General features: G+C 41.7%; 2 protein-coding genes and 2 long non-coding RNA genes across 5 annotated transcripts in view; all 4 read left to right on the forward strand.

Annotated features, from left to right (window-relative positions):
• Positions 1–681, forward strand: part of LOC308324471 — an 11,771-nt gene extending 11,090 nt beyond the window's left edge. The window contains exon 3 of the long non-coding RNA XR_013964916.1: positions 1–681. This exon is cut by the window's left edge and continues 82 nt beyond it. This is a non-coding gene — a long non-coding RNA (uncharacterized lncRNA).
• Positions 682–23,559: 22,878 nt separating this feature from the next.
• On the forward strand, positions 23,560–28,722 carry pde6hb (phosphodiesterase 6H, cGMP-specific, cone, gamma, paralog b). The gene is made up of 3 exons (XM_080776206.1): positions 23,560–23,699; positions 27,442–27,605; positions 28,586–28,722. Exons 2-3 carry the CDS (start codon positions 27,460–27,462, stop codon positions 28,701–28,703), a joined length of 264 nt encoding a protein of 87 aa, XP_080632332.1. The 5' UTR covers positions 23,560–23,699; positions 27,442–27,459; the 3' UTR covers positions 28,704–28,722.
• Positions 28,723–34,274: 5,552 nt separating this feature from the next.
• On the forward strand, positions 34,275–43,536 carry LOC308324602 (G-protein coupled receptor family C group 5 member D). The gene is made up of 6 exons (XM_080776728.1): positions 34,275–34,720; positions 36,807–37,551; positions 38,537–38,717; positions 39,860–40,243; positions 42,747–42,802; positions 43,058–43,536. Exons 2-6 carry the CDS (start codon positions 36,895–36,897, stop codon positions 43,154–43,156), a joined length of 1,377 nt encoding a protein of 458 aa, XP_080632854.1. The 5' UTR covers positions 34,275–34,720; positions 36,807–36,894; the 3' UTR covers positions 43,157–43,536.
• A 9-nt stretch (positions 43,537–43,545) lies between these two features.
• On the forward strand, positions 43,546–44,921 carry LOC308324603. Of its 2 annotated transcripts, none has more exons than XR_013964938.1 (4): positions 43,546–43,908; positions 44,094–44,643; positions 44,704–44,776; positions 44,817–44,921. It is a non-coding gene; the product is annotated as an uncharacterized lncRNA (long non-coding RNA). The 2 variants fall into 2 exon arrangements; XR_013964939.1 differs by having other exon boundaries at positions 44,094–44,625; positions 44,685–44,776.
• Positions 44,922–60,948: the final 16,027 nt, after the last annotated feature.

Consider the following 60,948-nt stretch of genomic DNA (forward strand, 5'->3'; position numbering starts at 1 on the left):
TTAAAAATGATATAGTGCACTTCATTGTAAAATGTAAAATCTTTTGATTAGTGGGACATTTTCGTTAATTAACCTTAGGTATACATTTGATGAATATAGTGCACTTCATTGTAAAATGTAACATGTTAATTCATTTGATGTATAGTAAATGTATGTAGGATAAATGGACAGTCATGGTTCCTATTGGGACCACGACTTTAAAGGGGGGGGGGGGGGTGTGATGCCCCACACACATACTGAGTAGTGGATGTGCCTGCCTATGGTAGGGCATTGGCCCGATGGCTGATGGGACAGCACCTGGGCCCGGTGTCTCCCAGAGGCCATAAATACCACACTCATCCCAGTTGAGAAGAGAGATCCAGAGGAGCCAGACCTGCTGCCTCCACTCCCTTCATTAGCCTCCATGCCTCCGTTCCTTTATGTTTGGTTGTTCTTTCCATCCACACATGCACCACATCATGTATCACACATCCATACACTACACCTACACCACTGACTCACTGACTACACATTCCATATCATTTGTTATGTTAAGTACTGCAGTTCTTTTTAGTTCCTTATATAGGCCTATTATTTAATAAATCATATATTGTTCATCTTTCGCACGTCTCCTGCTCCGAATGTTTGTCATGGCAAGAACCAGCCATGACAATTCTTTCCTACAAATACACTCAGACTCCATTAAAAATACACTGAGAACATTTGAAATGTTGTGACTTTGTCTACCTCCCACAATTTCCTTCCTCCGATTTGCGCTGCGCGCCGCTAGGATGAGTGAAAATTCTAGTGAATTAGAGGATAAAGCTCACATGTTACCCAAATTGTTGAATACACAAAAGCTAAGGCACTGGTGTCGGACTTCTGGTTTACCGGAACGGGGTTCAACTCCCTGCAGTGCCCTGCTCAATGTGTTCTATTTACCGTAATTTTGTTTTTTCCGAGTGTTTTTTCCGCAATTTCCGCAATTTCCGCAATTACCATTTCCGAATTTTCCGCAATTCCGCAATTTTGAAAAAAAAAGTTATCCACCATTTCCGCAATTTCCGCAATTTCGATTTCCGCAATTTCCGAATTTTCCGCAATTCCGCAATTTTGAAAAAAAAAGTTATCCACCATTTCCGCAATTTCCGCAATTACCATTTCCGCAATTCCCGAATTTTCCGCAATTCCGCAATTCCGCAATTACCATTTCCGCAATTTCCGAATTTTCCGCAATTCCGCAATTTTGAAAAAAAAAGTTATCCACCATTTCCGCAATTTCCGCAATATCCATTTCCGCAATTCCGCAATTTCCGCAATATCCATTTCCGCAATTTCCGCAATTTCGAATTCCGCAATTTCCGTAATTTCCATTTCCGTAACTTCCGCAATTTCTCATCCTCCGCAACACTGAATTTTTCCCGTAAATACAACACATTGAGCAGGGCACTGCAGGGAGTTGAACCCCGTTCCGGTAAACCAGAAGTCCGACACCAGTGCCTTAGTTTTTGTGTTGTTAATTTACAGGTCCAGGTGTGCATACGCAAACGAGGCTAACTTTTTTTTTCAAAATTTCAAAAAACATGGGCTGTAACCCATCGTTTTTGTCATTTCGTCATTTTTTTCAAATCCTCAAAAATGATGAAAAACAGCGCGCTATAGTATGCCGTACGATATGGGCTATAGCCCACGGTCCAAAATGATGAGAAACGAGGCTAACTTTTTTTTTCAAAATTTCAAAAAACATGGGCTATAACCCATCGTTTTTGTCATTTCGTCATTTTTTTCAAATCCTCAAAAATGATGAAAAACGGCGCGCTATAGTATGCCGTACGATTTGGGCTATAGCCCACAGTCCAAAATGATGAGAAACGAGGCTAACCTTTTTTTTTCAAAATTTCAAAAAACATGGGCTATAACCCATTGTTTTTGTCATTTCGTCATTTTTTTCAAATCCTCAAAAATGATGAAAAACGGCGCGCTATAGTATGCCGTACGATATGGGCTATAGCCCACGGTCCAAAATGATGAGAAACGAGGCTAACTTTTTTTTCCAAAATTTCAAAAAACATGGGCTATAACCCATCGTTTTTGTCATTTCGTCATTTTTTTCAAATCCTCAAAAATGATGAAAAACGGCGCGCTATAGTATGCCGTACGATATGGGCTATAGCCCACGGTCCAAAATGATGAGAAACGAGGCTAACTTTTTTTTTCAAAATTTCAAAAAACATGGGCTATAACCCATCGTTTTTGTCATTTCGTCATTTTTTTCAAATCCTCAAAAATGATGAAAAACGGCGCTCTATAGTATGCCGTACGATATGGGCTATAGCCCATGGTCCAAAATGATGAGAAACGAGGCTAACTTTTTTTTTCAAAATTTCAAAAAACATGGGCTATAACCCATCGTTTTTGTCATTTCGTCATTTTTTTCAAATCCTCAAAAATGATGAAAAACGGCGCGCTATAGTATGCCGTACGATATGGGCTATAGCCCATGGTCCAAAATGATGAGAAACGAGGCTAACTTTTTTTTTCAAAATTTCAAAAAACATGGGCTATAACCCATCGTTTTTGTCATTTCGTCATTTTTTTCAAATCCTCAAAAATGATGAAAAACGGCGCGCTATAGTATGCCGTACGATATGGGCTATAGCCCATGGTCCAAAATGATGAGAAACGAGGCTAACTTTTTTTTTCAAAATTTCAAAAAACATGGGCTATAACCCATCGTTTTTGTCATTTTGTCATTTTTTTCAAATCCTCAAAAATGATGAAAAACGGCGCGCTATAGTATGCCGTACGATATGGGCTATAGCCCATGGTTCAAAATGATGAGAAACTAGGCTAACTTTTTTTTTCAAAATTTCAAAAAACATGGGCTATAACCCATCGTTTTTGTCATTTCGTCATTTTTTTCAAATCCTCAAAAATGATGAAAAACGGCGCGCTATAGTATGCCGTACGATATGGGCTATAGCCCATGGTCCAAAATGATGAGAAACGAGGCTAACTTTTTTTTTCAAAATTTCAAAAAACATGGGCTATAACCCATCGTTTTTGTCATTTCGTCATTTTTTTCAAATCCTCAAAAATGATGAAAAACGGCGCGCTATAGTATGCCGTACGATATGGGCTATAGCCCATGGTCCAAAATGATGAGAAACGAGGCTAACTTTTTTTTTCAAAATTTCAAAAAACATGGGCTATAACCCATCGTTTTTGTCATTTCGTCATTTTTTTCAAATCCTCAAAAATGATGAAAAACGGCGCGCTATAGTATGCCGTACGATATGGGCTATAGCCCATGGTCCAAAATGATGAGAAACGAGGCTAACTTCTTTTTTCAAAATTTCAAAAAACATGGGCTATAACATATCGTTTTTGTCATTTCGTCATTTTTTTCAAATCCTCAAAAATGATGAAAAACGGCGCGCTATAGTATGCCGTACGATATGGGCTATAGCCCATGGTCCAAAATGATGAGAAACGAGGCTAACTTTTTTTTTCAAAATTTCAAAAAACATGGGCTATAACCCATCGTTTTTGTCATTTCGTCATTTTTTTCAAATCCTCAAAAATGATGAAAAACGGCGCGCTATAGTATGCCGTACGATATGGGCTATAGCCCATGGTCCAAAATGATGAGAAACGAGGCTAACTTTTTTTTTCAAAATTTCAAAAAACATGGGCTATAACCCATCGTTTTTGTCATTTTGTCATTTTTTTCAAATCCTCAAAAATGATGAAAAACGGCGCGCTATAGTATGCCGTACGATATGGGCTATAGCCCATGGTCCAAAATGATGAGAAACGAGGCTAACTTTTTTTTTCAAAATTTCAAAAAACATGGGCTATAACCCATCGTTTTTGTCATTTCGTCATTTTTTTCAAATCCTCAAAAATGATGAAAAACGGCGCGCTATAGTATGCCGTACGATATGGGCTATAGCCCATGGTCCAAAATGATGAGAAACGAGGCTAACTTTTTTTTTCAAAATTTCAAAAAACATGGGCTATAACCCATCGTTTTTGTCATTTCGTCATTTATTTCAAATCCTCAAAAATGATGAAAAACGGCGCGCTATAGTATGCCGTACGATATGGGCTATAGCCCATGGTCCAAAATGATGAGAAACGAGGCTAACTTTTTTTTTCAAAATTTCAAAAAACATGGGCTATAACCCATCGTTTTTGTCATTTCGTCATTTTTTTCAAATCCTCAAAAATGATGAAAAACGGCGCGCTATAGTATGCCGTACGATATGGGCTATAGCCCATGGTCCAAAATGATGAGAAACGAGGCTAACTTTTTTTTTCAAAATTTCAAAAAACATGGGCTATAACCCATCGTTTTTGTCATTTCGTCTTTTTTTTCAAATCCTCAAAAATGATGAAAAACGGCGCGCTATAGTATGCCGTACGATATGGGCTATAGCCCATGGTCCAAAATGATGAGAAACGAGGCTAACTTTTTTTTTCAAAATTTCAAAAAACATGGGCTATAACCCATCGTTTTTGTCATTTCGTCATTTTTTTCAAATCCTCAAAAATGATGAAAAACGGCGCGCTATAGTATGCCGTACGATATGGGCTATAGCCCATGGTCCAAAATGATGAGAAACGAGGCTAACTTTTTTTTTCAAAATTTCAAAAAACATGGGCTATAACCCATCGTTTTTGTCATTTCGTCATTTTTTTCAAATCCTCAAAAATGATGAAAAACGGCGCGCTATAGTATGCCGTACGATATGGGCTATAGCCCATGGTCCAAAATGATGAGAAACGAGGCTAACTTTTTTTTCAAAATTTCAAAAAACATGGGCTATAACCCATCGTTTTTGTCATTTCGTCATTTTTTTCAAATCCTCAAAAATGATGAAAAACGGCGCGCTATAGTATGCCGTACGATATGGGCTATAGCCCATGGTCCAAAATGATGAGAAACGAGGCTAACTTTTTTTTCAAAATTTCAAAAAACATGGGCTATAACCCATCGTTTTTGTCATTTCGACATTTTTTTCAAATCCTCAAAAATGATGAAAAACGGCGCGCTATAGTATGCCGTACGATATGGGCTATAGCCCATGGTCCAAAATGATGAGAAACGAGGCTAACTTTTTTTTTCAAAATTTCAAAAAACATGGGCTATAACCCATCGTTTTTGTCATTTCGTCATTTTTTTCAAATCCTCAAAAATGATGAAAAACGGCGCGCTATAGTATGCCGTACGATATGGGCTATAGCCCATGGTCCAAAATGATGAGAAACGAGGCTAACTTTTTTTTTCAAAATTTCAAAAAACATGGGCTATAACCCATCGTTTTTGTCATTTCGTCATTTTTTTCAAATCCTCAAAAATGATGAAAAACGGCGCGCTATAGTATGCCGTACGATATGGGCTATAGCCCATGGTCCAAAATGATGAGAAACGAGGCTAACTTTTTTTTTCAAAATTTCAAAAAACATGGGCTATAACCCATCGTTTTTGTCATTTCGTCATTTTTTTCAAATCCTCAAAAATGATGAAAAACGGCGCGCTATAGTATGCCGTACGATATGGGCTATAGCCCATGGTCCAAAATGATGAGAAACGAGGCTAACTTTTTTTTTCAAAATTTCAAAAAACATGGGCTATAACATATCGTTTTTGTCATTTTGTCATTTTTTTCAAATCCTCAAAAATGATGAAAAACGGCGCGCTATAGTATGCCGTACGATATGGGCTATAGCCCATGGTCCAAAATGATGAGAAACGAGGCTAACTTTCTTTTTCAAAATTTCAAAAAACATGGGCTATAACCCATCGTTTTTGTCATTTCGTCATTTTTTTCAAATCCTCAAAAATGATGAAAAACGGCGCGCTATAGTATGCCGTACGATATGGGCTATAGCCCATGGTCCAAAATGATGAGAAACGAGGCTAACTTTTTTTTTTCAAAATTTCAAAAAACATGGGCTATAACCCATCGTTTTTGTCATTTCGTCATTTTTTTAAAATCCTCAAAAATGATGAAATACGGCGCGCTATAGTATGCCGTACGATATGGGCTGTAGCCCATGGTCCAAAATGATGAGAAACGGGGCTAACTTTTTTTTTCAAAATTTCAAAAAACATGGGCTATAACCCATCGTTTTTGTCATTTCGTCATTTTTTTTAAAATCCTCAAAAATGATGAAAAACGGCGCGCTATAGTATGCCGTACGATATGGGCTATAGCCCATGGTCCAAAATGATGAGAAACGAGGCTAACTTTTTTTTTCAAAATTTCAAAAAACATGGGCTATAACCCATCGTTTTTGTCATTTCGTCATTTTTTTCAAATCCTCAAAAATGATGAAAAACGGCGCGCTATAGTATGCCGTACGATATGGGCTATAGCCCATGGTCCAAAATGATGAGAAACGAGGCTAACTTTTTTTTTCAAAATTTCAAAAAACATGGGCTATAACCCATCGTTTTTGTCATTTCGTCATTTTTTTCAAATCCTCAAAAATGATGAAAAACGGCGCGCTATAGTATGCCGTACGATATGGGCTATAGCCCATGGTCCAAAATGATGAGAAACGAGGCTAACTTTTTTTTTCAAAATTTCAAAAAACATGGGCTATAACCCATCGTTTTTGTCATTTCGTCATTTTTTTCAAATCCTCAAAAATGATGAAAAACGGCGCGCTATAGTATGCCGTACGATATGGGCTATAGCCCATGGTCCAAAATGATGAGAAACGAGGCTAACTTTTTTTTCAAAATTTCAAAAAACATGGGCTATAACCCATCGTTTTTGTCATTTCGTCATTTTTTTCAAATCCTCAAAAATGATGAAAAACGGCGCGCTATAGTATGCCGTACGATATGGGCTATAGCCCATGGTCCAAAATGATGAGAAACGAGGCTAACTTTTTTTTCAAAATTTCAAAAAACATGGGCTATAACCCATCGTTTTTGTCATTTCGACATTTTTTTCAAATCCTCAAAAATGATGAAAAACGGCGCGCTATAGTATGCCGTACGATATGGGCTATAGCCCATGGTCCAAAATGATGAGAAACGAGGCTAACTTTTTTTTTCAAAATTTCAAAAAACATGGGCTATAACCCATCGTTTTTGTCATTTCGTCATTTTTTTCAAATCCTCAAAAATGATGAAAAACGGCGCGCTATAGTATGCCGTACGATATGGGCTATAGCCCATGGTCCAAAATGATGAGAAACGAGGCTAACTTTTTTTTTCAAAATTTCAAAAAACATGGGCTATAACCCATCGTTTTTGTCATTTCGTCATTTTTTTCAAATCCTCAAAAATGATGAAAAACGGCGCGCTATAGTATGCCGTACGATATGGGCTATAGCCCATGGTCCAAAATGATGAGAAACGAGGCTAACTTTTTTTTTCAAAATTTCAAAAAACATGGGCTATAACCCATCGTTTTTGTCATTTCGTCATTTTTTTCAAATCCTCAAAAATGATGAAAAACGGCGCGCTATAGTATGCCGTACGATATGGGCTATAGCCCATGGTCCAAAATGATGAGAAACGAGGCTAACTTTTTTTTTCAAAATTTCAAAAAACATGGGCTATAACATATCGTTTTTGTCATTTTGTCATTTTTTTCAAATCCTCAAAAATGATGAAAAACGGCGCGCTATAGTATGCCGTACGATATGGGCTATAGCCCATGGTCCAAAATGATGAGAAACGAGGCTAACTTTCTTTTTCAAAATTTCAAAAAACATGGGCTATAACCCATCGTTTTTGTCATTTCGTCATTTTTTTCAAATCCTCAAAAATGATGAAAAACGGCGCGCTATAGTATGCCGTACGATATGGGCTATAGCCCATGGTCCAAAATGATGAGAAACGAGGCTAACTTTTTTTTTTCAAAATTTCAAAAAACATGGGCTATAACCCATCGTTTTTGTCATTTCGTCATTTTTTTAAAATCCTCAAAAATGATGAAATACGGCGCGCTATAGTATGCCGTACGATATGGGCTGTAGCCCATGGTCCAAAATGATGAGAAACGGGGCTAACTTTTTTTTTCAAAATTTCAAAAAACATGGGCTATAACCCATCGTTTTTGTCATTTCGTCATTTTTTTAAAAATCCTCAAAAATGATGAAAAACGGCGCGCTATAGTATGCCGTACGATATGGGCTATAGCCCATGGTCCAAAATGATGAGAAACGAGGCTAACTTTTTTTTTCAAAATTTCAAAAAACATGGGCTATAACCCATCGTTTTTGTCATTTCGTCATTTTTTTCAAATCCTCAAAAATGATGAAAAACGGCGCGCTATAGTATGCCGTACGATATGGGCTATAGCCCATGGTCCAAAATGATGAGAAACGAGGCTAACTTTTTTTTTCAAAATTTCAAAAAACATGGGCTATAACCCATCGTTTTTGTCATTTCGTCATTTTTTTCAAATCCTCAAAAATGATGAAAAACGGCGCGCTATAGTATGCCGTACGATATGGGCTATAGCCCATGGTCCAAAATGATGAGAAACGAGGCTAACTTTTTTTTTCAAAATTTCAAAAAACATGGGCTATAACCCATCGTTTTTGTCATTTCGTCATTTTTTTCAAATCCTCAAAAATGATGAAAAACGGCGCGCTATAGTATGCCGTACGATATGGGCTATAGCCCATGGTCCAAAATGATGAGAAACGAGGCTAACTTTTTTTTTCAAAATTTCAAAAAACATGGGCTATAACCCATCGTTTTTGTCATTTCGTCATTTTTTTCAAATCCTCAAAAATGATGAAAAACGGCGCGCTATAGTATGCCGTACGATATGGGCTATAGCCCATGGTCCAAAATGATGAGAAACGAGGCTAACTTTTTTTTTCAAAATTTCAAAAAACATGGGCTATAACCCATCGTTTTTGTCATTTCGTCATTTTTTTCAAATCCTCAAAAATGATGAAAAACGGCGCGCTATAGTATGCCGTACGATATGGGCTATAGCCCATGGTCCAAAATGATGAGAAACGAGGCTAACTTTTTTTTTCAAAATTTCAAAAAACATGGGCTATAACCCATCGTTTTTGTCATTTCGTCATTTTTTTCAAATCCTCAAAATGATGAAAAACGGCGCGCTATAGTATGCCGTACGATATGGGCTATAGCCCATGGTCCAAAATGATGAGAAACGAGGCTAACTTTTTTTTTCAAAATTTCAAAAAACATGGGCTATAACCCATCGTTTTTGTCATTTCGTCATTTTTTTCAAATCCTCAAAAATGATGAAAAACGGCGCGCTATAGTATGCCGTACGATATGGGCTATAGCCCATGGTCCAAAATGATGAGAAACGAGGCTACTTTTTTTTTTCAAAATTTCAAAAAACATGGGCTATAACCCATCGTTTTTGTCATTTCGTCATTTTTTTCAAATCCTCAAAAATGATGAAAAACGGCGCGCTATAGTATGCCGAACGATATGGGCTATAGCCCATGGTCCAAAATGATGAGAAACGAGGCTAACTTTTTTTTTCAAAATTTCAAAAAACATGGGCTATAACCCATCGTTTTTGTCATTTCGTCATTTTTTTCAAATCCTCAAAAATGATGAAAAACGGCGCGCTATAGTATGCCGTACGATATGGGCTATAGCCCATGGTCCAAAATGATGAGAAACGAGGCTAACTTTTTTTTTCAAAATTTCAAAAAACATGGGCTATAACCCATCGTTTTTGTCATTTCGTCATTTTTTTCAAATCCTCAAAAATGATGAAAAACGGCGCGCTATAGTATGCCGTACGATATGGGCTATAGCCCATGGTCCAAAATGATGAGAAACGAGGCTAACTTTTTTTTTCAAAATTTCAAAAAACATGGGCTATAACCCATCGTTTTTGTCATTTCGTCATTTTTTTCAAATCCTCAAAAATGATGAAAAACGGCGCGCTATAGTATGCCGTACGATATGGGCTATAGCCCATGGTCCAAAATGATGAGAAACGAGGCTAACTTTTTTTTTCAAAATTTCAAAAAACATGGGCTATAACATATCGTTTTTGTCATTTCGTCATTTTTTTCAAATCCTCAAAAATGATGAAAAACGGCGCGCTATAGTATGCCGTACGATATGGGCTATAGCCCATGGTCCAAAATGATGAGAAACGAGGCTAACTTTTTTTTTCAAAATTTCAAAAAACATGGGCTATAACCCATCGTTTTTGTCATTTCGTCATTTTTTTCAAATCCTCAAAAATGATGAAAAACGGCGCGCTATAGTATGCCGTACGATATGGGCTATAGCCCATGGTCCAAAATGATGAGAAACGAGGCTAACTTTTTTTTTCAAAATTTCAAAAAACATGGGCTATAACCCATCGTTTTTGTCATTTTGTCATTTTTTTCAAATCCTCAAAAATGATGAAAAACGGCGCGCTATAGTATGCCGTACGATATGGGCTATAGCCCATGGTCCAAAATGATGAGAAACGAGGCTAACTTTTTTTTTCAAAATTTCAAAAAACATGGGCTATAACCCATCGTTTTTGTCATTTCGTCATTTTTTTCAAATCCTCAAAAATGATGAAAAACGGCGCGCTATAGTATGCCGTACGATATGGGCTATAGCCCATGGTCCAAAATGATGAGAAACGAGGCTAACTTTTTTTTTCAAAATTTCAAAAAACATGGGCTATAACCCATCGTTTTTGTCATTTCGTCATTTTTTTCAAATCCTCAAAAATGATGAAAAACGGCGCGCTATAGTATGCCGTACGATATGGGCTATAGCCCATGGTCCAAAATGATGAGAAACGAGGCTAACTTTTTTTTTCAACATTTCAAAAAACATGGGCTATAACCCATCGTTTTTGTCATTTCGTCATTTTTTTCAAATCCTCAAAAATGATGAAAAACGGCGCGCTATAGTATGCCGTACGATATGGGCTATAGCCCATGGTCCAAAATGATGAGAAACGAGGCTAACTTTTTTTTTCAAAATTTCAAAAAACATGGGCTATAACCCATCGTTTTTGTCATTTCGTAATTTTTTTCAAATCCTCAAAAATGATGAAAAACGGCGCGCTATAGTATGCCGTACGATATGGGCTATAGCCCATGGTCCAAAATGATGAGAAACGAGGCTAACTTTTTTTTTCAAAATTTCAAAAAACATGGGCTATAACCCATCGTTTTTGTCATTTTGTCATTTTTTTCAAATCCTCAAAAATGATGAAAAACGGCGCGCTATAGTATGCCGTACGATATGGGCTGTAGCCCATGGTCCAAAATGATGAGAAACGAGGCTAACTTTTTTTTTCAAAATTTCAAAAAACATGGGCTATAACCCATCGTTTTTGTCATTTCGTCATTTTTTTCAAATCCTCAAAAATGATGAAAAACGGCGCGCTATAGTATGCCGTACGATATGGGCTATAGCCCATGGTCCAAAATGATGAGAAACGAGGCTAACTTTTTTTTTCAAAATTTCAAAAAACATGGGCTATAACCCATCGTTTTTGTCATTTCGTCATTTTTTTCAAATCCTCAAAAATGATGAAAAACGGCGCGCTATAGTATGCCGTACGATATGGGCTATAGCCCATGGTCCAAAATGATGAGAAACGAGGCTAACTTTTTTTTTCAAAATTTCAAAAAACATGGGCTATAACCCATCGTTTTTGTCATTTCGTCATTTTTTTCAAATCCTCAAAAATGATGAAAAACGGCGCGCTATAGTATGCCGTACGATATGGGCTATAGCCCATGGTCCAAAATGATGAGAAACGAGGCTAACTTTTTTTTCCAAAATTTCAAAAAACATGGGCTATAACCCATCGTTTTTGTCATTTCGTCATTTTTTTCAAATCCTCAAAAATGATGAAAAACGGCGCGCTATAGTATGCCGTACGATATGGGCTATAGCCCATGGTCCAAAATGATGAGAAACGAGGCTAACTTTTTTTTTCAAAATTTCAAAAAACATGGGCTATAACCCATCGTTTTTGTCATTTCGTCATTTTTTTCAAATCCTCAAAAATGATGAAAAACGGCGCGCTATAGTATGCCGTACGATATGGGCTATAGCCCATGGTCCAAAATGATGAGAAACGAGGCTAACTTTTTTTTTCAAAATTTCAAAAAACATGGGCTATAACCCATCGTTTTTGTCATTTCGTCATTTTTTTCAAATCCTCAAAAATGATGAAAAACGGCGCGCTATAGTATGCCGTACGATATGGGCTATAGCCCATGGTCCAAAATGATGAGAAACGAGGCTAACTTTTTTTTTCAACATTTCAAAAAACATGGGCTATAACCCATCGTTTTTGTCATTTCGTCATTTTTTTCAAATCCTCAAAAATGATGAAAAACGGCGCGCTATAGTATGCCGTACGATATGGGCTATAGCCCATGGTCCAAAATGATGAGAAACGAGGCTAACTTTTTTTTTCAAAATTTCAAAAAACATGGGCTATAACCCATCGTTTTTGTCATTTCGTCATTTTTTTCAAATCCTCAAAAATGATGAAAAACGGCGCGCTATAGTATGCCGTACGATATGGGCTATAGCCCATGGTCCAAAATGATGAGAAACGAGGCTAACTTTTTTTTTCAAAATTTCAAAAAACATGGGCTATAACCCATCGTTTTTGTCATTTCGTCATTTTTTTCAAATCCTCAAAAATGATGAAAAACGGCGCGCTATAGTATGCCGTACGATATGGGCTGTAGCCCATGGTCCAAAATGATGAGAAACGAGGCTAACTTTTTTTTTCAAAATTTCAAAAAACATGGGCTATAACCCATCGTTTTTGTCATTTCGTCATTTTTTTCAAATCCTCAAAAATGATGAAAAACGGCGCGCTATAGTATGCCGTACGATATGGGCTATAGCCCATGGTCCAAAATGATGAGAAACGAGGCTAACTTTTTTTTTCAAAATTTCAAAAAACATGGGCTATAACCCATCGTTTTTGTCATTTCGTCATTTTTTTCAAATCCTCAAAAATGATGAAAAACGGCGCGCTATAGTATGCCGTACGATATGGGCTATAGCCCATGGTCCAAAATGATGAGAAACGAGGCTAACTTTTTTTTTCAAAATTTCAAAAAACATGGGCTATAACCCATCGTTTTTGTCATTTCGTCATTTTTTTCAAATCCTCAAAAATGTAGAAAAACGGCGCGCTATAGTATGCCGTACGATATGGGCTATAGCCCATGGTCCAAAATGATGAGAAACGAGGCTAACTTTTTTTTCCAAAATTTCAAAAAACATGGGCTATAACCCATCGTTTTTGTCATTTCGTCATTTTTTTCAAATCCTCAAAAATGATGAAAAACGGCGCGCTATAGTATGCCGTACGATATGGGCTATAGCCCATGGTCCAAAATGATGAGAAACGAGGCTAACTTTTTTTTTCAAAATTTCAAAAAACATGGGCTATAACCCATCGTTTTTGTCATTTCGTCATTTTTTTCAAATCCTCAAAAATGATGAAAAACGGCGCGCTATAGTATGCCGTACGATATGGGCTATAGCCCATGGTCCAAAATGATGAGAAACGAGGCTAACTTTTTTTTTCAAAATTTCAAAAAACATGGGCTATAACCCATCGTTTTTGTCATTTCGTCATTTTTTTCAAATCCTCAAAAATGATGAAAAACGGCGCGCTATAGTATGCCGTACGATATGGGCTATAGCCCATGGTCCAAAATGATGAGAAACGAGGCTAACTTTTTTTTTCAACATTTCAAAAAACATGGGCTATAACCCATCGTTTTTGTCATTTCGTCATTTTTTTCAAATCCTCAAAAATGATGAAAAACGGCGCGCTATAGTATGCCGTACGATATGGGCTATAGCCCATGGTCCAAAATGATGAGAAACGAGGCTAACTTTTTTTTTCAAAATTTCAAAAAACATGGGCTATAACCCATCGTTTTTGTCATTTCGTCATTTTTTTCAAATCCTCAAAAATGATGAAAAACGGCGCGCTATAGTATGCCGTACGATATGGGCTATAGCCCATGGTCCAAAATGATGAGAAACGAGGCTAACTTTTTTTTTCAAAATTTCAAAAAACATGGGCTATAACCCATCGTTTTTGTCATTTCGTCATTTTTTTCAAATCCTCAAAAATGATGAAAAACGGCGCGCTATAGTATGCCGTACGATATGGGCTATAGCCCATGGTCCAAAATGATGAGAAACGAGGCTAACTTTTTTTTTCAAAATTTCAAAAAACATGGGCTATAACCCATCATTTTTGTCATTTCGTCATTTTTTTCAAATCCTCAAAAATGATGAAAAACAGCGCGCTATAGTATGCCGTACGATATGGGCTATAGCCCATGGTCCAAAATGATGAGAAACGAGGCTAACTTTTTTTTTCAAAATTTCAAAAAACATGGGCTATAACCCATCGTTTTTGTCATTTCGTCATTTTTTTCAAATCCTCAAAAATGATGAAAAACGGCGCGCTATAGTATGCCGTACGATATGGGCTATAGCCCATGGTCCAAAATGATGAGAAACGAGGCTAACTTTTTTTTTCAAAATTTCAAAAAACATGGGCTATAACCCATCGTTTTTGTCATTTCGTCATTTTTTTCAAATCCTCAAAAATGATGAAAAACGGCGCGCTATAGTATGCCGTACGATATGGGCTATAGCCCATGGTCCAAAATGATGAGAAACGAGGCTAACTTCTTTTTTCAAAATTTCAAAAAACATGGGCTATAACCCATCGTTTTTGTCATTTCGTCATTTTTTTTAAATCCTCAAAAATGATGAAAAACGGCGCGCTATAGTATGCCGTACGATATGGGCTATAGCCCATGGTCCAAAATGATGAGAAACGAGGCTAACTTTTTTTTCAAAATTTCAAAAAACATGGGCTATAACCCATCGTTTTTGTCATTTCGTCATTTTTTTCAAATCCTCAAAAATGATGAAAAACGGCGCGCTATAGTATGCCGTACGATATGGGCTATAGCCCATGGTCCAAAATGATGAGAAACGAGGCTAACTTTTTTTTCAAAATTTCAAAAAACATGGGCTATAACCCATCGTTTTTGTCATTTCGTCATTTTTTTCAAATCCTCAAAAATGATGAAAAACGGCGCGCTATAGTATGCCGTACGATATGGGCTATAGCCCATGGTCCAAAATGATGAGAAACGAGGCTAACTTTTTTTTCAAAATTTCAAAAAACATGGGCTATAACCCATCGTTTTTGTCATTTCGTCATTTTTTTCAAATCCTCAAAAATGATGAAAAACGGCGCGCTATAGTATGCCGTACGATATGGGCTATAGCCCATGGTCCAAAATGATGAGAAACGAGGCTAACTTTTTTTTTCAAAATTTCAAAAAACATGGGCTATAACCCATCGTTTTTGTCATTTCGTCATTTTTTTCAAATCCTCAAAAATGATGAAAAACGGCGCGCTATAGTATGCCGTACGATATGGGCTATAGCCCATGGTCCAAAATGATGAGAAACGAGGCTAACTTTTTTTTTCAAAATTTCAAAAAACATGGGCTATAACCCATCGTTTATGTCATTTCGTCATTTTTTTCAAATCCTCAAAAATGATGAAAAACGGCGCGCTATAGTATGCCGTACGATATGGGCTATAGCCCATGGTCCAAAATGATGAGAAACGAGGCTAACTTTTTTTTTCAAAATTTCAAAAAACATGGGCTATAACCCATCGTTTTTGTAATTTCGTCATTTTTTTCAAATCCTCAAAAATGATGAAAAACGGCGCGCTATAGTATGCCGTACGATATGGGCTATAGCCCATGGTCCAAAATGATGAGAAACGAGGCTAACTTTTTTTTTCAAAATTTCAAAAAACATGGGCTATAACCCATCGTTTTTGTCATTTCGTCATTTTTTTCAAATCCTCAAAAATGATGAAAAACGGCGCGCTATAGTATGCCGTACGATATGGGCTATAGCCCATGGTCCAAAATGATGAGAAACGAGGCTAACTTTTTTTTTCAAAATTTCAAAAAACATGGGCTATAACCCATCGTTTTTGTCATTTCGTCATTTTTTTCAAATCCTCAAAAATGTTATCCTCGTTTCTCATTATTTTGGACCATGGGCTATAGCCCATATCGTACGGCATACTATAGTACGCCGTTTTTTAATCATTTTTGAGGATTTGAAAAAAATGAAAAAATAAAAAATTGGTCAAGGCCATTGAGCGGTGCGCTATAGTGCGTGATTCTTCATCATTGTTAAGGATTTGAAAAAAAGGTGAAAATCGCGGAAAAGAAAGGCTATAGTCCATCGTTTTTTACGATTTTGGAGGATTGGAAAAAAAGGTGAAAATCGTGGAAAAAGCGAGAGGCTATAGCAAGAATCGCGCACTATAGCGCGCCGCTCAATGACCTCTGAGAACATGGACCAATGAACCATGTAAATACAACACATTGAGCGGGGCACTGCAGGGAGTTGAACCCCGTTCCGGTAAACCAGAAGTACGACACCAGTGCCTTAGTTCTTGTGTCATTTACAGGTCCTTTCGTTGAAATTTAAAATGTACATTTCAACAGTAAAGTAATATATAAATAAGAGAAACACAAAAGCACAAAAATAAAAATTTCAAATTACCGGTATTTGATTTGATTTTTTGCCAAATTATGTTGGGGGGTCCCCAAATGATTAAAAAAAAAAAACATGAAGAGTTTACATAGTAGGCCTACACAGTGCATGCATAAACTTTCCTTGATTATATCTGGTTTCAGTATTCATTTATGATATATTTTGTATTTGGGGTGGGGAGTGGGGGCGGGGCAGGGGTCGCGAGACATGGCTAAAGCATTTCCGAGGGTCCCCAGCCAAAAACGTTGAGAACCCCCGTGCTATAGCCAAAATAAAAATTGAGAAAATTATAATGGGGCCCAATGGCAGATAGTTCAGTGATAGTGAAAAATCACTTTCACCTATAGAATCTCCATTCACACTATTTTATAATTCAGCTTACTGTGGAGACAAATGCTGGAACTTTTTACTTTGAAATGTTTAGTAGCTTCTGAGTTATTTAACTTAAATGCCCAATGCATTCTCAATGGCAATAGCATGGCTCCCAATTTGAGAGAATAAATGTGTGTGAATAAAGAGGCGTGTTGACCTTTCTGATAAGTGTGTCACTTCAGTGTGTTAATGTACAATCCCCAGGTTACAGGTCAGTATGTATTGCTGCCGATTGTCCGCAGTCGACATGCCATTTAATTGGATTCGGAACACGTGGGTGTTTAAAGCAGGCTCTACTGTATACGTGATCTGACTAACACACTATACTTCTCTCTGATCTGCAACCCGTCTAGGCCAACGCAGGGTCAACAGTATCTGACCTAATAATTATGCAGTCTGATCCTCAGCAGTCTGTCTCTGTCAATATGTATACCAGACATTTTATAACACGTCCCCTGCAGGGACCCCAGGGGCATTGCCAGGCGCACAGAGGGTTAAAACACGCAAAGTGAAAGAATTGTATGGTTGTAAGAAGGGTATTTGCTGGTTGTATATCACCAGTGTGCCTATTAGAGCACAAGGACAAGACTGGCTTGTGGTTTCACCTGGTATATATCTATTGAGGATGACATGGAGTGATGATTTTATCTGCACAAGAAATAAACGGTATAACAGTCAGTAAGTGCAAACTAAAGGTACAAACTTGGGCATAAACAAACAACGTGCAAAAAGGACAACAGATAGAAAGGAGCAAACTTACATGTACTGTATAATGCATCAAACTTGTGGCACAACTGTCAGGGTTCCCACAGTACTTCTCTGATAGAGGGCAACATGTTTGTGAGGTTACAACCTGGGCCTATATAGGCCAGCCGCAGGTGTGCCTAAATAGTAATTACCGATAGTATCGGGCCCCGCCCACCACTAGAGGAGGGATGAGGTGATCAGCTCCCACTCCACTCCACTCTCAGCTAGAGAGTGAGGGGACTTCGTACACAAAGACAACAAAAAAATCACAACATATGTTATTATTTTAACCAAATGAATGAATGAATTGATTGATTAATTGATGATTTGTATGTATGTAGCACCTTTCCAAACATATAGTTACAAAGTGCATTACAGACGGGTTAAAAACAGCAATCATAAATACATCAAAAATATACCTGTACACATGCCTACATTTACACTAGCCCTAGAACACTAAACATATTCTTTGTTACACCATCACTAAACACAGGTATATTTTACCCAATGTAAAATATTCCATAAAATATATTTCTGATAAAGATATTGAAGTACAGCGATACATGGCAACTTGAGGTACTCTTATTTCATCATGACTTTTCACAAAAAATAAGATATAATGGGGGTATAGTGGGGCAAAATCTGTGAAAACTTTGCATATTAAAAACCTCTTAAAGGGACACTTCACCCTTTTTGCAAAAAAATATATGTTAATGACGTTTAGAAGCTTTAGATCACTTTCCTGGCGGTATTTATGTGTGTAATATGTGGTTTTAGATATTTTAGATTGTAGCAGTGAGCCTGTTGTCTCTGATGTCATGGACACTGGGCTCACTTCCTTCCTGGACTATGTTGTCTCAGTAAGACAGCTCTCCCCCCCTATCCACAAGGAGGAGTAGTGCACCAAAAAATTATGGGAATTGTAGTCCAGGAAGGTAGTGAGACCAGTGTCCATGACATCAGAGACAACAGGCTCATTGCTACAATCTAAAATATCTAAAACCACATATTACACACATAAATACCCCCAGGAAAGTGATCTAAACCTTCTAAACGTCATTAACATATATTTTTTTGCAAAAAGGGTGAAGTGTCCCTTTAAACCCCAGTGGGGTCCAGGAGGGAGTTGGAACCTGAGACCTTGACCAGCCCCATTTACCCGCTGAGTGCATGTTCATGAGGTGGACAGCCGCTTCCCCCGCCGGCATCAACCTCAGACATTTTCAACATTATGAAAATTACAAAAATATAATCGTCTGGGTGAAAATCACCAGTGGGTTAGTGTTCTAGCCAGCACTAGACTATAGAGACTGTGGCTTTGCCCAGTCTAGACCACTTTAACCCATTCTGACCTGAGATCAGATTCATACGAGGTTTCCACTGGACACACACTGGTCTGATTAACCAATTCTGACCTGAGATCAGATTCTAAAAAAATGTCAGTCGTTCTTCGATTTTTCAAAAATAGCAGACCTACAAGCTCGTAGCGCGCCACTCGGTGGCGCGCTATGAGCTTGTAGATCTGCTATTTTTCAATAGCTAAAGCATAACAAACCCTAGCCCAGAATGGGTTAAATGCGCAAAAAAAGCCCCTGAGTTCACTGGCTGAATCTTTCAGCTGTATGCAGAGATGGAGGACAGGCCTATTAGACATACCTTCATGGATTCCACAGGTTAAATATATGCATACATAAATGCACTGTAGAGTGCATATATAGACCTCGCACAACACTTGGACTGTAGTCTACTCTAACTTACAGTAACACATATACACAAACGGACAGACACGTGTGTATATATACGCCAGAAGGCGGAATGGAATGGCTGGAATTCAGGAGGCTCATGAAAGAGCTAATTTGTCCTCTGAAGTCATACTTGGCAGACCTTCATATAAAAAAAATAATATTGGGCAGTAAAACATTGCCTGTGGAATCCAGCAAGGGATACAGGCAAACACACTCACGCACGCATGCACACACGCACGCACACACGCACACACACACACACACACACACACACACACACACACACACACACACACACACACACACATACGTATGAATCCATGCACACAACAGTGTCTTATAGGAGAGCAGCTCCTTGACCATCCAGTGCCGTTTTTCCTTTTCTTTCCAGTGTTGACTCCGAGTGCCCGACTCTGCTCTAATCCCATTAGGAAGCATTAGAGCTCGTTGCACACGGACAGAAATGGGGGCATGGGTCACCATGGGCACGAGAAGATTAACCTACAATCTATCCATCTAATACGTATCTATCTAACCAGAGCCTTGTTTACACTGGGGTTCATGCATGCAGTTCAGATCACTGTGATATCTTTATCGGAGTAAATGTGTATTAGCATATATAGTCTACAGAATGCCACTATATAGGCTATATGCAAGACAGCAGATCTACAAGCTCACAATGTGTCGCAACGCGACTCATTGTGAGCTTGTAGATCCGCTATTTTCCGAGCCAAACATTCATTGTCGAGCCAATGAATGTTTAGTAATAAATAATGATGCAAATCTACAAAGTAACTAGTAAAGTTTTCAAATAATTGTATTGGAGTGAAAGTGTTTGTCTCTGAGATGTAGTGGAGTAAAATATTGGAAAATTGGAAATAAGTAGCCTACAAATTCCTCCAAATTGTACTTACTGTAAGTACAGTATTTTAGTGAATGTACTTATTTAGGTTTACACCACTGACTAACAACTTGGTAGTTTAAACCTGCTGTTACAGTGTCATTCTGATTCATTCTGTCATTCTGAATTATAGACGTGTGGAGACGTCTTCAGCACTTGAGCTTAAATTTAAGAGCGGAGCCAAGTTTAACTGTATTAATTTTTGTATTTGTTGCAATGAATGGTTAAATCTATACGTGTTGTTACGCGAGTCTTCCTGACTGAAATATAATTAATTTAAATTAGGGCTGTCAAAGTTAACTAGCACTATTAACTAGTTAACTCACAATCCTTTTAACGGCACTATTTTTTTTTGACGTGCGATTAACGCACTGTGAAGTTTGACAGAATGGTTGAGAGACGCATGCATGTGAATGCAGGCAGTCAGTGAGCCCCGCCTCTCTCCCCCTCTCACACAATTAGAAAACTTAGAAAACATGTTATTTTGATCAACATGGCCTGTTATCTCTCGTAATGGTACCATTGGCCAACATCAATACAGTTCTTTAGTTTGGGTCTGGAAGGCGGATGGTGGTCCGTGGCTCAAATGCAGAATGAATAATAGGCTATGATATGAAAAATCTTGAAAACCACTGATTTAAGGTATATTTACAACGTATACAAAATATGCGATTCATTTGCAATTAATCACAGTTAACTATGGACAATCATGCGATTAATCAGATTAAATATTTCAATCGATTGACAGCCCTAATTTAAATACATGTAGTCTATACTTGTACCTTCAAAATGCACAAATTACATTTCCCAGACATCATTTGCAATCTGCAGGATGACAATTTTAACTAAGATTGCATTTAGAGGAGCCTATAGGCATAGGAGGCCCCGCCACTCTTGGCCCTCTCCATCTCACTCACTCACTGCCTTGCTCTCTCCCACAATGTTAAGTTACACCTATTTTATGTTAATAACCTGGGTAAAATGTGCAGCATTGGGAGGTAATGGGGAGACACTTGAATTGTGAAGGGACGACAGGATGAGGAGAGGTGGTGTTGTTGCTAATTGTCGAGATGAATGGATGCGTGTGATATTGAACAGTCAAACTATTTGTATCAATACGGCTGTATCAACAAAATAATTATGTCATAGGTATATGGGGGCCTCATATTTGGTCTTGAAACGGGCCTCCAGATTCCTAAGGCGGCCCCTGCCTATAGGGTTATATGACACGCAGCCAAGAACATATTAATTTGGGGGTCCTTGACACGATAACATTTGAGAACCACTAGATTTACACCATGAACTGATGGACGTGTAACTCTTGTCAGGCGATGTGAACTGGGTACAATTCATAAGTAAGGCCCAGAACTTCCCTGGGGAAGAGACATACAGTACTGTACTTCCTATTGACTGTAATTCTTTTTAACTTGAAATGAACACCATTAACTAAATACTGCTATTGCTATGAAGCTCTTTGGGTTCCTCCAAAGAGCTTATATTAACAGCGATTTACTGAAAGTTTGTTTTTGTAATTTTTTTAAATACAAGGACTGTTCCAACTTAGGCACATTAGGCCAATGAAATACAAATGATACTCAAATTACTCAAATGTAATGCAAATACATATTTCAAATACATATAATAGAAATATTGCCTTGAGAATGGTATAGTTGAGCAGAGCAACCAAAACATATGGTTAACAAAATAATTGTACTCTTTTTTTTAACCTTGAAATGTATGACTTAAAAAGCCCATACATGTACCATAGCATAGAAGATAGCACATTGGGACTCTTTATACTGTAAATACATATATTTGTAGGAGCCCCAGAGTGGCAGCTTATCTATTTCTACAAAACAAGGATGCTGTCAAATAATGCACATGTTCTGTTGCGTAGATTTGCAACAAGCTAATGTCAATGTCAGTATATTCAGGACTTATTTGCTCTTACAGTAAGACTTACTCTATTCCAACCTGCTTGTAATTTAACCACTTTAACCATGGCATCCCAATTGTGCATGCGGGCATGTCGTTATAGGCTAAATAAATAAAACAACATTTCCACCATGTGGCCATTGTGCCTTTTTTTAATCACCCCCATACTGGCAAGAAGTTCAGGATTAATAGCATTATAACTTGTGTTTCATGTGGTGTTATATGATCAGACGTCGACCCTGCGGTTTAGCATGAATAGGTAAAACTACGCCAACACACTCATACGATAAGTTTAATTTCTGCTCTGTTCCTGTGAAAATCTCACTTTTTAAAGCTTATTGTACTCCGATGTACACTGCCCTCTTGTGGCGACACTACAAAAAGGGCAGCCTGCAAAAAATGACAGTGGCATATAGTATAATGACTGCATGAGACTGCTGCTCAAAGCCCCAAGATGCTGTAGTGCCAGTCAAATGTTTGTAGAAATAAATGTACCCACTTGCCCTGCTGTGCTACGAAACCTGATGTATAGATTTATGTGCAGGTTAACAGACTCTGAGAACAGCATCATTGCATCACTTTCTAACCCTGCTAAGAGCTCTGTCAGACTATCATCTAAGCTGTGGAGCCACTGGCGTTCTAGCCTGTATGTACAGAGATAAGTCCCCCCTGTTTGTTTATACTTTGTTTATTTTATTTATAGTTCGTTTGTGTTTTTATGTTTTATGTGTTCTGCCCTATGGACCCCCCTGTGAGTGTCTTGAATAAAGTTTGAATTGAATTGAATTGATCGAATCTCTCTCTCTCTCTCTCCATCGTTCTCAAACGAGCCCTCCATCGGCGTCTCCAGTCATCTCGGTTCTCCATATACATCTGGCCAGGTCATTTGTGCTTCCTGCACCAGCAGGAAGCACAAATGATGTATGATATTTATTTGCTTATACATTTTTATGTTGATTTGATTCCGTGTGTTTTATGGGCATGACATTAATATATTTCCCTGTATATAAATATAAGACTGTTGCAATGCCATAATATCTCACATGGACGTGAACGCGAGCCGCGGCAGGCATAGCCTCTCGACAGGCTAAAAGCAGGCGCGCTGAGGCTTAACGGGATCAACCCATTAAAAGAAGAAACGCCCTGGATGACCTCGCACACCGTCCGGCCTATATGGGCCGAGCATGCACCGTAATCAGGATGGGATCAAGGGGGAGGGGGAGGAATAAGGCACGGTGACGGAGGAGGTTTGGATGGACGGAGAACATGCTGGGGTTGTCTGACCTTTTGGCTGACCACGTGACCAAGAAGAGGAGGCATCAGGGATTAAAAGGTGGACGGATAAAAGAGCAGGACACGACGGCCATCGTGTTCTATACGGAGACACACCGAGACAGGAGCAGTCCTTTTGAAACATCTGCGAAGACAGGTGAGGGGAAAAAAAAAAAACTGTTTATACTTACTTACTGTAATCTGTACTTTACTACTATTTCTACTAATAACAAATATTAGGGCTATCAAATGATTAAAACGATAAATCGCAGCTTAAAAATATGTATTAATCATGAATAATCACCATTCGAACGATGTCCAAAATATGCCCATGTTTTTTTTCTGTATAGTGTTGTGGGAATGTAAGTAAAATAAAAGGCGGATATATACATTTAAAAAGGGTATCTTTGAAAAACAAAGAAAGGGTCCCGCGCACACTTTTGGAAAGCTTAGGAAAGATACGGTTTAAGGAGATGAAAGTGGACAGACAGGATGGTGTGATCTATTGGTCGCCCCACGACTGCCTGCTCTCTAAATTATTGGGTCGATGTTTCGGTCGATTTAGACCTTCATCAGGACAGACAATGTATAATGGATACATTTAACATAAGTATGTATGTTTTATTCTCGATTACAAAAAAAGGATGTTGTCTCTCCGTCTCTCACACCGTTGTCGTGCTATGTGGTTTGAGCCGCTGCCTATGTGCACTGTGGAGCCTTTTATGGAAATCACCAAATTGTGTTTTTTTTCCCCCCATCCAGATATAGGGCTAGATAATGCAGAGTGGATGGGATTATGGGATGTATGGGGTGGGTCATCCAAGCATGGATTAATTGCGCTAAAATCCTTAATCTAATTAATTTCACAATTTAATTAACTCAGTTATTTTGACAGCCCTACTAACACTACTGCTGCTACTAACAGCTAACCAGTTTTATTATCATCGCAACTTCAAATGCAATAGTTGCTTCAGTAGAACTGAATGTGCAGGTTGCGTGGATTGGTAAAGTGCTTAAAGTATAATAATAGCATACCTGGAAGAATCAAATTAAATTGCAGTTCGTGCCGAGACTAATATTAATAACAGTTGGTGAAACTTTAATTGAAAGAAAGAAGAGAACGCCGGCCTGTAAGTGTATTCATCTCATGCTGGTGGATCAGTAATTTCGACAGAATTGTTCGGTAAACTGGGATAAAATGGAGAGTTTAATTGTCTGTATATAAATGCCAGAGAGCTGCGAAATGGTTCAGGAATTGAACTCTTGCACACTGAGGAAATAACTCGGCTCGAAAAGAACAGCTGCTGGCATTTACCAAACTAAAGCTCGGTAGGGGGAGGAGAAGAAAAAAAAAAAAGAGGATTGACTTGAGGGGCAAAGAAAATCACAGAAGCAGATGGCTAATTATTTTTTGGCTGCCCTCTGCAGGCTGCTATGGCCCGCATGGCGCAGATCCACAGATCTATACAAAACACCAGTGTGACAGACCATACTTAAGCCCAGCCCCATGTGACTGTTAGATCTGCTGTGAGACACAGGTGGACGTGGGCGTTATACATAAGGTGACCCACAGGATTGCTTTCCCCTAATGGGATTACTAGTGTCAGGTACGGATAGAGACAGATTAGGAAGCTTATGGAAAGATACGGTTTAAGGAGATGAAGGTGGACATGCAGACAGAATGATCTATTGGTCGGCCCACGACTGTCTGCTCTCTAAAGCCATGAGATGATGTTGTGACCTGCAGGCTGGCCATCTGGGCTTTATTATATACCAGTGTTGATTTTGACAGCACGTTTTTTATTCAAGTTTTAGTCATAGTCTCTTGAATAGTTTTCATTCAGTTTTAAGTCAGATTTTAGCCACCTGGAATGTTTTTAGTCAACTAAATATCACAATATTTAGTCTACAGTTGATTTAGTCTACTAAAATGTATTTTAGCCGGCCTTTGATGCCGTTGTGAGCTTGTAGATCTGCTCATTCCAGCATGCAAGTGTAAAATCACTAGGTCTATAGTTCTTATTTGTTGACAACATTGTCATTATATTTACTCTTAGTTTTAGTCATCATAGCTTAATTCGTTTTCATTTAGTTTCCATGTAGTTTTCGTCAGTGAAAAAAGGTAGTCGACGAACACTTTCTTGTCATTGTATTAGTCGACGAAATCATCCCTGTTTATTACAGCCATGCATTCTGCTGTAATAAATACACTGTTCCTGTAGAGGGAACTTAAGACTAGCAAAGCGACCCTTTTTAATTCACTCCTGGCTGTCATTTATTTTCCTAATGAAGTACAGTATACTGTCCTTTTAAATGAACACTGCATCTGTTGCCATATAGTCACTCACAGCCACATTGACCCATCTAGGCCTGACGTCGAAAAAAAAAAAAAACGTTCGCCCTGAAAGAATATATATTCAAAGATTTGTGCCGACTTTTTACGATAAAAAGAAAATAGCACCAAAAGGGGTTCCCGTCCAATCCTGTATTATGGATTATTATCCTGGATTATGGATTTATTTTCAAATGTGTTGCTTCTGATTGCTAAATAATAGTATTATTTCATTAAGTACTAATGCAAATACAGTTAGAATATAGTGCATAACATAGACAGCATTATAACGAGCAGGAGAATAACTCAATGTGATTGTTGTATATCTGTTGCTATTTCTACACTATTGACCTCCAACAAAAACATAGTTTACCAGCATCATACTGCCTCCGTATTCATGCACTCATTTAGACCCGAGGACGATTCCACAAATTGTCAGTCGTTCTCAAACATTCTCATGTCAAGGACCCCCAAAAATATATGTAATTGGCAGCCGACCCCCATCTGAAAATATGTTGTTCCAGGGACCCCCCCCCCCCCAGAAGCAAAGATTTGAGTTAAAAACTTTCACTCTGAAATAATATAATATTCAAAGATTTGTGCCACATTTTCCAAAAATAATCTGAGCTTGTCGATCTGCTATTTTTCAATATCTAAAGTATAACATAATGCTTAAAACACCAAAAGGAGTTAAGCCTTCACACACACCGAAACTCTCAGACATGAACGACAGAAACATCACACTCACGATTACAAATGACACTGATCACCCCTTCAGTCATCACTTCACAACAACCCTCTTCGGGATGGAACTACTTTGAGACGGGACATCTCTCGCTTTAGCAGGAGGCCTGTGTACTGTATACATTCTGCCATATGGCAGCATTAAAGAACGGTTGTTGTCGTGTTGTAGGAACTGCGGATGCATTTAGGAGAGTCCTTCTATGTAGTGTGTTGGAAAGAGTTGTGCCCAAGAGAGTTTGACATGACTTGGCGTGGAATAGGTTGAGGGACGTAGTCTACTTACTATAAACAACGCCAGAGGTTAATCTCTCATTACACAGGGCATCCCCGGTGTTTAAAAGTGGCAAATATTAATCTGCCACGAATTAAAATGGCATTAGAGCTAGCATAATCTGTCTGTTAAACCTAATCTGCGTCATCCGCAGTTCCGCACTGATTAGCTGGTTCCAGTGGTGGACTGGAAGGAGACCGGTAGAGATTAGCAGAAGGCTTTACATGAATATAAGCTAAGTTTGTGAAACTAGCTGTACATATATGAAAGCCCCTTTACTTGTATTGCAAATAAGATAAGAGAGACCAAGCCAACGAGTGTTCTGTTATAAACTAAGAGAGACCCAACGAGTGTGCTTTTGTGAAACAAGCTTCAAATATCTGAAACGCCTTACTTTTACGTCTTTGTGGAAAAAGCACTCAAAACTTTCCCCTTTCCTCTCCTTCACACTCTTCTCTACTCTAAAACGGTGATGTGACAATACAGCCGATTCTGAGACGAAAACAGATGTAATAACAATAATAATAATAATTATACATCCGTGTCTTTTAGGAACGATAAGCGACAGAAATGAACACGGCGAACCCCGCTGGGAGCGCCCTGGCCACTAACACTAGCACCGTGGGTCCCACCACGCCCAAGAAGGGACCCCCCAAGTTCAAGCAGAGGCAGTCTCGTACCTTCAAGAGCAAGGCCCCCAAGCCTGGCCAGAAGGGGTAAGTACAGTAAGCCACAACGTGACAATTGTAGTACAATTTTTGAGGTAATCGTACTGTATAGTTTACTTGAGTGTTTCCAATATCCAATACTTTTATTTCCTATTCGCTATAGAGGCAAACATTGTACTTTTACTCCACTACGATTATTTGAAAACTTCTAGTTACTTAGATTACGAGTTACATAGATTTGGATTATTATTACAAAACAATACATTATAACCACTTCAGCCCTATATCAGTGTCCTCTTTTAAATCACTTTTAAAAACCCACTTTTATAGATTAGCCTTCACTGCCAATCTAACATTTTAGTATATGTATTTTCCTGCTTTTGTTTTCTATTGAAATGTCTTTGCTGTATACTTTCAGTTTGTTGTTGTTGTTGTTGTAAAGCACTTTGTAATGCAATTTGAAAGGTGCTATATAAATAAAGTTTTATTATTATTATTATTATTATTATATGCATTTTTGGCCATTTGAAAATAGCAGATCTACAAGCTCATTGTGAGCTTGTAGATGTGCTATTTTCAAAAACATTTGTATATACTTTTGAAAACTCAAGTACATTTTCAATTCCGGACTTTGACTTCAAGTATAACGGAGCATATATATAGTTCTACATTGCAGAATAGATAGAATGAGTCTAATCACGAGTAAGACGCGCAAACGCGGGAAGCGAACGCAGCTCGTACATATTTGGGTTTTGGACGTATAGCTGCTTTGGGGACTCCTTATATGGTGCCCCTTTTGTGCCCATATATGGAGCTGAGTGGACCTGGCCCCTTTTGTGCCCATATATGGAGCTGAGTGATTGCTGATGCAACACACTCCATATTTGGATAGCGGGACAGACAGACAGACAGACACACAGACAGACATGATCTGCTAGGTCTCATAGTAAGTGCTCACTGCGTTCACAACCACCACCATCATCATCGCTAAGCCTGTCCGTCTATTCCCTCTTTTTTGCTCCGTCCAGCTTTGGCGACGACATCCCCGGCATGGAGGGTCTGGGCACCGACATCACAGTGGTCTGCCCATGGGAGGCCTTCGGCGACATGGAGCTCAGCGACCTGGCCAAATACGGAATCATCTAAACAAAGCTGCTGCTGCCGGCTCCCTCGATCCTTGCCTTGTCTGCTTTGCACCTCTTCCTTTCTCCCCCTATATATATTTAACCCATTCTGACCTGAGATCAGATTCATACGAGGTTTTCCACTGGACCCACACTGGTCTGATCAACCCATTCTGACCTGAGATCAGATTCTAAAAAATGTCAGTCGTTCTTCGATTTTTCAAAAATAGCAGACCTACAAGCTCGTAGCGCGCCACTCGGTGGCGCGCTATGAGCTTGTAGATCTGCTATTTTTCAATAGCTAAAGCATAACATGATGCTGAACACCAAAACGGGTTCCCGGTCAGAATGGGATAATATATCTCTCTCTCTCTCTCTCTCTCTCTCTCTCTCTTTGTCCGGCACGCCACGAAAATAAGGCTGCCGTCTAAATCTAAACCAACTCACTAATGCTCTCGTCGATCTGCTTTGGCGTCCCGCTGAAGTGCATGAAATGCATAAGAACGTTCTTATGCTTATGTTATTATTATTATATAATACTGTTTACAGTATATGATATATACTTTGAAGTGGTGTGGCGAGAAGACAAACCCTGCTCCCCGCTCCTTTCCCTGTACCTCATTTTCTCTCCCTACCTCACCTCACCTCCTTCTTCTTCTTCCATCTATACCTCACTCCCAACAACCCACGGCAATAAGTGGACGCATGCAAGCACACCACTAGCTGCTGTAGGCTACTATAGCCTGTAGGCTATTTGCTTCTAGCTGTCTGCGGAACTGTAAATACTAAATACGCTTGTTTTCAGCATTTACGAAAGAACGCTTTACCTCGTCTTCCTATAACCGTATACCCGTACCTTTTATATTCCCCCTCGTTCGTCCCTTTAAACTAAAGCACGGTTCCGTTCTATTTACATGCAGTGTTTTTTTTTTTATTCCGCGTTGATTAAATTTGTTTTGAACAGACGGGGGGAAAACACAAAAAAATGATACAAAGAGAGTGTTTGATGGATTGTGACGACCAACGCTACAATGTTTTTTTTTCCTTATTTTTGTCCCCTGATCATTATGGCTGAGGAACTTCCACTTTTCCCTCTCCCTGTTGCAAACACAACACTCACTTGAGCCACTGAATGTGTATAGCCTTCTGTGAAATGGTCAGGTCATCTTTAGCCACAATAAAAGGTGTAAATATTTTTGTACTAATCTTGTCCGGGTTGTCTTTATTTTGGAATCCATACAAAGCTGAAATGGAGCAAATCGTATTGAAAATATACAAGTAAGTCCAATTCATAGTGCAGTTTATAATGACCACACTTGCCAACACTATACCTGCAGCTTCGGCAGATCTACAACTACAAGCTCACACTATTACTATTTAAAGTTAAATCTGACTTGCCTAAACAAGCAGATACCCTGTTACATAAACTAGTACAGTACAGTGCACATACTCTTACCCGTGCGTGTGTGTCTACGATGTGCGGCTATCCAGTACACACGTGGGTCAGTGACGTGACACCCCCCAAAAAGCCCCACCCTTACCCCAAATGATTTACAGTCACACGGCATGATCATATCTGCATGTTTCAAAGCAAACTGTGTTTTCTATTAACCCATTTTGGGGCGGGAACCCATTTTGGTGTCAGCATTATGTTATGCTTTAGCCATTGAAAAAATAGCAGATCTACAAGCTTGTAGGTGTCGTATGCAGGAATCAATAATTCATACTATATCATACATATGTGTGAACCAATTGTTGGAGTCCGTCTGTCTGCAAGTTTGAAACCAATCACGTATAGTCAACTTAAGTCAAGTACTTGGCTCTGCCAGGTGTGATAGGAAACAATAAGGTACTGATCCACAGGAAAATACACGACATAGGTCTGCTATTTTTGAACCACTGACATAGAAACATAGCTTTTTCAGAAAGCGACATTCTGTGACATTCTTAGAATCTGATCTCAGGTCAAAATGGGTTAATGTCTGAGTACTGAACTTTACTGATTGATTACAGTGAAGGCTATTTCTAATACAGAATGTGATTATTTTGCCACCACTGCTGAATTCCGAACACTGGTATAGTCCACAATGACCTACATGACCTGCTGAAGAGCTGTGCAACGATCGGAGCACTTTTCCTACTGCTTTTTATGTACAGCCCTGGCCATGCAGGCTCTACTACTTCGCCTGATTCCAGAACCCACCTCACCCATGCCCCATTTAGGCTGGAATGGCTTAACCCATTCTGACCTGAGATCAGATTCTAAAAATGTCTTCTACATCCTGACAGTTTTCCATTCTGACCTGAGATCAGATTCTAAAAATGTCTTCTATGTCAGTCGCTCTTCGATTTTTCAAAAATAGCAGACCTGGGTTCCCACTCAGAATGGGTTAAGGTTGACGACAGGGTACAGATCTTACAATGGGTCATTACACCACAAAGATGCCCATGTACTTTTCTACATACAATACTTCCTCAATATGTCAACGGAGTCCACAATCACAAACAATGTGCAAACAAGGGATTAAATTCCGCAAAAGGGAGTTGAATTCCACACCGCGCCTCAAGCCTGAGGTATAAACTATAGTCTGGTGCGTCTCAGAGGCAGGACTATAGGAAGGAAGAGTGAAGACACTAGCTGGAGCATCACAGTTCAATCCCCGTTTAATTCACATTCATATGAATATGCATGTATTTATAGTCTAAATGCACACTTACATTCTCATCTGGATAAGTCTCTATATACTTGAATGTTCCACGTGAAACATATATGTTGTTCCACGTGAAACATATACAGTATGTAGCCTATGAATCAATTATTGCTGGCCATGTGTGACATTGGTTAATTGAAGGGCCTGCCCCTGCACCATGTGTGTACTTAAACCCACTCTGGGCGGGCATTTTGGTGTTTTAAACCATTATTTTAAACTATCTATTAAAATAGCAGATCTACAAGCTCATAGTCTCATATAGCCGAGCTTGTAGATCTGATATTCTTTAAAATGTGGCGCAGATCTTTGAATTATATTCTTTCACAATGAACGTTTTAAAGATGATCATCAGGTATTATTGCAATATAAGGGGGAATAACTTTTTCCAAAAAGTGTACACAGTATTTGTTAAAATCATGTTTTTATGTGGACACGCCCACCAGTTCATTAAGTATGCCTGGTCTGCCTGGTGGGTGGTGATGGGTGGTGATCCACCTGAACTGAAGCCGAAGCTTCTGGGGGGTCCCTCCCTGGAACTACATATTTTTCAGATGGGGGTCTGCGGCAATGGAAAAGGTTGAGCACTATGACATTTCAGAAAACGGTCAGGATTTAGAATCGTCCTCAGGTCTAAATGGGCCTTATACTGAGTTGCCCCCTCAGGCTATGCCCGACGAACATGTGACCGATACATCGGAACCGTGTCATGTTTTACCTGCACTCTGTGAATTCAAAAGGGCTTGAACTGTCTGTGATTAAAGGTACATTCAGTGATTTCACTACATTAAAATATCACTCCCTACTGTAGAGTGTGCTGACCATAATAAGGAGTTCCTATAGGTTTCGTTTTTTGCCTCATGGAGGCCACTATAGCCCTCATCCAATCAGGATGAGGAGGGGGGCCTTCCTCCAATCATGATCGAGTGCATGGGGGGCGGGCCTTGGTGCACGTGCTGTTGGCCTGTTGCATGTCCCGCCCACTGTAGTGTGTGTTCATGTGCAGATCTTGTTACCAAAGGGGGGGGCCGGGTATTCTTTTCCAAATCACCCAAATCACTGAATGTTCCTTTAAATTAATTTCGCTACAATGCCACTGAAATGTGGAATGCCTTACCAACAGCCAAAAATAAATGTGAATCCCTAGACTCCTTCAAAACCGCTCTCAAAGAGCACCTACGGACGGCTGCAATTCAAAACTGGCCCCTGTAAAATAGTCAAAGTTCCCCCCCCCCCAAACACACACGCACGCACAGAGACAGAAACATAATCTCTGCCTCCAGGCTTCTGCATAGCAGCAGAGATACTAATATAATGTGACGACTCAATTTTCTCAGTTGGACATTCACTTCACATATAGATGCATCCACTGATGCATTGGGGACATCCAGTTCAAAATCTGTCGACTCACTCAGTCAGCAAATTGAATCACTCCCAAATAAATAGACATGAAAAACAAATCAAAGCTGGTTGCTATGGGGTTATATATTCCCACGAATAACACTGATGATCTAATATCAACTGAAAAAACGCCCATTGGCTGAGCACAAATCTGCACAAAGACTCCTCTATCCAGTTAATAATACTACCCAGAAAACATTGTGTGAATCATGAATATACAGTATGCGACGCCTCCGGGATTTCTTAAAATCGTGACACCTGACCACGCATGCTTGGATTCTCACCGATGCCCCTGACACACTTTTACAGAACGAGGGGAATATGTGCATGGCACGTACAGTAATATAACATTACACTATCCCCTCCAGGCTCCGAGAAAGGCTTGCTGTAAATTATTTAGTTGAACAGCATATCCACCCCTACCTCCGGCTGTTATTCTCAGTGCACACCAGTGTTGTTTTCATATAGTCTCTTCAATAGTTCTCATTTAGTTTCAGTCACATTTTAGTCACCTGGAATGTTTTAGTGTTAGTCTATAGTTTTAGTCGACTAAATCTGCAGTTGATTCAGTCGACTAAAATGTATTTTGGCGGGCCTTGATGCTGCCGTAATGGCTGATTTTACACTTGCTGAAAATAGCTCACTACAAGTGTATAAAATGACTTATACTGGACCTCTTGTCCACTATAGTCCCTGATTATTCCCTCTCTCCTACAGCCATCATTCCCTATACACACCCTTTTGACTGAATAAACACACCCTGTAAACTCCCGTGCCTGTACGGACAAGAGCCGAAGTGTCGCGTACAGACATGCAAGGAGGATCAGTGCAAGGCATTCTCCACTCCTGACGCAAGCCCTAATTCCTCCGGGGGCTCCGCACACTGTTTCCATGGGCCGTCATGCAGACGGCAAACAGCTCACCGTGCAGTGAACTATACTGTGACTATACCGGTCGACGAGACTTGTAGTGTTGGTGACAATAGGCTGAGTCAGGCATTCTAATCTCCACTCCCTATTCTCCAAGTCAACCTCGGGGGGTGGGCTCTAATATGGGGCTGAACAGGCACGGCATATCGTTTTACAGGTCGAGTTCAGTTTCAGTTAGATTTTTCAACCCGTCTGAAAAATGTACTGCGTGACAAAATGTGTGTTTTGATATACCGTCACTATGACACCGAAGATTATGATTATGATGCACTATAGTATAGTGACTGCAGGTGGGAGGTTATGGGAAATGGGAGTCAAACAAATCAGGGCGTTTCTCTCCTTTCTCTCAAGCCCCCTCCCCACACCTGCACGTGCGTGCGTGTGTGTGTGTGTGTGTGTGTGTGCCTTGCCAATGCCTCCAGGTCTTTGAGCCTCACCTATACCTTCCCAAGAACCTTCCAAGAGAAAAAGAGAAAGGGAGAGAGAGGCACAAACACAGAGAGACAGAGACAGAGAGATAGAGAGAGAGAGAGAGAGAGAGAGAGAGAGAGAGAGAGAGAGAGAGAGAGAGACACAGACGTGGGTGAGGGACTGAAAGGGAGTGGAGGAGGAGGAGGGGGGGAGCAGTAGTAGCCGCTCTCACCTGTTGATGTAAATCTGAGAGAGAAGTGAAAACAATCCTCTCCTCTCGCATCAACGCCCATTGGCTCAAATCTCTGCGCTCTGCATGCGCCGTTTTTTCTTTTCCTCCTCGTTTGCGCTCTTCCGCTTACCTTCGGAGCTCAGCGAGAGATAATGGGCACATCCTGGAGACAGGGGATCATAGTATAGGGCACATGGCTGGCTACGCTCTCACGGGAGTGGCCTCTGATGCCTCCACGACTGATCAGAGTTTTATCGGGAGAACTTCTTGGTAAAACTTTTAAGACTCGTTCTGAAGAAAGCAAGTGGAAGCAGTGGAAGAAGCGGTGTGTCAACTTATACCTCCCCCAGGACGGAAGGTATGTCACCTTTTATACACAAGCTTGGATTGATTTAGGACTTCGAAAAAGAAAAGTCTTCTAAATCCTCACAGTTTTCTGATAAATCTATTATTTATAGGCATCACTGGTGCTCAACCTTTTTTCATGTCAAGGACCCCCAGAGTTATCTGCATTTGGCTGTGGACCCCCATCTCAAAATATGTAGTTCCAGGGAGTATACAAGCGTGCAATGTGTCGCAGATTGACATGTTGTGAGCTTGTAGATCTGCCATTTTTTGATGTAATGCAACGGAGTATATATCAGGCCTTATAGTCAAGTCTACTGTCTGGGCGATGGATGTGTTGGCGTGAAGTTGACGTGAACTACACAGTAGTAGTGTGTAGTACTAGTACTGTAATATAAGTTGTGTAATGCTTGTGGTTCTTTATTACTGTAATAATTTGGGCACGAACCATAGTGGTTACGTGGTTTGGCCTTGCAGTGTCAGGTGATGTGAACGGTAAAGCTCTAATTCCACTTAATGTAATCGACAACCAAATGTGGAGCCTATAATCAAAGGCCGGGAAAGTAAAAAAAACAACCCCCTGTGAATATGTTTTGATTTGTCTTTCACATACATTATTCTAATCTGCTATATACATTATTCTAATCTACTATTCAAATCACAGTATGTGCCTTGTACATTTATATATATATAAAAAACAACAACACTATAGCCGCACTTGAGTCACACATCTTTTTAACCCCTGTGTACGTATACTATACGCTCTCCTGACCTACTATTTAAACACACAGCTGGCCCAAGGGTTAATTTCTGGGACCGGGGCCATATTTACCCATTTGATAAGCCTCTTAAATGTCATCTATTGGATCTCTGACACAGAAACAAGGGCTCTGTTATGAGCTAGAGGAAGTGACAATCAGTTATCAGGAGTGCATATCTGTGGCCTCTCCCTCTCTCTCTCTCTCTCTCCCCCCCCCCCCCCCCCCCATCCCTCCACCCAACCCCCCCCCCCTTCCAATCTGTGTACTGGTCACAACGTCCAGACAGTATGTTTCTGCCATGCAGGGTTATACTATATAGTCTAATCTAGTCTATTCTGTATCTACCAGCCTCTTTCCTTCATGTAAACAGGCAACACTAATATGTTGTCTTCACGCTGCCTATAGCTATGTGTTCCAAATTCACCTCCTTGTTACTTGTTATTCCTTCCTTGTTAGCTCTTGCTCACTGCTGTTCTCTCCCTTGTTCTGGCTTGTTCAAACACTTCCTCTCTCCTCTCCTCTCCGCTGCTGTCTCACTCTCGCCGTCAATTGGCTCAAATCCTCGCTCTGCATCCCATGCCTTTGGTCTCCATGCTATACAGCAGCGCTGGGCTACTTTGACAATGGAGAGGGCCACTATTTCCACACTCACTCCCTATAGGGCCATATATTACTGTCGTAGCAGTAATATATATGGTGCTGCGATGCGTTTTGAGCTTGTAGATCGGCTATTTTTTGCTATATTCAAATTGAAATCTTGGATTTTTGCTATTTTCTTATTGGAATCCTGAAAGTTTACATTTTTTACGTCATTTCAAATGCCTTTAATTATACTTGTGTTGAAGCATTGAGCTACTAATTTAGACTGAAGTAATTAAAGCGGGTCATGTTTGCATGTTGTGGAATTGGTAACAGCTGAAACCAATATTATATCAGTATTCTGACATTAACCTGAGGGTCCCGGGCCACCAGTTGCCCACCCCTGCTCTACAGTATAGTGCTACAGTATCGCTCTCTCCACACACTCCCGCGCACTGTTGACACGTGAGCTTGTAGATCGGCTATTTTCAGCATGAAACCAATTGTAATATGACTTATCCTGGATCTCATTCCCTTCCTAACATTTTAGTATAGTTTTTATTTGCTGACGGAATTGTCAGTCTTATAGTTTTAGTCATCACAGCTTCGTTTTCATTTAGTTTTCGTCAGTGAAAAAAAGGTAGTCGACGAACATTTCTCGTCATAGTTTTCAGTCGATTAAATCAACACTGCGAGCAAAGCTATATATCAAAGATATCCATGTGAGACACGAGGTTTCTATTATGCTGCTTGTTTCAGGGCAACAAGGACGACCTGCCGCACCACAGGAGCAGCTTTAAGAGGACAAGCCTGAACGTAATCCTAAAGCGGGATTACCAAAACAAGGATGGGGGCCTTTCCGTTCCAAAAGCATTATAAATGCCTTCCCCTCCTCCTCCTCCTCCTCTTGCTTAAAGACTGCCACCAGACACAGGCTACCGGCACAACCGCCAACGACACCACCACCGCCAACATCACCATCCCCATCCCCACCACTGCGGCGGCCTCACCCACAGACACGCCCACCGCGTCCATCAACAACAACAACACTTCCTGGAACGTTTCCCACGGTGTGCCAGGCTGCGGGGCGGGGCTGGACCCCGCCTTCACCTACCTGTGCGACCGGCGGGCGGCGTGGGGCATCGTCCTGGAGAGCCTGGCCTCGCTGGGCTTCCTGGTGAGCGCCGGCCTCCTGCTGGGCCTCCTCTTCTGGACGCTGTGGGTCTGCGCGTCGGCCACGCGGCGCCGCCAGCGCGGCGGCTTCGGCGGCACGGTGGCGTCCGTGTGTCTGTTCCTGCTGGCCACGGCGGGGGTCTTCGCCGTCACCTTCGCCTTCATCGTGCGCCTCGGGCCGATGACCTGCCCCACGCGGCTCTTCCTGTTCGGCGTGCTGTTCTCGCTGGCGTTCGGCTGCCTGGCGTCGCGCGGCCTGGCCCTGCTGGGCTTCGCCACGGCGAGGGGCTGGGGCGAGCCCGCGCTGGCCCTGGGGCTCTTCATGGTGCAGGTAAAAAAAATAAAGAATTAGTAGATTCTCCTGATTCCAAAAAAAAATGCAGTTCACTTGCAGCTTTTAGGCCCGACGTCGACATTTTAAAAATCACTTCAAAATCCTGACAGTTTTCTGATTTATGTTTCTGTATCAGTGGTGCTCAATATTTCATGTCAAGAACCCCAAAAATGATATATTTGGCTGTGGACCACCATCTGAAAATATGGATATATGAAGCAAAGATTTGAGTTAAAAACGTTCACTCTGAAAGAATATATATTCAAAGATTTGCGCCACATTTTCACGATTTCTCAATCGCGTGGGTGGAGCTTCTTTTTCATCCACCAGCTGTCTAAAAAAACTGAAATGACGCAAAACACAGCTCCTTCTGTCCGCGCATGGAATCTAAAGTGTGCTCAGACCCAGTGTTTGACTGTCCTCTGTGTTTGAGGAGCGCTAGCTTCTCTGCACAGCTTTCCGGGTTTGTGTAAACCCAAACGTTGAAGGTTAAAGTGAAGACGGAAAAAAGTGGCCGGAATGAGATTACACGGGTGTGATTTTTAATTAAAAAAAATGCTTTTTGTAATTTTTCTTATTTTATTTAGGTTTTCTGAGCTCAAGTGCACCCAAAACACCTGGACTTTTAACATTCAATAATTTTCTGTGGTCTGGGCGTTTTATGGCGCAAACAAGTGCTCTGATTTTCCTGCTGACTGTGATGTCACAGTCAGCAAATCCCATAATATGACATATGAATCTGCCAGCAGATGTCACTGTTTTCACTGTTTTGCCCTGTTTTCATTGCAGCTCAAAAGGCTTCAGAAAACACAGAGAAAACCCCTAGACCACAGAAAATCCACTGAATGTTCAAAGTTCAAGGTTATGTGCGGGTGTGTAATTCAGGTCACAAAACCGAAAAATGAAAATAAACTAAATTGAATGCCTTGATGAATTAAACCTTTAAGATACCTATTCAATCGATCCCAAACGCGTCCCAAAGGTGGTGATCGCCGTGGAGTGGCTGCTCATCGTGCTGGTGCGGGACGCCAGGCCCTGCGCGTACAGCCAGGGCGAGTTCGTCATGCTGCTCATCTACGTGCTCTTCCTGCTGGCGCTGGGCGCGCTCCTCTCCCTCCGGAACCTCTGCCGCTCCTGTTTCACCTACAGCTACAGCTACACAGGTCAGCAGGGGGCGCTGGTGTTAGTGTCTCATGTAGACCAGTGAGAGCAGATTCTACCAAATGTCCTCGAAATCACACATGACAGTTTTCGGGGGAAATTCTTTATGTTTCTATTATCGGTGGTTCTCAAACTAAATTATTTCATGTCAAGGACCCCCAGAAATCATGTTGGCCTCGGACCCCCAACCTGAGAATATGTTGTTCCAGGGACCCCCCAGAAGATTTGAGTTTAAAACGATCGCTCTACAAGCTCACAATGAGACATTCTGCATAATGAGCACTTTTACTTTTGGTACTTTTAAGTACATTTTGACACCAATACGTTTGTACTTTTTACTCAAGTACATTTCAAATTCCCAGGATACTTTTACTTTTGACGGCGTATAGTTCTACATCGCAGTATCGATACTTTTACGTAAAGTAAAAACTATTTAGTACTTTTTCCCCCCCATCCACTGCACACACACAACACAGGCGTCAGAGTCATAGAGTAAGATAGAGTTACGACAACTCCGTTCACTTCATGGGGCCATGCATGCAGTCCAATAGCGGCTCTTCTGCATAGACTTCTATTGGTGAAGAGCATAGCGAACAGGGACAAAGTCCTGTACTGGAAGTCTTCTACATAGACTTCTATTGGTGAAGAGCATAGCGAACAGGGACAAAGTCCTGTACTGGAAGTCTTCTACATAGACTTCTATTGGTGAAGAGCATAGCGAACAGGGACAAAGTCCTGTACTGGAAGTCTTCTACATAGACTTCTATTGGTGAAGAGCATTAGCGAACAGGGACAAAGAAGTCCTGTACCGGAAGTCGGCAGAATGCCAACGACTTACGAACGACTTAGGCAACAGCCCAGCTTTAATGAAAGTAGCTTTAGCTTTAATAGTAATATCACAACATAAACATTACAGAGTACTTTAGTTGTCACTGTACAATACTTTAAAACAGTTGCAATACTTTAAAACAGTTGCCATGTTGCACACATGCCTAAAATAGCGTTTACTTTCACCTCCCTCGTTGAAAACAATGTATTTCCAACTTCAGCTTGTCACTCTCCAGGCTGCATGAACATAAAGTTTTCTGCCCCCTCAATGTCGTATATAACTCTGTCCCATACTCTATGGCTCTGGGGGCTACAGGCGGCGGCTCCCACCGGCAGGGCCAGGCGCAGGCCGCGCTGCTCTGCGTCACGCTGCTGCTCTCGGCCGCCATCTGGGCCACGTGGATCGCCCTGCTGACGCGCGGCAACGCCGAGATGGGCCGGCGGCCCGGCTGGGACGACCCCGTGCTGAGCGTGGCGCTGGTGGCCAACGGCTGGGTGCTGCTGCTGGGCCACGGCGTGGCCCAGGTGGCCTTCCTCTGCCGCGGCGAGCGCAAGAGCAGCATGGAGGGGCACGGCGGTCCGCTGAGCTTCGCCGGCTGGACCAGCCCCAACGCCGACATGCCGGGAATGCAGGCCAGCCAGAAGAAGGAAGGCCGGGAGAACGGAAGCTTCGAGAACGACCCCGTGGACCCCAGGAGAGGTGAGAGGATGGATGGATGGAGAACCATGCGAAGGGGGGATGGAGATCAGAGTCGGCACTTTTTTGATTTTAGCTTTTTAGTCGTATAGTTCAATTGAATCGTTTTCATTTTAGTCTTTAGTCACATTTTTGTCATCTGCATGGAATGTTTTAGTGTGAGTCTATAGTTTTAGTCGAATAAAATCGTATGATATTTAGTCGACTAAATCTACAGTTGATTTAGTCGACTAAAATGTATCTTGGCGGGCCTTGATTCCGTCGTAATGACTGATTTTACACTTGCTGAAAATAGCCGATCTACAAGCTTGTTGATCTGCTGTTTTCAGCATGCTACCAACTGACCAAGTGTAAAATGACTTGGGTCTTTTTCTTATATTATACTGTCCACTAACATTTTAGTCTAGTTCTTATTTGTTGACAAAATTGTCAATATATTTAGTCTTAGTTTTAGTCATCATAGCTTAGTTTTCATTTAGCTTCCATTTAGTTTTCATCCGTGAAAAAAGGTAGTCGACCAACATTTTTCGGCATAGTTTTAGTCAACAAAATCAACACTGAGTGGTTAGTGAGCCCGCCTGGGGAGCCAGAGGTTGTCCCAGGTATGATTCCTGTATTTTTATTTTCCAGTGGTATTGAACACGTCTGTGTGTTGTTTCGAAAATATTGAAACAAGCAGTAAAATAGTGCTTCGGGCACACTGTGAAATTATTTTTAATTCATATTTAACTAGGCCTTTTGGATTTAACATCCTGTCCTGTGTTTTGGAAATCATAATTCAGTGTTAAAGGACAATTCCATACTAGAAGGCTTTCTTACCTTTATTTGTAGTTGTTACGTCCCCGCCAAAGAGGCCCAGGTGTTATTTTGTGCAAAAGCGCATTATTGGCTATTTCCCCTAATATAAGCCCTCAATGAATTGCATTGAATTGGGCTATGGGGTGTTGTGCTAATTTTCTTATTTCCATCGCTCAAAAATCAAATCAAAATAAGCAAATTAGCACAAAAACCCAACCCTTATTGAGGGATTATATTACTGCAAATAAGGTAAGAAAGCCTTCTAGTATGGAATTATCCTTTAAGTTAAAGGTATATTCAGTGATTTCACTTAATTCCATATATCACTTATTTTGTGTTTTGTTGTGATAGTCCTCCCACTATAGAGTGTGCTGACCATAGGAGTTCCCCCTGTCCCCAGTTGACCCCTAAGGGTCTGAATGGGCTAAAAGGAATGAGCTGAATTCCTTTTCAGTCAGCAAAATAAAATCTCAAGACTGAAAACGTAAGGATGACTCAGGCAACGTAATGATGACTCAGGCAACGTAATGATGACTCAGGCCGACAAGCTGAAGAAATCACAGATTTGAGGCATTATGACATTTGAGACCATTCATGTTTCTAAAACTACGGATTGATTGATTGATTGACTTAACAGTTTGCAGAATGAGTAACATTTCACATGTTGAAAGCACAACTCAGTACCAAGGCTGTTACTGTGGACGACACACTGATGCATTACACTTGTTTACATCAGGGTCCACCATGTTCAATTCATCAGAACATTTAGAGACGTGTATATATATATATATATATATATATATATATATATATATACTGCATATATAAAAAAAACTATTACTAGTTAGGTGCCTAGTTAAATGCCTTCTCATCTTAAAATAACGAATGACAGAAAATAGCCGATCTACAAGCTTGTAGACTCACGGGAGAAGACATGTTGTGGCTTCTATGGAATCCAAATGACCGAAATCAACTGTGGCGACATGATAACTCAGATCCATGTGAACGCTGTACGTAATGAACACAATGACTAACTGACATCATGCCTACAGAACTCAGATCCATGTGAACGCTGTAAGACAATGACTAACTGACATCATGCCTACAGAACTCAGATCCATGTGAACGCTATAATGAACACAATGACTAACTGACATCATGCCTACAGAACTCAGATCCATGTGAACGCTATAATGAACACAATGACTAACTGACATCATGCCTACAGAACTCAGATCCATGTGAACGCTATAATGAACACAATGACTAACTGACATCATGCCTACAGAACTCAGATCCATGTGAACGCTGTAAGACAATGACTAACTGACATCATGCCTACAGAACTCAGATCCATGTGAACGCTGTAAGACAATGACTAACTGACATCATGCCTACAGAACTCAGATCCATGTGAACGCTGTAAGACAATGACTAACTGACATCATGCCTACAGAACTCAGATCCATGTGAACGCTGTAAGAATGACTAACTGACATCATGCCTACAGAACTCAGATCCATGTGAACACTGTATGTAATGAACACAATGACTAACTGACATCATGCCTACAGAACTCAGATCCATGTGAACACTGTATGTAATGAACACAATGACTAACTGACATCATGCCTACAGAACTCAGATCCATTTGAACGCACATGTATGTAATGAACACAATGACTAACTGACTACATCATGCCTACAGGCAGGAGAGCTGAGCCAGTTCTACGATCACCATACGAGTCGGGATTCTCCATGACAGTGAGTAATAATAAGCCATTATTAAACAATCTAACTCCATACAGTCAGTAATTAAAGACTATATGACCTTTTTTTATTTTTTTGCAACTGGAGGCAATTATGGCTATAAAAAGGCATATTGGAATCACTGTGTTAATTGCACTAACATGATAAATGCGTGTGTGTGTGTGTGTGTGTGTGTGTGTGTGTGTGTGTGTGTGTGTGTGTGTGTGTGTGTGTGTGTGTGTGTGTACGTCTGTGTGCGCCTGTGTTTAGGAAATTGACCCGGACAAAGATTACACCATTCCTCGCCCCCAGACCACCAACATCACAGAACCTTATGATGAATACTATGGACGCCCAATCTCTGATTAGGATCACACACATTTCCCTATCTGCTCTCGCTCTCACACACACGCAAACATACACACGCACGCATGCACGCACACACACACACGGCACTGACTGATAACACAATACCAAATCATAAGACAAACAAGAGGCAGAATCAACTCATGCACTATAAATGTACATAATATACTTGGCTACAAAATGTGCACAAAGCTCTCTTACATTTGTTGTTGTACAAATATAGAAATGTTTAGAATATTCAGGGGAAAAAATGGCATGTTAGCCTATACTCTACTTAAACAAACATCAACATTCAGACTGGAGGACGTCATATCTAATCACACCGTTGGTTCCAGTTGACGTGTACACACGTCATAGCGCTTTTTAAAATTGATAAACAATTATTGTTTTTTTTGGCCTCTCCTTCTGCACCATACTCCTTGCTGTTCGCGCTGCCATTCACTTCCTTGTTTACGACTCAGAAAGAATGCCTTGTCTCTCCTAATCTAGGGAGCTCTCCATGGTTTTGACCAAAAGGGCATACTACTTCCGTCTTCATTTCTGACTTCAACAAGCCTCTCGTTTGGAATATTAACGCTTTATAGATAGACTTTAGCGTGATCATCGCGAGGTAATAATGGAACATTATGCCTAGGCCTACCGGTTTTGTGGGGGAATATATGCTGGCACTCATTGTGTACTCATTGTGTACTTGAGGATGTATCACCACAGATAGACTATAAGAGCCTAACGTTGGCATGTCAGAATCCATATAGGCTAGTCCAACGTTGGCATGTCAGAATCCATATAGGCTAGTCCAACGTTGGCATGTCAGAAATTCAGAATCCATATAGGCTAGTCCAACGTTGGCATGTCAGAATCCATATAGGCTAGTCCAACGTTGGCATGTCAGAATCCATATAGGCTAGTCCAACGTTGGCATGTCAGAATCCATATATAGGCTAGTCCAACATTGGCATGTCAGAATCCATATATAGGCTAGTCCAACATTGGCATGTCAGAATCAGGATTAGTCCAACGTTGGCCTGTCAGAATCGAGATCTGCATTCTGAGGACGAGGCGTGTGTGTGTGTGTGTGTGTGTGTGTGTGTGTGTGTGTGTGTGAGAGAGAGACAGAGGAGGAAGCATGAAGCCGTCACTCTGAAGGTGCCAAACTGATAGGCATTGTATGAAGGGTGACGAGAGTAGGAGGAAAGCAGAGGCATGTAAAGTATGAGCAGTGGTGGAACATTTACTTAAGTATAGGCTACTGTACATAAGTACAATTTGAGCCATTTGTACTTGTATCTCAAGAGGCAAATAGTACATGTCTACTATAGTTACTTTGATTATTATTACAAAACATACATTAAACACTTCAGCCCTATATACATTTCGGCAATTTGAAAATAGCCGATCCACAAGCTCACGATAGGCAGAAGCATGTTGTATGAAGGGTGACTAGAGGAAGGCAGAGGAGTGTTGTATGAAGGGTGACTAGAGGAAGGCATGTTGTATGAAGGGTGACTAGAGGAAGGCATGTTGTATGAAGGGTGACTAGAGGAAGGCAGAGGCATGTTGTATGAAGGGGTGACTAGAGGAAGGCAGAGACATGTTGTATGAAGGGTGACTAGAGGAAGGCATGTTGTATGAAGGGTGACTAGAGGAAGGCACTTCAAAGCAGAGACATGTTGTATGAAGGGTGACTAGAGGAAGGCAGAGACATGTTGTATGAAGGGTGACTAGAGGAAGGCAGAGACATGTTGTATGAAGGGTGACTAGAGGAAGGCAGAGACATGTTGTATAAGAAGGGTGACTAGAGGAAGGCAGAGGCATGTTGTATGAAGGGTGACTAGAGGAAGGCAGAGACATGTTGTATGAAGGGTGACTAGAGGAAGGCAGAGACATGTTGTATGAAGGGGTGACGACGAGAGGAAAGTGATGTAAAGGAAGGTTGCACAGAAGGGGAGAGCAGGAAGAGAAGACAAGAGGAGAGTGGAGAGGAGATGGGCTATACATCCTAGCCTTCCTTAAAGATGGAGTGCCGTGATGTTTTTCCTGTTGTGTCTATGGAGATAACATTGCTCTAATAGACACCCCCCCCCCCCAGGCGTGGTTAGAATATTTAAATAATGTCTTCCCTGATGTGCATTTCTGGTTTCTTCCTGGAAGCGGAAAGCCTTTGAGTCAAAAGGCCCATCAATCGAAATACACCAGATATGGTGACATCACAATATCATCCCCTCCCCTAACCCCTCCCTCTACAGTATACGTTGACATACAACAACAGCAGCTGGGGGCGCGACTTCAGTTCAGATGCATCACCGCCCACCTGAAAACCAGGCGTACTTAATGAACCACATAAAAACATAATTTTAACACTTTCTGTAGGCCTACCTAGAGAAGAGGGAATCTGAGCCCTACCACACCCGGTCTAGTGGTTTCCCCAAATTCAAGTTACCAAAAAGTTAGCTCTGAACAAACGACATTGAAACTGACCACATTGGTTCCCTTGAGTCGTTTTAAAACCTTGGTGAGCTTACAGAGCCCCACAATATTATGTAACTGTTTTTAGATCGTTTTGAAATTTGTCTTAGCTTTTTATTTGTAATCTTATGTAATTCACATGTATATCTTTTGTTTTTTTTCTTTTCCTGATCTTCTGATGCATTGTTTTCTTTCCATATGATGTTGTATTACTCGACGACACTGAAAATGAGTTTGATTACTCAGTGTGATTTCGAGAATAAACAAAACTTGAATAAATAAATGAAAAAAAAAATATTTTATACAACACACATAATGAATAACAGTGTAACTTAACCAATTTGGGGCGGGAACCCTACTTTGGTGTCTCAGGTGTTATACTTTAGCTATTGAAAAATAGCAGATCTATAGAAGCTCATAGCGCTGCGACGCGTTGAGAGCTTGTAGTTCGGCTATTTTCTTCCAAAAGTGCCCTCTTACGGAATTTCAGCCCCTGCCCCTCTGCACGTCCCTGGGGCCATGCGTTTCCTACTTGCAACGTTCCTAGTAGGCCGGGGCCCAACAACGGGCACCAGTCAAGCATTATCAATAGCTAGAATGATTATAAATAGCCATGGTCGGACGGCATGACCCTTGCACTCCTTGAAGTAATACAATTATCTTTCATTCATCATCATATGATCATCCTAATTTAATTTCAATCGATAACATGTCTTTGAGAGAATTAGCACCCGTTGCTTTCAACCATTGCGAAAGCTATATCCAGCCTTCATCAGTGTCACTGTCTCACTGATGAAGCCTGGATAGCCGAAACGTTTCGCCTGTTCAAAAATGTCTTGGTGTGTGCGACCCACTACCATTAACAAAACAAATAATCAAATAACCAAAATAATATGGACAAAAACAACAGAGGCAAAGAGCTCCTCCTAACAAAACAAAAGGACAATATTAACAATACTTATTACAATTTATATACAAATACAATATAGGCAGCACTTTACCTGAAATGAAGAGGGCGACACTAGGCCATGACGTCAGTGCTCTGGTCCACATGCAGCATGACACCAAACCGGAGCTGAAGGGCGCCACATGCAGTCGGCATACGAGGCCATGACTCGAGGCGCCATGCCCCTGAACCATCAGCAGCTAGCAGACTGGAGAAGGAGCCTATCCCATCTAGGGCATCTGGGATTCAATGCCTGTCCTGCAAGATTAGATTAAGGAACATTCCGATTTTGCTCAAAACTTACATTTATCAAAACACATTAAACCGTGGATACTGCATACCATCAATGAGTCTCTTGCACCTAAACCCCACACACCACCAGGCAACCACAACAAGCCAGCCAGCTACTCTGATGGCTGGATGTGCAGTAAGTCAGCAGCCATGGGTGTCACAGCTGCCCTGAATATGGGTGATTGGGGAGTGACATCACATGTCTAGGAAAGCTCAACTCACTACAATCATTTAAACATATAGGCCTACACAATTTGTTTCTCTACAAGGTGACAAGAGCTGAGATAGGCATAGGCACCATGCAGTCACACAGTCGAAACACACTGCTCCCGTGCTTGAGGTTATGTTTAGGGTTAGGGTTAGAGACTGGGTTAATAATTTCGGAACAATGAACCTTCGGACTAATGACAAGTTGCATGGTGACCCTATGGTGAGGTTTGGGCCATTGCATTCCATGCGTTGAATCAGTGAGTGCAAAGGGTAAGAGAGATTGTGTGTGTGTGTGTGTGTGTGTGTGTGTGTGTGTGTGTGTGCGTGCGTGCGTGCAAAAGATAATGCTAAAGATAAAACAGGTACAGCAACATATTCGGGAAAAATAAGATACATTTTATCCTGTGGTGCAGCGTACTCACCGTACTCTAACTCCAAGACACCTCTGAGGCTTTGCACAGTATCATAATAAAACAGAATCAAGCTCAAGGCTCAAGCTGAAGAGAAATTGGTTCTCTGAGTTGATGTGATGTGATTTTGCATTCTGTCCCATTTCATGTTCGTGTTCATGTTGTGTCCCTGCAGTGTGTGTCTCCGTTCTGTCTGATTTCATACTGTTGACTTTGTACTTTGTAATTTCGCTCTAGACCGCAGACCTGATAAATGCTGCATTCATTTCTGAGCCCCGACGAAAATGAAAGCCTGGGTGTCGAGGCTTATTTCTGGATTGAAACAGCACGCATGCACGCATGCACGGTGAGAGAGGGTGTGTGTGTGTGTGGGGTGCGTGTGCCTGCGTGCGTCTGAGAGAGAGAGAGAGAGAGAGAGAGAGAGAGAGACTCTTTAAAATGGCCTGCAATGTTACTTTCTTTTTATTTCCCGAACCAAATGTTTACGGGTAAGTAATAACTCGATTAACCACTCATTTCAAAAGGGGCAAACCTTTTGGTTCAGTTTAATCTCGATTCAGGTCACCAATACCATATGTTATCCAGACCATTACCATTAAATTATTTATTTAAGTGATTGCACATTGGACTGTTGTGTAGCCTAAATCCAAAGACCTGTAATTGGAGTATTGGACATCTGTGTAGTTTAAACTTTAAACTGTAGCAATGTGGTCTCTCTCTCTCTCTCTCTCTCTCTCTCTCTCTCTCTCGCTTCCAGTCTATCTTATGCTCTCTCTGTCTTGCTCTCGCCAGCCCAGTCTTACACACACAGACACAAACAAGCAAATAAATCTGTTTGGCTCCGCATTCACATTTTACTGCAGTGTATATTTACCTCGTGTGCCCACTCTGTTTGACATGGTTTTAATCAACATAATGAAAGTGGTACTATATATTTGCAACCTTAGAGCATGGGGTTCTCAACGTTTTTGGCTGCATGGGAACCCCCGGAAATGCTTTGGCCGTGACTTGCGGCCTCTAAAGACAGCTTAATTGACGACAATACAACCAAGCTGTGGGCACAACGTCACTGTAAACTTATTAGCAATGACATTAATTTACTCACAAGTGCTGAAATCGTGAAATGGAGGATGTAAGAACACACTTTTGTTGGTTCAGAGCAGGGTAAATATGAAGTTTTGCGCCAAGGTCTTGTGTTTATATTCCTTTACAGTCCAGGCTGTATGTTGTCGTTTTGCAACATATATAAACACACATTGGTTTGAGCGAGGGGGCCAGGGGGGCTCCCAACGGCCGGGCGTCGCTTACTCGCTTCCCCCTCTGTCAGTGACGGGAGGGGGGAGGGTGAAGTGACGCCCGGCCGTCGGAATAAGTGGCCGGTTGGGAGGAGGAAGCGACGCGCGGCCGTCGGAAACCCCCCCAAACAGACTGCTTATTGGGGAAAAAATCAACTGCTACGGAAACTGTCAGACGACCAATAACACTAGCGGGGGTTCCTGTGTTGCGTTACATTTTTCGACAGAAGCAACACCTGTAGCCTGTACCTATTTGAAATAGTCTCGTACCGGGCCCTGCGAGCTGCGGGCCCTACAGTAAGTTCCATTGTTAATCCGGGCCTGTGTCCACAGACAGTGGTGAAAACCCCTTTCGCAGTATCGTTTCCAAAAAGTAAAGGTATTTCTGGCTATACCTATAGCTACAGATGATAAACTTAAGGACGAGCAGGTCACATTTTTAGACAGATCGAGGTGAAACAACCTTGTACGCTCATGAAGTCAGCCATTACCATTTTCTTCCAATCATACAGAAGCAGTACTGTGCATGCGGACGGGCGTTGACTGGACTACATTTTTATTTAAGCCTGATTTAAGCAGTTGTTTCCCCCTGTCTTAAAAAAAATTGCGTGCCTGTCCTAAGTTCATCATCTGTAGCTCGGTTCTGATAACTTATACTTTTTGGAAACGATAATGCGATAAAAGGGGTTTTGCCAGCTGTTTTTCGACGACTGCAACCCCATTTCTATACCCGTGCAGGGATATCCTGAAACGGAACCTCTTCTCGGAGCTAAAGCTTAGATATGACGTTCCAAGCGGAGCTATAGGATGGAGCCAGCTTCGCCCTTTGTTAGCTAAATAGTGTATTTCCGTTGTTTAATCATTAACTACTTAATTAATTAACTGCGTGGTGCGGTGGTATCTTGATGTCAGTTTCATAATGGTCATATTAACCTGAGCCATATGTAGTAGGCCGTTGTCACGGTGTGGACACGGAGGTATAGGACTCAAATGCAGAACGACCTGCAGGCCAGGCAGAGAAGTGAATGTTCAAGAGGTTTAATTCTCAAAAACCCACATGGAAAAATCACAAGGAACAATATACTGTACTTGGAACTGACCACATACTGTAGGCTACTGTACTTGGAACTGACCATATACGACGACGAACTGACAAGGAACTGAAAACACTGGGGCATATACACATATCTATATATATATATATATATATATATATATATATATATATATATATATATATATATATATTCAAAGGTAAAAGTCTATGTTTCGGTAGTACAAATGTTTGTGAGAGGAAAGATATTCCAATACAGTATTAAAATACAATATGATAATTTACTGTGCCTTTACTAAATATGTGTCCCTTAGATCTGGTGCAACATGAATATGGTCAAAGTTGTTCCAAAATAGCATACAAATTTCACATACCATTTCCAACTGTGGATTTGAACCAATTCGGTAGAACACAGTTTCCTCCCTCCACCCCATGGGTACGTGTGTTTGTGTGGTGTGTGGTGTGTGTGTGTGTGTGTGTGTGTGTGTGTGTGTGTGTGTGTGTGTGTGTGTGTGTGTGTGAGAGAGAGAGTGTGAGTGTGTGTGTTCCTATAACTATCCTTTAGCTGGGGACATCAAGGACCCCACTTTGGAAACCACTGGCGTAAGATTCTCTCAGACTGCTCAGGAAGAGAGGAGGAGGAGGAGGAGGAGGAGGAGGAGGAGGAGGAAGAGGAAGAGGAGGAGGTGGTGGTGAGGAGGAGGGAGCCTCTCCCTGGTTGCCTACTGTCAAGGCTAATAGCTCATTACTAAGTCTTGGCTGTGGGGCTCTCAGGCAGTCAGGCTGAGGTCCAGAGAGGCAGGCTAACAGGGAGACTATCTCATACAGCTTAATAGCATAAAAGGGGAAAGGAAATGCAGGGCCTCTGAGGAATGGCCTTTGAAAGAGGACATTTTCACGGGCAGATCCTTTTCAAAGTCCATCACTTTAATTGTGTGAACTGTATGCGATGCTCAAATTAATATTATGTGCATTATGCATGCATCTATAGAATAGATTCTAGTGCATGCGGTGCCGACTTTAGGCACATGGGGAGAGGGTAATTACTGGCACACATGGCATTTAAGTCTAGAGATGACTTTTGGTTTACAATGTGCAATTATACCATAAGCTGTTGTATCACACGTTTCATGTCACAATCATTATTGTTCAGCAAAAGAGGCTGAACAAACAGCCGACAGACAGACACGCACATCCAAGGCTGGGTGTCGGAGCAACGACAGTCATAAGAATAATAAAAAAAGTCTGCACACCAATTTCAGCTCCCAATAATTCTTTACTTTAAAGGTGGTAATGTTTCGGGCCAAAGCACTTCTTCGGACCATCTGAGGAATTATTAATTCCCTACAGCTGGCCTACTTACATACAGTACAGCAGTGGTTAATTCCCAAACGTTTTTTACGTCAAGGACCCCCATATTGACAGTAATTAGCCCGCAGAGCTCCATTTGAAAAGATAAGCCATGCCGGGACCCCCCATAAGATAAGATAAGGATAAGGACCCCCCATAAGATAAGATTTGTGCGGCTCTAGCAGTGAATCTCAATCCTTTTCATTTCAAGGACCCCCCAGTTTGACATGCATCAGTCTACAGAAGCACCGTTTAATGGCATCTCTATATCTGGGACCCCCAATTTATATTGTAAAATCAATGTTAATTTAACTCTGAGAGCAGGGACGGATTAACCCCCACGAGGGGCCCCTGGGCCGGTACATCTTCGTGTTCTTATCACATTTTTTACCTAAATTTAACAAAATCAATGGCCATGCAATGAAGGTCCCCAGGAGCCCTGTTCAGGGCCTCAAACCCAGTACAGTGCGGTCCACTTTCCCCTAAGGGCCCCTGAGAGCCAAGGGCCCCTGGGCCACAGCCCCACTGGTCCAATGGCTAATTTGGCTATACACTCTCAGAGTTATAGACCCATAAGGGTCCAAACTATCATTTAGCTGGGGACCTCCTGGAACTTCCTCAGGGACCCCTGGGGGTCCCCGGACCCCACTTTGGGAACCATGCTGGTTTATATGACTCTGTCCAAATATCTATGACGCTGCATCGTAACAGTAAGTAAAATGATCACATTCACATCTCTCATTCTGTCTCATCAGATACGTACCCTAGTCATTTGTTTCATCAACCTGAATCCATCGTGCATGTGCTACTACAAGCTGTACATCAATCCAAACAAGCCTTTGCCCTTTAGGGCTATATCAATAAAGGAGTGAAAAGGCAAGACAGAATTTCTGCAGGCATTCTAGAGTCAATAATGGCACCCAGTCTCATTAGCACCAGCAAGCGCTCGTTTCCACCTGCAGGGGGCAGACTCCGTCCGCTTAGCTGAGCACACAGTGGCGCTTGTTATAGCTGTGGTGGAAAGTAACTCATTACATTTACTTAAGTAGCCTACTGTACTTTTTCTGAGGTGTTTGTACTTTACTTGCAAGTATTTCTAATTTCAAATACTTTTACTTCTTCTACTCCACTGCATCTCAGAGCCAACATTTTTTACTTTTACTCCACCACAATCATTTGAACACTTTATAGTTACTGGTTGGGCCTATTTTGGAGATTTTCATTTGGATTCGCATTTGGAATCAGCCCTATATACATTTAGATCATTTGAAAATAGCAAAAAGCTCACAAAAAAGCTCACAATGCCTCGTGGTGGGACACATTGTGAGCTTGTAGATCTGCTATTTTCAAAATATTTTGTACACATTTTGAACTTTAAAGGTTTCATGACATTGCTTTTCAATTGTTTTTGTTTTTGTTTCATGTTTTATGACCTCAATTACACCCCAAAAAAACCCCCTGAACTTTGAACATTCAGTGGATTTTCTGTGGCCTGGAGTTTTCTCTGGGGGTTTGGAAGCCTTTTGAGCTGCAATGAAAACGGGCAAAACAGTGAAAACATACTTTTAGTACATTTTGATGATGATGACTTTTGTACTTTTACTCGAGTACATTTTGAATACAGGACTTCTACTTGTAATGGACTTCATCTTCCAGTATTGATACTTAAGTATAACACAATGTGAGTATAGCCTATGCTCTTTCCACCAGTGCTTGTTAGCTGCCCTGCCACAGGTTGCCAAAGTCTATTAAGCTCTAATTGCATCACTGTGGCAGAGAGAGGGCAAAGGAGGACACAGATTAACAGGATTAGTCATATAGTCTTTTGAATAGTTTTCATTTAGTTTTAGTCACATTTTAGTCACCTGGAATGTTTTCGTGTTTAGTCTTAGTTTAAGTCGACTAAATGCCATGCGATTTCATGCGATAGTAGATATAAATCTATACAGTTGATTTAGTCAACTAATGTATTTTGGCGGGCCCTTGATGCCGTCGTGATGGCAGATTTTACACAACGCGTCGCGCTCGTATCGCTTAGTTTTTTATTTAGTTGCCATTTAGTTTTCGCCAGTGGAAAAAAGGTAGTCGACGAACATTTTTCGTCTTCGTTTTTAGTCGACAAAATCAACACTGCTCAAACGGCAAAACTGTGGCAGAGAGAGAGGGCAAAGGAGGACACAGGATCTCAGTGTGTCAGATGATCACATGTTACATAATTATGCCATCACACATCACACAGCAATACATACACCGCCACGGTCTATGAATAAAACAAAAGCCCTGACATTACGAGAGGCTTTGTGGTCACACTGCGCCAAACATTGAGTGAGTGTGGATTTCCTGCGTGTGGAATTAACGGCACAATATAAGGACTTCACGATGCAGTGGTGAGAGTTCCTAGGTTCCCTCGGCCCTACGTTTCCTCAAAACTAACCCGATACAGTGAGCACACATAGCAGGGGTGAGGGAGAACATGCAGGATATGTTCATTACAGCTATAGCGCTGCACCATTCCTTCTCAAATGTGAATCTCCATTTTTTCCTCCACAAGAATCGAGATCACAATTCTCACATTTTTGACTATGGAAAAAGCACAGACCCCTTTTGGAACCTGGTCTACGCTGTAGAGTATACTATTCTTATTTGATCCTACCTCTAACATTAACCATACCATCAAACGTCAACATCGTCCTAGCCTAGGATATAACTGCATCAGAGAAGCACTAGTCGGGGGCACGGTGGCACAGTCGGTAGTGCGGTCACCTCACAGCTAAAAGGTCCTGGGTTTGATTCCGGGCACGCCCCCAGCGCCCACAGTGTCCCCCCTCCTCCGCGTCATCAGTGCCCTGCATGGTTGGCGAAAGGGCCTTTCTGTTTGGAGTTTGCATGTTCTCCCCGTGTCCCCTAGGGTAGGTACCCTCACAAAAACATGCAGTAATCCTGGTCTCTTAAACTACCTCCCCCTGGTCAGCCGGGGCGCCTGATGGAGGGGATAGGAAATGGTAAAATGTGTGTCTTCCACGTACTACGTACTACTAAAACTCCCCCCTGTCAGGTGAAAAGAAGCCTCATGCATAGAAGGAAGCATGAGGTCAGTTCGCTGCCCACCCCAGGTTGGCAGAAGAAGTGTAGCGCCCAGAATTACATTAGATAATTCGACACTGGGTGAAAGAAAATAGGTTGCAAAATCGTGGGATAAGAAAAAAAAGAATAACATTCAAGTCCCTGAAACAAGCAGGCCGCTGGCTAAACAGAGAGGTGAGGAGAGTTGAGCGGGTTGTCGAGTGCATCATTCTGGCTGCCTGCGTGTCACTTGTCAATGGCAGCCTGTGTGTTGGTTGGTTGGTCTGTTGTGTTTTTTTTACACATGTAATTATACGTTGACCACTTCTGAAAACCACAAAGGCAGTGGGAGAGAGGGACAGAAAGCGAGATGAAAACAGTGCGTGCGTGTGTGCGTGCATGCGTGCCGTGCACACATGCGTGACAGATAGGTGCAGAGGCATGATAGAGAGACAGCTGAGAGAGAGAGAGAGAGAGAGAGAGAGAGAGAGAGAGAGAGAGAGAGAGAGAGAGAGACACCTAGTGCAGACACTGAAAGCAGAATTGCGATAAGCAGACTGTGGGAGGTGCTGTGGTGATTGAAGTTGAGAGATCTGCTCGTGGAAGTTTAGGGTCAACAATAATTAACATATGAAATGATCAGGCAGCAACTATAGATCAGCTTCGTAGGTTTATTCAGCAGGATGTGTAGTATAAAAGGACAGAGTATTCTCGATCTATACTAGATCTAGAAGGCACACCCTCATGCCCCTCAAACCGTCCCTATTGTCTCCACCAGCCGACGGCATGCATGGGGAGAGTATGTTTTGCACACCATCCATGTGTCCATCTGTCTGTGTGTCCGTCCGTCTGTCCGTCCGTTACCAGCTAATCTTGTACACAGTTGAATGATACAATACAATAATACATTGGGGTCCCAGAGATAGAAATGCCATTAAAAAAATGGTTGAGAATCAATGCTAGAGCCGTAAAAATGTTCTCTTATGCATTGGGGGTCCCTGGCTTATTTTTCCAAAGGGGGTCCGCGGGCTAATTACTGTCAATTTGGGGGTCCTTGAAAAGTTTGGGAACCACTTTGGCCTATAGTGGACTGTTTGTTTCCGTGGGAGCCCCCTCTGGGCAGGCTATAGTCTGCGGTCGTGCTTTGATGCTCTCTCCACTTGTGTTCTGTCAGGCCTCATTTTTCTGCATAGAAACCCTTTTCTGCAACTACATATTATCCCATTCTGAACGGGAACCCATCTTGGTGTCAGCATCATGTTATGCTTTAGCTATTGAAAAATAGCAGATCTACAAGCTCATAGCGCGCCACCGAGTGGCGCGCTACGAGCTTGTAGGTCTGCTATTTTTGAAAAATCGAAGAGCGACTGACATTTTTAGAATCTGATCTCAGGTCAGAATGGGTTCATCAGATCAGTGTGTGTCCAGTGGAAACCTCGTACGAATCTGATCTCAGGTCAGAATGGGTTAAACACTCGTTAGATTAGCAAGCGTGCTACACAGCCACTTTGAAACAGACCTCCAATATTATGAATGAAACGCTCGGGACAGTTTTCAGAAGCATGAGCACTCCAGAAATGAATGGAAATGTTATGTAAACAGCATAAGTGCATTGTATGTAGTCATAGCACGTCATAGTACATAATGTATACCATAGTAGTATAGATGTATAGCTTATATGTATAGTTTCATTATAGATATTCCACTGTTACTTTCTTAGCTTACGCATGTTTCATGATAAATGTTTTTATGTGATGTATTCCTCATGCTTTTTGTTCTTGCTTAATGTAAGTCGCTCTGGATTAAGAGCGTCTGCTAAATGCCTAAATTGTAAATTGAAATGAGGTGCTCAGTTTACTGGCCAGAAGTGAAAGAAAAGTGTGAAATTGGTGTTTTATAAGTAGCAGCATTATATTATGACTTTTAATAAACTCAGAAACACTAACATGGAGCTGCCAACAGAGTTACATGATCATAATGTTGAATCTTGTCCACATAGTCAGCAATCAGCATGCATGGAGTCCAGCTGGGAGGTTTATGTTTAGAATATCCTAAAAAGAGACAACGAGGAGTTCAAGACTTGGTTTGGGATAATTAGTGGGAGTGCGTAGCCAAGAGGAAAGAAAAGCAGAACCGCACAGTCGCATAAAGTTGAGAAACTAGGAAAAAGTGCACAGATCTCCGGCCTCGCGCTGCGATGCTAATATACCATGCGCTGCACTGCGCGCCTCGGGGCCATATAGACTGTAACACAATATGGACAAAGTGTTCTCCGGGTCTGATATGGACGTAAGATGAAGCCTAAAGTAAGTCCTTGAATTGTAAATCGCCATCTTTCTAGATCCATTTGGGCCGAGCTGGCCATTGGCTGGCCCAGACAACGAGGCGGGACTTCCCCCCTTCTTCTTTGTTGGTTTTTTATTTTGACTCGAACGGGGGGTGGATCCCGATCATAGACTGTAACGGTAGCCACGCCCCTCAGAACATACTCGACTTTATGGTCATTTTTTAAATAAATGTGACCATAATTTTACAAAAAGAATATTATGACATGACATGAGACATGAGACTTTAAACTATTGACTGGAAGCAGAACCATGTATATATGCATGACCATGTTTATTAAGGTAATACAGTCTAGGTGAAGTTGGGCCCAAATACATGGACCTCTATGGAGCTATGGGGTTTTTTGGGCCCAATGACAGCGCCACAACAGGCCATTATTATGAACTTTCAGGAAGTCCCGATTTCCTTAGTGGCTTCACAAAATATATGCTCAGGGCATATGCATATGACTGGCTGCCCCCCTGCTCAGGGCATATGCATATGACTGCCCCCCTGCTCAGGGCATATGCATATGACTGCCCCCCTGCTCAGGGCATATGCATATGACTGCCCCCCTGCTCAGGGCATATGCATATGACTGCCCCCCTGCTCAGGGCATATGCATATGACTGCCCCCCTGCTCAGGGCATATACATATGACTGGCTGCCCCCCTGCTCAGGGCATATACATATGACTGGCTGCCCCCCTGCTCAGGGCATATGCATATGACTGGCTGCCCCCCTGCTCAGGGCATATGCATATGACTGGCTGCCCCCCTGCTCAGGGCATATACATATGACTGGCTGCCCCCCTGCTCAGGGCATATACATATGACTGGCTGCCCCCCTGCTCAGGGCATATGCATATGACTGGCTGCCCCCCTGCTCAGGGCATATGCATATGACTGGCTGCCCCCCTGCTCAGGGCATATGCATATGACTGGCTGCCCCCCTGCTCAGGGCATATGCATATGACTGGCTGCCCCCCTGCTCAGGGCATATGCATATGACTGACTGCCCCCCTGCTCAGGGCATATGCATATGACTGGCTGCCCCCCTGCTCAGGGCATATGCATATGACTGACTGCCCCCCTGCTCAGGGCATATGCATATGACTGGCTGCCCCCCTGCTCAGGGCATATGCATATGACTGGCTGCCCCCCTGCTCAGGGCATATGCATATGACTGGCTGCCCCCCTGCTCAGGGCATATGCATATGACTGACTGCCCCCCTGCTCAGGGCATATGCATATGACTGGCTGCCCCCCTGCTCAGGGCATATACATATGACTGGCTGCCCCCCTGCTCAGGGCATATGCATATGACTGGCTGCCCCCCTGCTCAGGGCATATGCATATGACTGGCTGCCCCCCTGCTCAGGGCATATACATATGACTGACTGCCCCCCTGCTCAGGGCATATACATATGACTGGCTGCCCCCCTGCTCAGGGCATATGCATATGACTGGCTGCCCCCCTGCTCAGGGCATATGCATATGACTGGCTGCCCCCCTGCTCAGGGCATATGCAATAGGGGCGGATGAAGGTGAGGTGAGAAGAAAAGGGTACCGTTCCTTCTTACGCCTTTTGACAGTCGTGAAGTAATTCTATCAAAAACTAAAATGTTTTACAAAAGTCTGCCTCCTGGTGGCGCTATAACAGGCAGATGTGAAAAATGCAGGTCAAATGTTTTTCTTTGACCTCTTTGACTGTGGATACAAAGTTCCACAAAGGTCGCTGCAGTTATAGGTAAAAATGCCAATCGGCCTGTTATAGCACCACCATGAGACTGATATGAATAAAGTGTGTTATTTCGCCCCCGGCCTAGTGGGAATGTGCGTTAAAATGTTCACATAAATTGCACGCTACATTCATGATTTGAGGCATTCTGTTCAAGACAGACCTATCCTGCAAATTTGAAAGGTAATCTTATAGCCATTCGGGATGGAATATGGGAAATCGGACAAATCTGTGTTGACTATAGAGAAAGTGTGTATCAATTTTGCGTGATGTATGGATAAAATGTCTACGGGTAACCTAATATAAAGAAATTTGCAAAAAATCTGCCTCATGGTGGCGCTAGGAAGGCCGTTCTGAAACTTTTGGGGCAGAGGTTCGTCGTTGGCATCCAGGGAGAGTGTGCGCGACGTTTGGCATCGACCGGGTTAGCGGTGCCGGGAGATTAGCTGTACACAGACTGACGGACACACGGACGGACGGACGGACGGACGGACGGACGGACGGAGTGTAAAACATACTCTCGCCTTCGGCCTGATGGAGAGTGAGACAACAATGAAGGCATAGAGCAGGTGGATGAAGAAGGACTACGGAGTGGGACAGATGTACAGACAGATTGTCAGACGGATGGAGGAATCGGCACAGCTGATATGGAACTCGTAACGAAATGAAAGACGTGGATTGTTGGGAGAAAATAATAACGGAGACATAAGGCTATAGGGCTGATGTGTATTTATAGATGAGCACATTGTTGCAGTTAGTGTGTTTTGTGGTGGTGGTGATGCATAACAATCAGTGTTGGCAACTCTGGTTGAGGAATTTCCTCCACAACAGACTACAAATGGCATATCACTGCACTGAACTGAACTGAACTCAATGCCCTTTGTAATGAAGGCAGCCGCGTGCTAGATAGCTGTTCATTGCCCGTTTGTCCGCTCACTTCGTGCGTGCGTTGGCATGTTTGTGCGTGCGTGCACAGATGTATGCCGTTGATGTATGGTTGTTGTCTCTACCAGGCCGGAGGCATGGCTTGCGTGTGTTTCTGTGTGTGTGTGTGTGTGTGTGTTCGTGTGCAGGGCAGGGTGTTTATCTCACATTCCTGACTGTGTAGGTGAGAACTGGCAGTCCACCCTGCCTGCTGTGGGTCAGTTTGTTAGAGTTGGCACCAGAGACGTATGTACGGGGATGGTGTAAAAGAAGACCTGCTGAGGTCATATCCACATGCTTTCAGAATTATGCGCAGGTTCAACTGAGCGTTGTTACTAAATGGTAAACATGATGTATTATATATACACAACCACCCACACATGCATGGACACACACACACACACACACACACACACACACACACACACACACACACACACACACACACCTCCTACCAATTGAGGCCTTATCCTGAAACGACCCCAACTATTCATAAATAAAAACAGACACACACACACTCACACGCACGCACGCTCACTTGAATCATTTAGTCCATCCTTAAACTTTAACAGCCTGCACACACACACACACACACTATACTTAAGGATGCAGGTTTGCAACGTCATGCCCACGTCTCATAAGGCCATGCAGGGCAGCATGAAGCTTACATCATTAAATCAAGATTAAAATAAAGTCCCGGCAAATGTTATACGAATGACACAATAATCAACTTAAAATGTTATATGATACGACGAACACGGAGAGACACACGTAGTGGAACCACATGTGCACAGAAGTTTTAATACATGCTTTATTTGCTTTGGCTACAGAAAGAAATGTAGAGCAATCTTGCAATATCTCTCTCCCGCTGGAGATTAACCCATTTTGGGCGGGAACCCCTTTTGGTGTTAGCATTGTTATGCTTTAGCCATTGAAAAATAGCAGATCTACAAGCTCATAGCGCGCCACCGAGTGGCGCGCTACGAGCTTGTAGGTCTGATATTTTTTTTTAAATCACACCCGTGTGAACTGAGTGTTGTAACTCCCCCCTCTCTCTCTCTCTCTCTCTCTCTCTCTCTCTCTCTCTCTCTCTCATTAGCAGGCAACAGTGCAGCACTGTCTCTCTCTCTCTCTGTTTCTGGCACAACAGCGCCCCTACTGGTACTCATAGTCATACTGGTGCTCATTAACGTCACATAGGTGAACCAACACATAGGTGAACACGGACATGGCTGTTCCTCCTTGGAGTGGTTGCACCACTAAAAAAAATCGAAGAACGACTGACATAGAAACATAGCTTTTTTCAGAAAACTGTCAGGATGTAGAAGACATTTTTAGAATCTGATCTCAGCTAGGTCAAAATGGGTTAAAGCCAAAATGATGCAGGACTAAGCATGAGCACTTACGAGAGCTCACAATAATGACTAGGTTGGCTGTTTGAGTGAAGCGAAAGGGGTGGGTGGGGTGGGGGGGTGTGGGGTGGATTATAAGACGGAGGCAATGGGGTGAGAGAATACACGGTGCTTGTGTTTGACAGTGTGGAGAGCCAGCTAAGCTGCACACTTTATCCCTTCCAACAATCGACGCGACAAGTTGGACATAATTTGTTGTTTAAAAGGAAAAAAACTGCAGAGAACACCAAGGTGATTGTGGATTCCTGATCGACAGTGTGGAGCCAGCTTTAGTAAAGCTCCCTATACTTTATCCCTTCCACCAATCAA

The sequence above is a fragment of the Protomyctophum bolini genome (genome assembly GCF_963924005.1).
Source record: "Protomyctophum bolini genome assembly, chromosome: 11".
Taxonomy (NCBI): domain Eukaryota; kingdom Metazoa; phylum Chordata; class Actinopteri; order Myctophiformes; family Myctophidae; genus Protomyctophum; species Protomyctophum bolini.

Excerpts from the sequence above, each read along its gene's own strand:
- LOC308324602 (XM_080776728.1), top strand. The coding sequence starts at position 36,895 with ATGGGGGCCTTTCCGTTCCAAAAGCATTATAAATGCCTTCCCCTCCTC. Across the intron at positions 37,552-38,536 it reads TGGGGCTCTTCATGGTGCAG|GTGGTGATCGCCGTGGAGTG; the intron begins GTAAAAAAAATA and ends CGCGTCCCAAAG. Across the intron at positions 38,718-39,859 it reads CTACAGCTACAGCTACACAG|GCGGCGGCTCCCACCGGCAG; the intron begins GTCAGCAGGGGG and ends TGGGGGCTACAG.
- pde6hb (XM_080776206.1), top strand. The coding sequence starts at position 27,460 with ATGAACACGGCGAACCCCGCTGGGAGCGCCCTGGCCACTAACACTAGC. Across the intron at positions 27,606-28,585 it reads CCCAAGCCTGGCCAGAAGGG|CTTTGGCGACGACATCCCCG; the intron begins GTAAGTACAGTA and ends TGCTCCGTCCAG.